At 41.1% G+C, this 72,089-nt stretch overlaps 1 protein-coding gene across 3 annotated transcripts; it reads right to left on the bottom strand.

The window, feature by feature from the left end:
* Positions 1-42,561: 42,561 nt before the first annotated feature.
* Positions 42,562-69,910, bottom strand: NTMT2 (N-terminal Xaa-Pro-Lys N-methyltransferase 2). 3 transcript variants are annotated; one of them, XM_089299594.1, is made up of 5 exons: positions 69,652-69,784; positions 58,617-58,749; positions 56,088-56,263; positions 45,154-45,403; positions 42,562-44,455 (listed from the first exon to the last, which is right to left on the bottom strand). In XM_089299594.1, the coding sequence occupies exons 2-5, from the start codon at positions 58,621-58,623 to the stop codon at positions 44,184-44,186; spliced, it is 705 nt and encodes a 234-aa protein (XP_089155720.1). In that variant the 5' UTR covers positions 58,624-58,749; positions 69,652-69,784; the 3' UTR covers positions 42,562-44,183. The 3 variants fall into 3 exon arrangements, with proteins under 3 accessions (XP_089155720.1, XP_002715256.1, XP_089155719.1); XM_002715210.5 differs by lacking the exon at positions 58,617-58,749 and having other exon boundaries at positions 69,652-69,910; XM_089299593.1 differs by lacking the exon at positions 58,617-58,749 and having other exon boundaries at positions 42,562-44,407; positions 69,652-69,910.
* Positions 69,911-72,089: the final 2,179 nt, after the last annotated feature.

Here is a 72,089-nt window from a genome sequence, read left to right as displayed (position 1 = left end):
CCCACAAATTCATGCAGAAGTTAATCTCCGAGATTTTATGCTAAACGTATTAAGAGGGTGGGAATGTAATACAACCCTGGTGTTATAGGTGAGGCCTTTTAGAAAGTGATTAGATTAGTTTAGGTCAGCTTGTTAGGGTGGGGTCCTTGTGATTGACTTTTATCAGGAGAGGCAGAGATACCACAGACTTAGATAGACACACATACCTCTTATCTCTTGCCCTGTGATGCCCTGGACCACATCAGGACTCTGACAGCAAGAAGGCATTACTAGATGAGGCCCTAAGCCTTGCACCTCCAGAATCATGAGGCAAAATAAATCTCTTTCTTTATAAAGTTATCCTGCACCAGGTATTTTATTATAATAATGAAAAGCTGATGCAAACAGATGAGGAGAGTAGAGGCCAAGTAAGAGAAGAGGCTAACATAAGCTTGGTCATGGAGGGCTTTGTGGAACTTAGAAACATTATTCTTGTATTGTACAGGAACTCACTCAAGGCTTTTGAGTAGAGGGGGTTACACAGTGATAAAACCAGAGAGATACTAGTTGAAGGGAAAGATTATGGTTTCAGTTTTGGTCTTTCTGCGTTTGAGATCCCTGTGGCAAACTGAGTGCAAATGTTTTGTGGGTAAGTGGACATGAATTCTAATGCTAAGAACAGAGATGCAGGACTGGTGTTTCAGCACGGCGGGCTAAGCAACAGGCCTGGGATACTGGCATCCCATATGGGTGGCTGGTTCAGGTCCTGGTTACTCTGCTTCTGAAATAGCTCCCTGCTAATGTGCCTGGGAAAGCAGTGGAGAATGGTCCAAGTACTCTCCTCCTTGGGAGACCTGGAGGGAGTTCCAGGATCCTGGCTTCTGCCTTAATCAGCCTCAGCCATTGTAGCCATTTGGAAGAGTGAACCAGCAGGTAGATCTTCCTCTCTGTCTTGCCCTCTCTCTATATAACTCTTTCAAATAGATAACATCTTAGGAGAAGGAGAAGAGGAAGAAGAAGATGAGGAGGAGAAAGAGGAGAAATGGACTTAATGCAAACTTAGAAGAAAATCTATCTGTTGGAACTTGAAGCCATAACCATAAATGAGATTTCCTAGATGGATATATAAGGATACAAAACAGAGGATGGAGCCTGGAACCTTGAGAAATAGTCTACACTTGAGGGTGGAAAGCAAATGAAAGACGAGCCAGAGAAGGAACAAGACATAAGAATTACATGAGCAGGACATCCCAGAGCCAAGGGAGGAGGGACCACTGTTTGGAAAGGGTGCGGGCAAAAATGTCGGGTATCTCAGAGGGGTCAAATGCAGTCAGGGCTGAGAAACCCTCCAATTCCAGTAGAGTGGCAGGGCCAGATCCCAATCATAAGAGTCAAAAAGGAAATGTAAGGTTAGGGAATAAAATGAAAGAGCAGGTACAGAGAATTTTTCCGAGGAAGAAGAGACAGAGGTTACAACATGGTGATCTTTCTGTATTCTGTTCCTCAATCTTTTGACAAGAAACTTGAAATCAGCCCAAAATTACGCAGTGCTTGCTTCTTCCACAGCCTCTTAAAACACATGGGGTTTATGGACATCCAGTTGGTGGAGTTTCATTCTGGATTCCAATAATCAATTTCTAAGATTATTTTCCAAATACCTAAACTAAGAGATGTGATACATTAGACTCTTTTGTGATTAGGTTATTGTATTAGTTTTTCATTGCTATAACAAAATACCTGAGACAGACTAACTATGAAGAAAAGGAATCTTAAAAAAAAAAAAAAAAAAATGGGGCCGGCGCTGCGGCGTAGCAGATAAAGCCGCCGCCTGCAGTGCTGGCATCCCATGTGGGCACTAGTTAGAGTCCCAGCTGCTACACTTCTGATCCAGCTCTCTGCTATGGCCTGGGAAAGCAGTAGAAGATGGCCCTATTCCTTGAGCCCTTGCACCCACGTGGGAGACCCGGAAGAAGCTCCTGGCTCCTGGCTTTGGATCAGCGCAGCTCCAGCCATTGCAGCCAACTGGGGAGTGAACCAGAGGATGGACGACCTCTCTCTTTCCGCCTCTGCGCTCTGTGTAACTCTGACTTTCAAACAAAATAAATAAATATTTTTAAAAAATAAAGAAAAGGAGTGTATTTAGCTCACAATTTTGAAAGCTGAGGCCCAGGATCAGTCAATTCCATTGACTGGGTTTCTGTTGAGAGACTTATGGTAGATCACAGTGACACGAGTGCAGGCGTGAGGCTAGGATCACATGACAAGGCAGGAGACAGAGATGGGGTCATGCTTGGGCTTTTAGAACAACTTGCTCCTGAGAGAACTCATTCCAGAACACTACTCCCTTCTGAGGACAAGGCTCCAGTGATGAAAGGACCTCCCGCTAGGCCCCGCTTCTTAAAGAATCCACACCTGTCAATACCGCGACCCCTGAGGATGACACTCCCTACACACGGTCCTTGGAGGACAAGCCATGTCCATAGCCACCAGGTACATAACATACAAGGAAATATGAATGTCACCAAATGCAGGTCTTATGTGTATTGGAGACACAAAGGCACTAATTGAATTGAGTCTTAATCATTGTATAAAACCCAGGCAGTTTCACAGGTTGAAGAGAATTTTCATTTACTATTTAAAATTTTCTCTAGAGCTTACTACTGATTTTAGTTCATAATAATCTTGCAATTTCAACTCCTCAAAAGAGCCCAACTCTGTAAAGATTCCCCATTTGCCTTCCATCACTTTTAAAATTCCACAATTTGTTATCTTGAGCACTCCTCTTACTTTTCATGTGATTTTAGACATGTGCATCTCTGGAACTCAGGGGTCTCATCCATCTTGAAAGGGCACTGGAGAAGATACTCAATAAAAATGTATTATTGTATATCAGAGGCTGGCATAGTTTCCCAATAAAATGCCAGATAATAAGCACTTTGGGCATTACAAGACATATGGTCTATGGTAACAACTCAACTCTGCTATTGTAACACTAATGCAGACACAGATATTATGTGAACAAATGATCATGTCTGTGATCCAATAAAACTTTATTTACAAAAACAGACAGTGGGCTAGATGTAGCCCATAGGCTGTGGTTTGTGAAACTCTGCTATAAAATTTAACATTAAATCCTTCAATTTATATCATTGAACCCCTTAGAATCAATGAATATTAAGATGATCATATCCTAAGAAAGTCAAATTATACACCTCTGCCAGCCATTATGTGGTAACTCATATTATGAAAATGAGAAGAATGTAAAGACATAAAGCTGAGCATTTTGTTGGCAAAAAACCTTATTCCTCAAATGATAGGTATGAAAAATTTACCAAAAATCTAATTTAAGGGACTATCAGTGGTACAGCAGGTTAAGCTGCTGCCTGCAACACTGACATCCCATATGAGCGCCGGTTCAAGTCTTAGCTGCTTCACTACCGAACCAGCTCCCTGGGGAAAGCAGCAGAGAATGGTCCAAATACTTGGAACCCTGCCACCCAAGTGGGAGAGCAGGATGGAGTTCCAGGTTCCTGGCTTTGGCCAGGGCATTGCAGCCATGTGTGGAGTGAACCAGCAGATAGAAGATTTCTCTCTCTCTCTCTCTCTCTCTCTCTCTCTCTCTCCCTCTCTCTCTCTCTCTCTAACTCTGCCTTTCAAGCAAATAAATAAATCTTTTTTTTTTTTTTTAAAAAAAAAAAAGCTGGTTCAAAGTAAAAATTCAGTTTGATCCAATAATGTGAACAGGCTATATGAGAAGTATTTAACATCTTTTTGCTAAAAATTCCCAATCTCTTTAGAAGTCTCCCCTCTCCCTGTTTAAGACAGAGATGTGTTCATGAATGAGGAGGAGTGCAACTCTTGGGACTTCAAGGTCCACAGGGAAGAGCCAGGGTTCCTGGGAGCAGTATTCTCTGTCTTTGGCATCCTGCTTACTCTGCTGGCAGCCAACAGCTGTGGGCGGTCTGAGTTTCCATCTTGTTAGGCTTGGCAATGCCCGGTAGTGACCAATGCCTCACTGCCTCACCTCAGCTCCTGTTGGTGTTAGAGGTCCCCCTGAGGTATGGTGTGACTAGCAACAGGTGCTGGCTTGAGGAGTCTGTCTTGTAACTCCTGATACAGAACCATTGCACACCAGTACAGTGGCACTCCCTTTGTCAACTTTCCTAGCCAGGCTACCAGCTCTTCCAGAACACGTGTAGTGCACAGGGGAAGCAAGCTAGGCACAAGAAAGGGCAGGCCTCAGAGCTGCCTCTTCCTAAGATCCTCATGTTCTCTGCTTAGTGTGACGGTGACCCAGTTTTGTTTAAGGTAGTCTATGAGTTGGCTTCCACCCTAGTCCCAACCTGTTCTTCAAATTCATTATCTGTTTTGCATTTCTCTGACCACAATGAGGTTTCCACCTTACCCTCATTAGGATGGCTTTCATACAGAAATCAACAAACAACAAAAGCTGGAGTGGATGTGCAGGCAAATATACCCTAATCCACTGTTGGTGGAAATGTAAACTGGTACAGCCACTGCAGAAGACAGTACGGAGATACCTCAGAAATCAGAATACAGACCTACCCTATGACCCAGCTATCCCACTCCTGGGAATTTACCCAAAGGAAATGACATCAGCATATGGAAGAGTTACCTGTATCCCCATGTTAATTGCAGCTTAATTCACAATAGCTAAGATATTGGAATCAACCCAAATGCCTGTCAACTGAAGACTGGATAAAGAAATTATGGGCTATATATATACCATGGAATACTACACAGCAGGAAAAAATTGAAATCTGGTCATTTGCAACAAAATGGATAAAACTAGAAAACATCATACTCAGTGAAATAAGCTAGTCTCAAAAGGACAAATACCATATGTTCTCCCTGACCTGTGATAACTAAGGCAATCTGTAGAAGTGAAATTAACACTTTGAGAAGCAATGACTTTGAATAGCCCTTGTCTCAACTTTTGAGGAAGATTTTTTCATGCTACTTGTTGGACTCTACTTAACAGAGTTAATCATATGTGTATAAAGTTAAATGAAAATAAATCTAGTGAAAAAATAAGCATGGAAATAGGAGAGGGAGGAGGAAAAGGGGCAGGAGAGTGGGTGAGAGGGCAGGTACGGTAGGAAGAATCACCTTGTTCCTAACGTTGTAATTATGAAGTGTATGAAGTTTGTACTCCTTAAATGAAAGGTTTCTGTGGGGAAGAAAGAGTGTCTGATAAAAATTTCACTATTTGCTCAATAATAAAGAGTAAGAGAGATGTCTGATTGCTTACTTGCTTCTTTTTTGTCTTATTTTGTCTTTTGCTATTTTCTCTCCTCCCCTTTTCTTTTTTTTTTTTTTTTTTTTTAATGACAGGCAGAGTTAGACAGTGAGAGAGAGAGAGAGAGACAAAGGTCTTCCTTCTGTTGGTTCACCCCCCAAATGGCCGTTATGGCTGGAGCGCTGTGCCAATCCAAAGCCAGGAGCCAGGTGCTTCCTCATGGTCTCCCGTGCAGGTGCAGGGCCCAAGGACCTGGGCCATCCTCCACTGCACTCCCGGGCCACAGCAGAGAGCTGGACTGGAAGAGGAGCAACCGGGACAGAACCAGTGCCCCAGCTGGGACTAGAACCCGGTGTGCTGGCACCGCAGGTGGAGGATTAGCCTAGTGAGCCGCGGCGCCGGCCCCTCCTCCCCTTTTCATCTCACAGTCTCTGGAGCCAACAGAGGTATCTGCCGTTCTTTCACTGGCCCTACATCATCCCTCTCTGCTGCCATGCAGCTGACCTAGGTATTATAGCAGGAGACTTATCACCCCTGTTCTGGAGGGGTGTTCTCAGAATCCTCAAACCGAGGTGTGTTAAAGGGAGCCACCCAGGTATTAGGAGAAACTCTCAAAAAATGCCTGGCTGGCTCTCAAGCCTATTGTTTTGTTCAAAATCTATTTTGGATGGCAGAAGCTGGGTATTTTCTATCTTTCTTGTTGAATTCTGTATGAAATAAATTATAATCTACTCCCAGGCTGATGGATAGGTGAATGCCTTTGGAGCATGAGGATGAAGATCTTGTATTTCACGTCATAAAAAGAGGAGTGCCTATTTCCAAAATATATTATTGCTACTTAACTAAAAATGTATTCAGTAGTTCCATGAAGACAGCTCTTGAGAGCACCAAGTTCAATATGGTTTGAAGGAAATTGAGAGAAGTGGGAAAATGCCCATGCAGGAGCAAACATGTGGTATGCCAACAGTGCCATGTGGTGCCTACACAGTCCAAAATAGGAGGAAAGATCAAGAAAAGCCTACCCTCAGGTGTTCAGGACCAACATAACCAAATATTACCATAGGAGAAAAGGAGCTGAAACATGAACCCTTGTGCAATCCACTGAAAGATTCTGAGGAGATGGTGGAAGTCATGAGCTAGAGCAATGATTTTGCATTATCTAAGTGCTAGAATGCAGAATCAGTTGTTTTGGATAGTAGTACCAGAAGACATACTCATGAAACCTTGTTCAAAGCTGAATCAAATTTCTTTAGTTGATGGTCCATGTGTGATTCCCTATACTTAGGGACCAGACTCCAAATTCAGGGATGATGGTGAGGAGTCTAACAGAACATCCCGGGGAGAAATAAAGAGAATACCTCAAGAGAAAAATACTTGAAAATATGTAGGAACTAGAGAGAAAGTTTACATTTGATTAAAAGATGGGTAATTGCTTTGGATCCGAAATTTATACCCACAATTTAAATGCCATCTTGCTACCTACAAAGCCATGGAAAATTCAGAAGTAATTTACTCTTGACTTTGAAGTGCATTATGTAATTTTAAAAGTGTATTTTTTCCTAATTGTGTCATCCTATGGCTGATTTCAGCATTTCTTGAGCATGCATTGACTAGTAGAGAGTTGAAGAAGTTAGTAAAATAAGCCCGTCTAACATTAAAATGCTCCTCAGAGAGTGGAATGTGTACTTCATTTATTGACTATACGTAGGACTCACAAAACAACCCCAGGCACTTGGGGATACAAAATAAAGATTACACTGATTCCTATCCTCAAGGAGATTAAAGTCTAATGGGAGAGAAATAAAATACATAAAATCAACATAAAGACATACAGATGTGCACAGCAATTACAAGAGGGAGACGGTCGTATGGACTCAAGAATTAGGTTGATTAGTTATAGAATGGTTAGGTAAACCTCAAAAAGATGTGTAAAGGAAACAGGGATTAGTTATCAATGTACTTGCAGAGAAAATTTCAGTTTTATAACACTCCTTGATGTCTAAACCTATAGTCCGCAATCTCCCACATGTAAGAAATTTTATTTCTCAGCCTTACCTACCTCTAGTATCCAAAACAACTACAAAGCTTAAGGATGTGTTCACAACCCTTGTGCATTGCTATTTCTCTTATTTTAAAAACACCTAAGTGAAATACCCGAGAACTTGCTGTAGTGTGAAAGCAGATATATGTATGAAGATATGTAAGGACTTGAGACCTTCAGGTATATACAATATGGTATGGCAAACACAGGACTTCACTCTGGGTTATCTAAAGTCACAGGCCCACATCCCTCTGCAACTCACAGACGCCCCCATTTGCCCTGCCTCCCTTCACCACTCACACAGTTTATATTCCAATGAGGATACATGTATGTGCTGGGACAGCTGCTGAAAACAAAATACTGAGACTTGTTCTGAATCCTGATATGAACAGGGTTTTTGTTTGGGGATCTTGTTTTCTTTTGTTTTATTTACAGAGAAAGATATCTTCCATCTGCTCATTAACTCCCCAAATGCCCTCAAGAACCACAGCTGGGCTAGGCCAAAGTCAGGACCCTGGAATTAAATGAGTCTCTCAATGTGGATAGCAGAGATCCAGGCCCTTGAGTCATCACCTGCAGCCACCCAAGGTGCACATTAGCAGGAAGCTGGATTAGAAAAAGAGCTGATGGGACCGGCACTGGGGTGCAGTGGGTTAAAGCCCAGTCTGCAGTGCCAGCATCCATATGGGCGCCCATTCGAGTTCTGGCTGCTCCTCTTTTGATCCAGCTCTCTGCTATGGCCTGGGAAAACAGTAGAAGATGGCCCAAATCTTTGGGCCCTGTCCCTGCTTGGGAGACCTGGAAGAAGCTCCTGGCTCCTGGCTTCCGAATGGCCCAGCTCCAGCAGTTGCAGCCGTATGGGGAGTGAACCAGTGGGTAGAAGACCTATCTCTCTCTCTCTGCCTCTCTGTAACTCTGCCTTTCAAATGAACAAAGAAATCTTTAAAAAAAAAAAAAAAAAAAAAAAAAAGAAGCAGAGCTGGGACTCCAATATGGGCTGCAGGGGTCTTCATCACTACGCCAAAAGCCCAGCCCAGAAACAGGCTTCTAGCAGTCTTTTACCAGATGCATCAGGATGATTGCCTATCCATGAGGAACTCGCAACACATGAGCTCCAAGAAAAAAGGAATTAAGAGCAAAGGCGAGTGAGAAATTACATTCTTTGTCCAAACAGGGAACCAGAGGATAAACCTCATCAGAGAAAAAGAACCAAATTAAAAAATAAAATAAAAAAGCTCTAGCATAGAAGAAACTAGAGAGAGTTTGAAAATGCTCAGGAATTCTACAAGCTGCTACAGTCATTTGCTATGCCAAAAACCCACCCAGCAGTTCAAAAAAAAAAAAAAAAAAAAGCCCATCGGGACCAAAAACATTGACTAATAATTTTTGAATCCATCTCCACAATGTTATTCATCTCTGCCAAGGTCAGGTTTGGTCACTGCATGGCTGGAGGTCTGGGCACACTGTTCCTAGTTTTATTTTTACAGTAGTTATTCAGCCTTTTCTATTTTCAAGGGCCCTCCTGTCACTTATTACCCACCCGTCCAGACCACCCACCCATGCTCCCACACACAATGTGTCCAGACACACCCACAAATACCCAGATTCTTTCAACCTTGTAGGGGCTCGGGCTATAGGAATACTGTTGGCTCCAGAGGAGTTTGCTTTGCATACTTGGAGTTTCCCAAAATTAATTTGTTTCCCTCTCTGAGGACCAATCCCTGAGGACCTCATCAGTAGGCAAACATTTATAGAGCACCTACTGTGTGTAAGGCACAGACGGATATAGGGGCAAAAGGAAACTCACCAGGAGGTGGAGAAATCCCAGAGTTCCAGTGGAGCAGGTGCCTTTGTTTTCTTTTAACTGGGATGGGTCAGTGTTGGGGTCAGAGGGTAAGGGGGCTGCTGGGTTGAGACAATTTCTCCCTCACTACCCCCTTGCTGCTTTGTCTCTTCTGTTCACCTTTTCTCTCAGCTCGTCCTCTTCCGTGTGCATGTCTGTCTCCTCCTCTCCCCTCTCCCCCTTGCTCGCGCTAAGAGACAAAACCAATTCCCCAGCTCCGTCCACTGTGGGAGCCATCAGTGTGCACGTTCCCTGCTTCCTTTAAAACTCTTCATGCAGGTAGGCCCCGTGGCCAATCTCTAAAACAGAAAAAGAAGGGAAAACACCTGTTCGGAAAAAAAAAAAAAAAAAAGCCAATGGAGGCAAGGACATTCTTCCACACCCTCCACATAGGTGCGTGCCTGTCAGAGCAGGAGAGAGGCCCCGGGCAAAGCGAGCCTCCAGCCTGCCCAAACCTCCCCAGTCCAGAGCCCTTAGGATAATTTATGAGGTGTCAGGATATTCTGACCACAGGGTCGAAACAGAATGGGTTTTACACTTCAGCTGCCATGAAAGAGAAACAATTTAATTCTGTTTCACTCCGGCACTGTCTGTTTTCGCAGCGAACAGGGGATTTGGGTCGCCTCAAGATTATTTGTCTAAGCACAGACCAAGACTGCTGGTGAGCCTTGAGATGGCTGATTTCGATGCTGCCTTCCTGCTTGCTGCCTGCTTGCCAGGTAGAGGAGGAGACTCTCGTCTTTTCTCCTCGCACCGAAATCAGCCGGGAACGCGCTTCACCCAGCAGCTGCTGCGGACTAGCGAATCACCAGATTCCTGTGCCACTCCGTCCTCCTCTGTGGGAAAGCACGGTGCAAGTAAGCAAGGGGTGTGCGAGAGCCCCCTCCTGACTTCGGCGGGCCCGAGGCTCTGCCAAGCCGTGGTCTGGAGTCTGCAGCAGTGTTTCCCTTGGCTTGGAAGCACAGCCTCCTGGCTCCTCCTGGAGCTGCACAACCGAAGACATTCCGCTGAGTAGCCCGAAGTTCTGCCCGCCAGGAAAACCCAATGTCCCCTCGGAGAAATCTCAGAGCAGCAGAGCAGTACTCCTCCACCGAGAAGCCAAAAAGACAGCAGCGAGGCAAGTGTGCGTTCTCAGGACCCCACCGCCTCTCCTCTGCACCGGACTGGGAAGGTCGTCCCAATCAGGACAGCTGATTCCATGCCATGTCAATCAGGACAGCTGATTCCAATGTCGGACACTCACCCAGGAAGCTCACACAATGGACCTGGGGACCTGCAACAGCAGGTCTGCTGGGGCCAATCAACGTCATCCTGTATTCAACTCATCTCCTGGAATTTGGCCACAGTTTCAGGCACTGGAAAAACAAAATAAAATGGAATAGGTTTCATCAAAACTTTTTTTTAAAGCTAAGTAACTTAGGAGATAGGATCTTGGATGCTTTCACTATGAAGAAATGTTAAATGCTTGAAAGGATAAATACATTTACGCACATTGGATATTATACTATGCATTCATGTAACAGAACGTCACATAACATCCCATAAACAGGCACAATTTTATATGTCTGTTATAATTTTTTAAATAAAAAAAATTTAAGGTAATTAAAAGGAATCAAGGAATAAATCTGTATATACTAAAAGGTTAATAACCATTAAGTAGAAAAGGTTTACAATACAATGAGAACAATATGCTTTCGTGTGTGCAAAATAGGGAACCATATCATAATGTATATTTAAATAGACATAAACTAGGAAAACTGAAGAAGTTTCATTAAGGTGTGATCTTTAGAAGATAACTACTTAAGGTCAGAATTCAAATGGAAATTTTTCTTCTTATTACATAGCTTTTTGGATTTGGGGGGTTATTTAAAAAGAACCATTACCTTTATAGAGCAATTTTTAATTTTAAGGATAAACTAAAACCCCAGAGAGTGATAAAGAGGAAGGAATGGTTAAAAAAAAAAAAAAGAAAGAAAGCACATAATTGAAGCTTAGAATGCAGCTTAATACTTAGCCAGCCAATTCCCTATAAAACTACTCCCCTGAATTAAAGCAATGAATTCTTGGTGGGAAGAGTATAAAAGCTATTTGGTAAATGACTTCTTCAGTTCACTTAATGGTAGTTCTTAAGTGCTTATGGAAGAATTCTTTACTTTTATGTGGGTGAGAAGAGTAAACCCCTCCATCAAAAAGTGCTTCAATCAATGGGATGGAGCCTCTTGGAATTTAACATCAATAAGCCATGGTTTCCAACAAAGTGCTGAGTCATACTCATTCGTTCTGCCCTTTGCACCAAAGTTTCTCAGCTTCCTTTTCTATGCTGCCTGTGCCTGTGGTCACCATCCTTCCCATGTCCAGAAATTCTTATAGAGCCAACCCAGGTAGGCATATGGAAAAGAAAACTTGACTTTTGTTAAGTCAAGCAATAGGTGACACTTCACTAGCCACCTTTGTATTAACGTGGTGAAGCATCCCACCTATCCAGGACTATTTTGTCATCTGTAAAAAGAAATATCTGAATGAGATACATTACCTTAAAATGACTGAAGTGCTGTAGATCTCTGATTCCATGAGGTTACGGTTGTCAGGCTATGTGCAGGTGGACTTGGGATCTGCTGCAGACCTGTCATGGATTCCCAAGCTTCCACTTGACCTTTAGGCCAAGGTGTGTATGCAACTGCCATCTAACTTGCTTCCTCGGGAAATGTGAATAACAGGACAGCTGTCGCAAAATACTAGTTCACTACCAGACTATAAAAACAAAGTTCTGAAAATATATCTGCACTGCCATATAGCAAACAGAAGAAGCTACTGCGTTGTGAAATCTAGAACAGCAGTCTCCATCAACACTGAGATAAGGCTGGCGCCGCGGCTCACTAGGCTAATCCTCCGCCTTGTGGCGCCGGCACACCGGGTTCTAGTCCCAGTCGGGGAGCCGGATTCTGTCCCGGTTGCCCCTCTTCCTGTCCAGCTCTCTGCTGTGGCCAGGGAGTGTAGTGGAGGATGACCCAAGTGCTTGGGCCCTGCACCCCATGGGAGACCAGAAGAAGCACCTGGCTCCTGCCATCAGATCTGCGCGGTGTGCCGGCCGCAGTGCGCCGGCTGCGGTGGCCATTGGAGGGTGAACCGATGGCAAAGGAAGACCTTTCTCTCTGTCTCTCTCTCTCTTACTATCCACTCTGCCTGTCAAAAAAAAAAAAAAAAAAAACACTGAGATAATTTTACAACTCAGTGAGTATCTGATGATTCCTTTGCAAATTTTTCATCGAACATTTTTTCCCTCAAATAATCCAATTTCATCATCGTCATTTGTGTCCTTTCCTCCTCAATACTGTAACTCAGTCTTGAGTGGTCCCTGCTATTAGCTGTACTTTTACCGCTTACAAGTCTGCTCCGACTTCAGTATTCTGCTTTCATAGAATGATTAAAACAGGCCGTAGAGGCAGGCATCTTGACTACAGATTAAGACACCAGTTGAGATGTCTGCCTCCCATATTGTAGTACCTGGTTTGGGTCCTGATTCCATTCTTGATTCCAGCTTCCTGATAGTTCAAACCCTAGGAGTCAGTAGGTGATGGCTAGAGTAGTTGTGTCCCTGCCACTTACATGGGAAACTTGGATTGAGTTCCCACCTGCCAGCAGGTATTGCAGGCACTTGGGGGAATGAGTCAGCAAATGGTAGTACTGGTTTGCTTGCTCTCGCTCTCTTTCTCAATAAAAAAAAGGGAAAACATAACCATAGACTCTAGATAGATAATGTAGTCTAGGGATTAAGAATGTGAATTGTATAGCCAGGCTAAATTCTAGCTCTGGCCTTGACAAGGTTGCAACAGCTACAGTGGATCATCAGTGGCCTGTAGCTGATGAGCCTGTACCTACCCAATCAGGAGCTTTTGGTACAGGTCCTAGTCTACCACCAGAAATTGTTGATCAGATAGATAATTCTTTTTTTTTTTTTTTTTTTGACAGGCAGAGTGGATAGTAAGAGAGAGAGACAGAGAGAAAGGTCTTCCTTTGCCGTCAGTTCACCCTCCAATGGCTGCCGCGGCTGGCGCACTGCGGCGGGCGCACAGTGCTGATCCTATGGCAGGAGCCAGGTGCTTCTCCTGGTCTCCCATGGGGTGCAGGGCCCAAGGACTTGGGCCATCCTCCACTGCACTCCCGGGCCACAGCAGAGAGCTGGCCTGGAAGAGGGGCAACCGGGACAGAATCCGGCGCCCCGACCGGGACCAGAACCCGGTGTGCCAGCGCCGCAAGGTGGAGGATTAGCCTAGTGAGCCGCGGTGCCGGCCAGATAGATAATTCTAACAATGAAAGGATCCTTGACAAAATATCCAAAAATATTTTAACTACATTGGTGAAGACTCCAGCTGGTGATAATGTAATGAAATTACAGATTGAAGCAGTAGAAAAGGGCAAAGTTATGGTGGCCAGGTTTAAAATTCTTGGCTGCAGTTTCAAAATTGATCCAAGCTCATTATCCATTGAATAGGTTTTAGGAAAATAGTTGAAGGAACCATGACCATCAAAGCATAGATATTGATAAGAAGCCACGCCTTCCCTCCAGGAAGCTACACTGCTCCATGCCAATTGAAAACGTCATCAGAGTGTTCCTGGCAGACTATAAACTGAAAAAGGATCCCCAAAAAGGAGAAGTAGATTTTAAAAAAATGAGCCACTAGATAAACACCCATTGGATCATGTTGGTTATTTTTCCACTGTCAGTAGAATCTTGAATGTTAAAAAGCTCTTTATATTGTGATTAAGGGGCTATGGAATAACTACAATATGTCACTGTTCAAATTATTGCTCTAATATAAGTGAAATACATAGATCGATTATTTGCACCCATTTGGTTTATTTCAGCCTGCTTATATTGCTTTAACTCAAGTGATATTTATTTTGAAATATCTGATTTTGACTGAGAGAGCTCCTTGATTAAATTAATCATGATTTCCAAAGAATACTAATGGGTGAAATACATACCCTAATTTTCCTGAGTCTGTTTTTATTTATTTATTTATTTGTTTTTTGACAGGCAGAGTGGACAGTGAGAGAGAGAGAGAGACAGAGAGAAAGGTCTTCCTTTTGCCGTTGGTTCACCCTCCAATGGCCGCCACGGCTGGCGCACTGTGGCCAGCGCACCGCGCTGATCTGAAGGCAGGAGCCAGGTGCTTCTCCTGGTCTCCCATGGGGTGCAGGGCCCAAGCACTTGGGCCATCCTCCACTGCCTTCCCGGGCCACAGCAGAGAGCTGGCCTGGAAGAGGGGCAACCGGGACAGAATTCGGCGCCCCGACCGGGACTAGAACCCGGTGTGCCGGCGCCACAAGGCGGAGGATTAGCCTAGTGAGCCGCCGCGGCGCCGGCCCTGAGTTGGTTTTTAAAAGACTTTCTAATAAGATTATTTGAAAGACCAATCATTGTGCCTAAAGTAGATATGCATAGATAACACATTAGAATAATGTAAGTCGCCAGTGAAAGAAAAAAAATAGTCACAGGTCTGCCTTTTGCTAGCTGTGTAAGTTTGGAAATATTCCTTACCTGTCGGCACCACAGTTTCCTCCTTTCATAAACAGGACAATAATGGAGACTACCTCATAGTGAAATTCCAGGAACTTCTAACTTTAACTTAATATTGGCAAATGCTAAGAACAGTGGCTGCCATGTAGCAAGCACTACATATTAGCATTATTCTTATTATTATGGACTATCTAGATATTAGACTCTCTCTAAGGCCATTGACGTATTGTGCCAGGTTCAATAAAAAAATAAGGATGCTGTTTTTGAATCTTACAGACGTCGCCAGAGCCCTATTTCACACTCTTGTCATGATTGCAGCTAACTATTCCTTCATGTGCTGAGTCACATGTAAAGCTTCATTTATCTTCAGTGACACATGTTTACTTACTTAAATACCTATCCCTCACTTGTCCATATCCTCCTCTAAAAAAATAAAGCTCATCTTGTTCTCTAATTTTGAATCAGTCTCCTTTATTTTCCTGCTCAAAATTCTCCTTGGTATTTAGATTACAGTACTAACAGGATGTCTGAAAGTTTAAAAGGAAGAAGTAAATCCACTATCATCTTTCATAGAACGCTGCCTCCTTGCCATCTTTGCTTCTTTAAGGCAAAATATTTCATAGAGCTTTCCTCTCAAGGGAGGTTAAAAAAGACATCTTTCATGTGAAATAAATAAGGCAGTATAACGAAACTATTTGTCCACCCCACACTTATTTCCCCCTCTTGCTTGTTGATTAAACTCCATGTTTAAGTCACAAGTAGGGATTTCATATTTTTTAAGTTTAGTCTTTCTCTGGCACCATTCGCCATGCCATTCCCTTTGCCAGTGAACAGAGATGGGTGTGTGGCCCAGTGCAGGCTACTGAAATATAAGAGAGATCTTCCATCTGCTAGTCCACCCTCCAAATGACTACCACATCAAGGTCTGGGCCAGCCAGAGCCAGGAGCCAGGAACTCCATACTGGGAGTTGTAGGGGCCCAAATACTTGGGCCATCTTCTTCTCCTTCCCATGCACATTTGCCGGAAGCTGGATTAGACATGGAGCAGCCTTGTTGGGAGGCAGAGTGGGAGGAATTTCTGGAAACTGTTTTCCTTTAAACACACACACACACACACACACACAACCTCATAAGGAAAAGATGTAGTTAGGTGAGGATGTGATACTAGGAGCTAGGAGCTATGACAAACATCTTAGCACAATGAAGTATATAACTAAGAAATAAAATCCAACATACTGAAAATTATAGAGTAAAAAGAGAGACTGTAGAAGCTTTGACTGCCCTGGAACAATCTATCTATTTTAGTAAAGATCTCGGTAAGTAAAGCACGAAACTACATAATTTGTTCTATTTCTTGATAGCCAAACCTAACAGCAATTATATATTTTGCAAGGAATGCAGATTCTTCATAATAGCACATTAAGTCATTCTTGAGAACCCTATGAGATCTAATGATATCAAATAAATAATTCTTTATTATAAAGACTTTTTGGGATCATAATCAAATGTGTATATTTAAAGTAAAGTTTAACATTAAACATGAATTCACATATAGGAAATCATCACAAAAATCAAGATGGTGAGTACATCCATCATCCCTAAAAGTTTTCTCATCCTCTGTTGTGTTCATTCCCTTCTTCTCCCATCCCTGATTCTTAATATTCCACCCCCTTATTTCCTGACAACCATAGACCCACTATAAATTACTTTATACATTTCTAAAAAGATTTTAAAATGAAATCATAAATTTATATTGTTTTTGTCCCTTTCATAGATTTTTCTGCTTCAAAGTATTATCACACCCATTTTTCTCTTTTGATGGATTTTTCTTGTTTTTTTTTTTTTGTCTCCAAAATGTTTTATTTTTTATATATTTTTCTTTTTTTGTCTCCAATATTTTATATATTTTTTTCCTCCAGAAACTTTATTTAAGGAATATAAACTTCATGTATTTTTTTTTTTTTTTTGATAGGCAGAGTGGATAGTAAGAGAGAGAGACAGAGAGAAAGGTCTTCCTTTGCCATTGGTTCACCCTCCAATGGCCGCCACAGCTGATGCGGTGCGCCGGCGCACCGCGCTGATCCGAAGGCAGGAGCCAGGTGCTTCTCCTGGTCTCCCATGGGGTGCAGGGCCCAAGCACTTGGGCCTTCCTGCACTGCACTCCTGGGCCACAGCAGAGAGCTGGCCTGGAAGAGGGGCAACCGGGACAGAATCCGGCGCCCCGACCGGGACTAGAACCCGGTGTGCCGGCGCCGCTAGGTAGAGGATTAGTCTAGTGAGCCGCGGTGCCAGCCAACTTCATGCATTTCTTAAAAATAACTTTAGGAACATGGTGCTTCTTCTCACTGTACCCTCCCTCCTGCCTCCACTCCCACCCTTCTCCCTCCTCCCTGTCCTAGTCCCATTCTTATTTTTTACTAAGATCTATTTTCAATTAACTTTCTATACATATGATTAACTCTACACTAAGTAAAGGGTTCAACAAATAGTATGAACAACTTTTTATACTATTTGTCGTTTTTTCTGTTAAAAATAACTTGCATAGATTTTTATTTAAAAACTTTATTTATCATTATAAATATACTTAACTTATTTCATTTAACTCCAAAATTTCAGAAATACAAAATTATGTTTTGTTTTCTCAAATTATAAATTTAAAATTTATTTTAACTTTCACACTTTTGCCCCCTCTTCCCGTTTTTACCATTCCTTCCTAGAGAGACTCTGGCTAAAAGCATGAATTTGGAGCCAGAGAGAGATGCAGTCACATTTAGTAGCCATATTAATGAATATATTATTTATTTTTCCAGATACTTCATTTAGTAATCTAAAAGCAATATCTAGGGAGAGTTAAGATGCTGCTTAGGATGTCTGCTTCTCAAACCAGAGTGCCTGGGTTTGAATCCTAGTTACTCCACTTTCTATCCATCTGCTTGTTGATGCACACCCGAGAGGCTGCTAAAGATAGCTCAAATGCTTGGCTACCTGCCACCCACAAGGCAGACCTGGATGGAGTCCTGTGATTCTGGCTTCATACTCAGCCCTGGCCGGCGCAGGCATTCTGAAGAGGCAACCAACAAACAGGAGATCTCTGTCTCTGTCTCTCTGCCTTCCAAATACAATGAAAATAAATGCATGCTTAGAAATAATATCTAGATCTTCTAACAAGATAAAATGACATGACGTAAGTAAAATGTTTCACACTTGACACAGAATAAAATCTCAAATATTTGTAGAGGGAAAAAAAGAAGTGGTGGAAGAAAAAAGTGAAAGGGAAGCAGTAAAAGGAAACCATCAAAAAAGGAAGAGGAGAAGGAAAGGCAAAAAAAAAAGGAAAATGAGACGGGGAAAGGGAAAGACAAGAAAAAAAAAGAGGGAACAAGAAGGTAAGAGGAAGAAAAAAGATGATGATGATGATGATGATGATGATGACAATGACTTCAGTCTGGTGGAGAAACCAGGAAACAGAAAGGCCAAGGTACATTTTAGAGGCCACACAAAACGCTAATCATCCACACCTTAATTGAACAATGATTTTTTTCCTTCTAAAGGTTTATATTATGCATGATTGAATCATTCTCATGCAGCTTGAATCTGATTACTCCAAATATCACTACAAAGATAATTACTATTTAGAAAACAAGGATTATAAACATTGGGCAATAAGTCGCATATTTTTAAAAATATTTTATTTATTTATTTGAGAGGCAGAGTTACCGAGAAACAGAGACAGAGACAGAGAGAGATATAAAGGTCTTCCATCTGCTGGTTCATTCCCAAATGGCCTTAATGGCTAGAACTGGGCCAATCTGAAGCCAGGAGCCAGGAGCTTCTTCTAGGTCTCCCACATAGGTGCAGGGACCCAAGCACTTGGGCCATCTTCTGCTGCTTTCTCAGGCTATAACAGAGAGCTGGATTGGAAGTGGAGCAGCTGAGACATGAACCAGCACCCATATGGGATGCCAGTGCCACAGGCTGCGGCTTAGCCTACTACACCACAGCATTGGTCTCATGTCTCAGATTTTTAAAGATTTATCTTATTTATTTATTTATTTATTTATTTAAAGGGATGGAGGGGGAGAAAGAGAAAAAGAAAGAGAGAACTTTCACCCAATGATTCACGCTCCAAATGGCACAACCACAACAGCCAGGTCTGGACCAGGCTCAAGCCAGGAGCCAGGAACTCCGTTCTGTTCGTCCACATGAGTGGCAGTGGCTCAAGCAGGCAGACCAGCTTTTTCTGCCTCCTGTGATGCAATATTGGGAACCTGAATCAGAAGCAGAGCAGGTTGTGATAAGGGACTGCCGTTGTCGGGTAGTTAGTGAAGCCAGCATCCCATATGCACACTGGTTCTGGTCCCAGGTGCTCCACTTCCTATCCAGCTTCCTGCTAATGGTCTGGGAAAAGCAGTGGAAGTTAGCCCAAGTGTCTGGGCCTTTGCCACACACAAGAGGGACCCGAATGAAGCTCCTGATCCAGTACTGGCCATTGCAGCCATCTGCAGAGTGAGCCAGTGGATGGAGGATCTCTCTCTCTGACTTTCAGAATAAATAAATAAATTTTTGGAAAGAAAGGAAGAAAGAAAGAAAGAAAGGAAGAAAGAAAGGAAGGAAAGAAGAAGGAAAGAAGGAAGGAAGGAAGGAAGGAAGGAAGGAAGGAAGGAAGGAAGGAAGGAAGGAAGGAAGGGAGAGGGGAGGGGGGAAGGGAGGGAGGGAGAGAGGAAGGAGAAGGAGAGAAAGAGAGAGAGAGAGGGAGGGAGTGAGAGAGAGAGGGAGGGAGGGAGGAGCAGTTGGTTCATTAAGATCCCAGTACCATCAAAGAACTTGAATCCCTGTTCTAGTTTAATGTGATGTCTGTCTAAATTAAATGAGTAAAAATTAAACTAAATGACTCAGTGGATTTTTTTCTCCAAAGGTCAAGTATTCTTCTTTTTCTTCAGTGACCAGACAAGTGGAAAGAAATAGTTTTTGTGGTATAAGAGGGAGATCTTCTTAGTTAGGGCTGATAAAGCTGGTCAGTTACCCGCCCTTGTGTTACAAAACACTTTTCACGGGAACCTAAAAACTCAGACTAGGTTTTGACAGAAATTAGACTGAAGTGCACAGCAAATGAAGACAAATGGAAACCTAGAAAGGTCTCTCAAAAGACTTTTCAGATCAATAGTTTTCATTTTTTAAATTTCTTATTGATTTTTATTCTGTATGTGAAAGGCAGAAAGATACAGAAAGAGAGACAGAGAACTGCCATCTACTGGTTCATTCCTCAGATGCTTGCAATGCAAGGCTGAAGCCAGAAACCAAGGATTCAGTTTGGGTCCCCACAGCGGAGGCAAGAACCCAATCATTTACGCCAATACTGATTTCTCCCAAGCTCACATTAACAGGAAGCTGGAACCCAGAGCAGAGTCAGGACTCACTGCAGGCGCTCTGACACAGGATGCGCGTGTCCCAAACAGCTTCTTACCCACGAAGCCAACTGCTCAACTCCAGCAGCCAATGTTTAACTGTTTACCACAGTGGAGCCACTGGGAAGGTGGTTCTTTCCTTTCCTTGGGTTTATTTGTGAGCATTAGCTTTTTCCTTGTCTTCCTGTCTCTCTCAGAGGCTGACATGGTACATCTGTTGCGTCCTCCCTCTTGCTTTGAGAAACGTGTGTGGCCTTCCATTGTGTCTGTCTTTCCCACACACTGCTTATGTTTACTGCTTGCCTTGCTTGGCAGTAAAGCCTGAGACTTTCTGACTTTCCCAATGGCCGTATTCCCACTAGGCTTCCCTCTATTTGGGGTTTTTTATTTTTTATCATTAGCAGCCATTTCTCAGACCCATCCATGGATAGTGCTGTTCTCATCTTCCCTCTACAGAGTTAGAATTTAGCCTCCTGCTATCCTTCATCACATCATTCCCTGACCCCCACCCTCTGGCTCTGATGTCACTGCCTCTGCATTTAAGCTTTCACTTTGGCATCGCAATTCCAGTAGAGTGACTTCACCCAAGGAAGGCAAAGGAAGGAAACTCTTGCATTGGCCTGAATTAATAAGGGTGAAAGGGGAGAAGTCTAATCTTTCCAGTGCAGAAGATGTGTGCATTGTTTGTTGTGAGCAGCCCTTAGGGAGGGAGAGATTTCAATTTCAGCATTTATGTGGCACATTTTTCAATTAGACAATATACTGTATGGCATTTCCCTTCCTCTTTCCACCCCTCTCTTTTATTGCCACATGACTTCATCTCCCTGTGTGACGGACGGAGCCCATTGGGCTCAACACTGATAAAAAACATCTGTGGGAGAAAATTTGTAATTTAGAAAACAATTAAGTACATCAATTTCAATTCATTTACTTGGCCAGAGAAAGAAAAGTCCTTTCAGAGAGGTAACTTGATCTACAGTGGTCATGGATTAAAGGGAACGTGGTTCTGTTTTCTCCAGGTTGTAGTATGGAAGAAGACATCTTAGCCCAGAGGAGTAAAGGTAGAAATAAAACTCAGTCTTGCTCGATGTTGTCTGCTTTAGCAAAGAATAAACCAATAAGCATTTCCCTGATTTTCTAACTTCTTCTCATTTTAAGACATTCTTCTGAATCCAAAGAACATGCACAGGCTTCCTTGAAGGATGCACATTTCCTTCTGTCAAATGCTCACCAGATGCTCGTTTGCTATGGGAGCTCTGTAAGTGAACCTTGGTTGACTGCTAAAAACCCCATCCAAAGGACTGAACAGCGTATGGGGTGTGTGTGTGTGTGTGTGTGTGTGTGTGTGTCTAGCTTTGTGAATGTATGTTTACTCTTTCCCTTCTACTTTTCTTCTCTAGCACTGAGCACCCAAAGGTCCAGAGGTGTTCAGAATCTTCACAGATCATTACCTAACTTTTTGTCTGAAAAAAAAAAAAAGTTTTAATGCCCAGGAGTTTGACTCAGGGTGCCTCTCCACCTTACCAGAAACTAGTATTTAGGTAAAAGTTATAACCACTATTCTCACTTGCTGAATACCTAGCAGTCATCTTGTTCGTATCTTGAATATTTTATGTACTTATCACATCCATACCATTAAGCAGGCATTGTCATTACCATATTTTACAGCTAACAAATTGATGGCTCGATTTGTAAAATTTTAATACATTTACCCAAAGAAAATAAGGGAGTATTTAAACCACATTTCTCAGTTTCTGGGGCTCATGTTCTAAAATACCAATTGCAGAGAAATAGCAACTGAGGAAATAAACTCTTGAAGATCTGATCTAGGGAAACCAATGAATTGAAAGTCTCTTGCCGGGGCTGGTGCCGTGGCTCACTTGGTTAAACCTCTGCCTGCGGTGCCGGCATCCCATTTGGGCGCCGGGTTCTAGTCCTGGTTGCTCCTCTTCCAGTCCAGCTCTGCTGTGGCCCAGGAGGGCAGTGGAGGATGGCCCAAGCCAGGAAGAAGCACCTGGCTCCTTGCTTCAGATCGGCGCAACGCCAGCTGTAGCGGCAATTTGGGGAGTAAACCAACGGAAGGAAGACCTTTCTCTCTCTTTCTCTCTGTCTATAACTCTACCTGTCAAAAAAAAAAAAAAAAAAAAAAGAGAGAGAGAGAGAGAGAGAGAAAGTCTCTTGCCATGTGTAAGAGTTAAGACAAAAAGTAAATATTGGCATTTTGAAAACAATTCCCATCAAGTGGCAAGTTTTCCAAAATTTCAAATGTATGTACATGTCTTGATTTCAGTTTTATAAAAATATAGTCATATCTTCTTGAAACTTGAAAAAAAGAGAATATATATAGAATAACTAGCTAGTGCTCCACCTAAATTAGCTCCTCCATTAAACCATCTCCATCCATTCTCACTCATATCCTCAATTTCCCTCAAACTTTGTAAAACACAGGATCATCAAAGACATTGCTGAAGTTTCATTACAGTCCCCACTCAACGTCATCACCAGTGTAGTCTAAAGACCTACAAATAAAGATCTGGAAGCGAGCATTTTACATTACCTGAAATATGTTAGCTATCAGGAAGCTCATTCAAGGAAGGAGCCAGTTGGTGGAAAAGATTCTAAAAGAGACTTCACTTGTTTTCTTTTAAAATCAGCCTTGGGAACAAACATAAAACATACCAATTTTCACAGCATGTGTTTCATTTTGCCTATTGTAGACAGGGAATGCAATTACAATAATATCATGAGGCCATATGGAAGTGTGGGGTTAGGGCATACTCATTTTGTAATAAGCCAGTGTTGACTGACAGGATCACTCAACAAGTGGGCCACATTGGCACTAGGAGGGCTGGAGGCTAGGAAACATGAACAAAGAGCAGATTTGATGTTTGTGAATGGATGGTAAAGAGAAAGGGGGTGTTGGGATTAAAGAGGACTTGACAGAAAGAACTCGCAGGAAGTAAAAAAACACTGGTAAAGCTGTGGTTAAACCAAGGAGCCTACAGCCTACTAAAATGAAGGATTTAGGCTTCTGGGTAGGGAATGCAGAGGTGATCTTATCAGGATAATGGGAACAGTTTGATTTAACTGGTGAGGTAGGAGGATAAAAAAACAAAAACAAAAAAAAACAAAAAAAGTAGATTCCAGTAGTAGAGTGCATATGGCCCTAAAGAATGTCCCTGCTATAATTCAGAGGCTAGGAGATCATTGTGGGCTAGAATATTCAAGGCACACCTGCCAGAGCCTCTTGTAGGATGTACGGTGAGCTAAGGCAAGATCAGGGGACTTGCTTGTTAAAGGTGAACAATAGTATAAAGGTAATAGTGAGTATGATAATATCAAGACAAAGGTTAAAATGTAAATATATCTAAGCCTACTGAGCCACCTGCAACCCATACACCCATCGTTACCCCACCTCTACCCCACCATGAGTCCAACAAGGAAGCAATGATGATAACAAGACCAGAGCAACTGCATTCCCCTGAGCTAAACACCCTTGCTGAGAAAGGCCAATGCTGCTCATGGTGTGTTGCTTTCAGTTTTTGTTTTGGTTTAGTTTGATTTTAACCTTTCCAGGTCAGCTCAGGACAATGAGGCAATTCAACCTCAGAGGTACTGCTGCACTTATCGGAACCATTTGTCTTCTTTGACTTTGAAAATCAGGCAGCAAATGTTACAAAATAAGATTTCCAGTCTTTCTGGCCTCTGTTCATGTCAAGAATGCCCCAGGACTGCCCCAGGAGAGGCAGCAACCCCTTAGATCATTAGGAAACCCTGGAGCTTGCTAATAAAAAGAAAATGATTTTCCATACAAAGTAAACAGATCCCTCCTGCACATCTAAAAAGACTTGGCTTCAGATACGGAGGAAGGTTTAGGGTGGAGTTACAGAAGCTCATTCTCAGCTTGAATTTTCATATTATTCTTCAAAGCACAACAGAACCCCTTGTCAGGAGATATTCAACAACTACATCTTTGTACCAGCTGTAAAATAGCTCGAGTGTCCTTTCTCTCTTGATGTTCCTTTAAGGGCCCCAGTAGAAATCCTTTAAGAACCAGGAAGTGAAGCTTAGGGGATCTTCCCTCTTCTGTAGAAAGATCTAGTCTGCTCTGGTTTTCCGAAGAACTGAAGCTTGATCTTTAGCATCAACAGAACATGCTAGGCATATTCTGAACAAAAGGAATCCTCTCCCTGGGTTCAAACTGCTTTGTCAATGCACATATGACCGAGATTTGTATAACAAAATTCTTTTTGTGAATTGAGGAGTTGTGTATGTGTGTGTGTGTGTGTGTGAGAGAGAGAGAGAGCGAGAGCGAGAGCGAGAGAGAGAGAGAGAGCCTTTCTTTCCAACATCATCTTTTTTATTTATAAAACATTTTTCAGCTTACTGGCAGAAAGAACACAGCCTAACGTATCACGCAAGGTGGTCTATTCGGAGCCATCTCCTTTAACATCGGACAACTTTAAGTGTGGCCCATTTTAAATGGGTCACCAGATGTATTGTGTTGTCAGTCCTTCCTGGAATTGTAGCAATAGATCAGGCTTTCAAAAGTTGGAGTATATGTGGAAATGCAGCACGGCTGGTAGAGCTTAACAACAGAAAGAATAAAGGAATCATGATGAGACCTGATAACTGGGAAGTAAAATACAACTAAATGTGTTTGGTCTTAATGCTAGTATCTTTTTTCTCTCTAGCAAAACTTTGAATCTTTGTTTTGTTTGAATTTGCTTTGGTTTGATTTCTTACCACCAGATGGTTGCATTTCATTTATTCCTTTGGCCTTAAGGACAGGAGGCACTGGCCCTGTTAGTGAGGCCTTTTCTTCCAGTCTTGGTAACATTCATCCAGGCCTTCATACTAGGGAGGCCGAGATGCTCCTTCCTCTGCACACTTGTCAACAGACTCAAGTTCCAAGGCTAATACGTCCCAGGGATCTAATGTATAGCATGGGTGGAAATGAATGTGTTCATTAATTTGGTTGCGGTATATCAGCTACTCTGTGGCAACATATGACAGTACAAGAGCAAAGGCAGTGCCTTCAAGGGCCAACAGTCTAGAATACAGAGATAAACAGGCATAGTCATGGGATGTCATCAACATAATGTCAGATACATCTAATACTTCGGAAAAAAAGTGAGGAGGAAAGGGGAGAAACAAGGAGAGCTTCTTTAATAAAGCAGTTTTGTAGCAGAGACCCAATGAGAAAGGGTCTTACCAAGCAGAGAAAATAGCAAAAATAAATCCCAGAGGCAAGGGTGTGCTTGGTCACTCCTGGAACAGCAGAGAGGTAAAGGCCCCACGTGCACACGAACTCAAATCTTCCTAAAATTAAATCTGAAGGAGAGCAGTGGGATGGGAGAGAACTTGGGTTATTCTTACTTCATGGGAAGTTGAATTTGAGATGGAAGGACATAAATTAACCCGCTTGTGACCCCAAGCAAGTGACCACAGAGGGTGTGTGGTGAGATGGGTGTGGGAAGAGAGGGCAGACCTTTGCCCACTGCAGCTAATTAACAAGCACTTTTAGATGGGAGGCAGGGCAAGTGCTGTGATGCCAGATTCCAGGCAGTGGCTGCATCCACGTTGTCCCTTTGTTCAGGGTTTGCACAATCATTCTGTTGATTTTAGTGTGGAAACTTAGCCAAAGCAATGGGGTTTTCTAAATTTTAACTGAAATAAGCTTTAGTTACCCCATAAAATTTGTTTTTAGGAAAGAAAAGAGGGAAGACATTTTATTCACTGATCTCCACACTGAACTCTTGCTAATTCTTCTCCCTCATCCTGCCATTACCTGACTCATCAGTCTTTCCAGAGTTAGAAGTTTCCCCCACTTCCTTTCTCTCTCTTTTTCAAAAATATTTCATTGACAAGTAAAGATTGTATATATTCAAAATGTCCAATGTGATGATTTTATGTATTTTAACAGTTGTGATGCATCAACAAAATGAAGGGTAAAAACCATGTGATTATCTCAATAAATGCAGAGAAAGCATTGACAAAATACAGCATCTTTCATGATAAAAACCTTAAAAAATTCGGTATAAAATGCCTCAATACAATCAAGGTAATATATGGCAAACCCATAGTGAGCATCATATTGAATAGGAAGAAGTTTACACTAGGATCGAGAACCAAAGAAAGTTGCCCACTCTTACCACTATTATTCAATATAGTTCTGGGAGTTTTAGCCAGAGCCATTAGATAAGAAAAAGAAAGCAAAGGGATACAAATTGGGAAGGAGGAAGTCAGTTTATCACTGTTTGTAGTTGACATGATCCTTTATATAGGAGAACCAAAACAACTCCACCAAGACTACTAGAATTGATAAGAGAATTTGGCAAAGTTGTAGGATACAAAATAAACAGAAAAACATCAGTACCATTTTCATACACTAACCATGCTCTGGCTAAGAAAGAATTTATAATATCACTTCCATTCAAAATAGCTACCAAAAAAATTGGAATACTCCAGGATAAATTTAACCAAGAAATAAAAAGATGAAAATTACAAAGCATTAATGAAACAAATAGAAGAAGACATAAAAATGGGAAAAAAAATCTTCCTTGTTTCTGGATTGAAAGAATCATCATCATCAAAATGTTCCCACTACCCAAAGCAATTTACAGACTCAACATGCTCCCAATCAAAATACCAAGGACATTCTCATTTTCCTCCAAACTCTGATATACCGCAACCAAATTAATGAACACATTCATTTCCACCCATGCTATACATTAGATCCCTGGGACGTATTAGCCTTGGAACTTGAGTCTGTTGACAAGTGTGCAGAGGAAGGAGCATCTCGGCCTCCCTAGTATGAAGGCCTGGATGAATGTTACCAAGACTGGAAGAAAAGGCCTCACTAACAGGGCCAGTGCCTCCTGTCCTTAAGGCCTTAATAATAGATGACTCTTTTCTTCTTCCACTGGTCTTTGGCTTGAAGATCGTTTTCTGACACTGTCCATGAGCTGTTCCCCTACTCTGTAGGTTATATCCCAGTTTGAATCTGTCTCCCAAAGTTTAACCTGCCTCTTGACTTCCATCCTTACCCTGCAAGCTTAAATAGAAATAGAAAAGTCTAGGGATGTCAGCTTTTACACCACCCACTTATTCAACCAACACTTCGTGAACAACTACCACATGTTGGTCATTGTATCTAGATGTTGAGAATGAAAATGTGAATACTGCATACCTGGCTTATGCAGTGCAGGATAATAAGCAGACAGAAAGGAAAATGTTCCCTTTTAAAAACCCAGCTTCATCCCCTGGTTTTATATGAGGACCCATGCTGAGAATCTCAGTGCAGCCCTCACTTCGTAAATGACCCCTGGGTGGAATTCCTGAAGAATCCAATATTTATTCATCAAGGAGAAACACCTTCCTGGAACCTTGAATATAAACTAGACATTCCCATCCCCTTTGTTCTCTTTCTTGTGTGCTTGCTTCATAGCATTTACCATGATTCAAGTCATGCATTTATTTGAAGACATGTTCACTTGTTCTCTACCCTTCAGTGACTTTTAAAGTTACCTAAATCTGTTTTGCTCCCGGCTGTGTCTCTAGTGCCTAGCTCAATCCATGGCATGTATTAGGTATTGAAGAAATGTTTAGTTACTTGGGTAAGTAAACAGTTCAACAAATGCATCAAGTTCTTATCATTGATTTGGAGAAGGGCATCAAAGATTGGAACTTACATTCTTACATGCTTCTCTGGAGGAGGGGCCATTATGATCACATCCTGCATTTAAAGTAACCCATCCTAATTTCCCAGGAAAAATATCATTTCAATATACCTATTTGTACACTCAGTCATCTGGTCTCACCCTTCTTCCTGATCGACACAGAGTTGAACCTGCAAGGTGGAACAGTGATTTGAGCATTGTTCACCAAACCCAGACCAAGGCTTACATTAAGAGTCCTTATCTTTTCCTTAGCCAAGAGTCTAATATCCTATTTTAGACAACTTGGGCTCCTAGATTCTTAAAGCAGTTCTTCTGGAGCCAAGCCTTGTGGCCAAAGTCTCTGCCCACATTCCAGAGAAGGCTAGAGTTTCTCATTAATCTCTGTCTGGACCCTGTCCATGCATTAGCACACTGAAATGTGATGAGGAATGAAGCGCCTGACCCATACAAAGTTCAGCTAAAGAGCTGCTGCCTCTCTGAGACCAGTTGTCCCTGACTTCTCACCTCGCCCAGGCATAGCACATTGAGTCAAAGAGGTCATTACCACACTCTCACTACCAAGTGGTCTTTCATCACTCCAAAAGGTGTGTGAAGGAGGCCCTCATTTGTGCCCACATCTGCCACCAACAGAGAGCAGTCTTCCGGAGTTGAGAAAGAAAAAGTGCTTAGGTTCTGCCTAGCAGAGCTGAGACTCTTCGCCCAGAATGAAAATCAAAAAGCAAGATCTAGAAATGATTCATCCTATCACAGTTTTTGCTGCTTTATATATTGTACCTATTATTTATTTTTAGAACTTCATATTGTAAAGCTTGAGTATGGAAGTAAGAAGAGTTGTCCCAGGTAAAATATGGGAATACCAGAGTGGTCCAGAGAGAGCAGCAAGCCTCAGAGACTTGTTGGAGCAGAGGTTATTTCTTCTAGAAGGTCTTTGGTACAGTTCTTCTGTACTGTAGTACGGTACTGACAAGCTCAGAGGGTCACACTGCCCAGCCTCAACTCTAGTACTAGGTAAGTTGTTTACATGCTCAGCTTCATTTTACTGGTATCTAAAATGGGAATAAAGACGATACTTACCTTCTAGGAATATTATGAGTTTTTAATGAGTTAAGGCATTTAAAGAATTTACAGAAGTGCTAAGTAAACAGCAATAAATATGTGTTCTTTTTATTTAGCATCAAAAGACTGAATCAGACATTGGATTGGAACCTTTCTAAAGCCATCTCCACCTCTCTATTCTAACATAAAAGTCATTTGTAAAATGAAGGAATTTTATAAATTTGGAAAAGAAATTCAATCTAAATAGTGATAATTTATCAGTGCAATAATCTGTACTGTAGCAATTCTCTCGAATTGGTACACAAAATTCTGCGTGTATGTACATATATGTATTTATCCAGAAAGGAGGCTTATATTTTTCATCAGATTCCAAGCTCCAAAAATACAGAAAGTCAACTCTTCTGTAGTGTCCTGAGACAGAGTGGTTAAACCAACAAAAAGAAAACCTAAAGTGCAAGTTGTTTCTGTGGCTAAGTTAATTGCCACACACATTTTCTATAGGCAAAGAAAGAATTGCATTGCCACAATTTTTGTAATGTTCTAAAATTAGTTAAATGGACTGTAGCTACAAAAAATCATAAAAAGCTTATTAAGCACCTACTAAGTGCAGATTCAAGGAGTGAATTAATACATTAAATTAATAAAGAGGAAATGATAAATTATGTAAGGACAAGTGCTGAGAAGCAAACGCCATGGACAGGTTTAGATCCTGACCAGCAGAAGGCCAGCAGGTCTTTCTAACCATCAACTCCCACAGTGAATGTTTGCCTGGGGCCTCCCCTAGAGGGTCTGAAGCCTGGCCTCTCCCGATTAGCCTATCCAGTGGAGGGCTGGCCCTCCAAATCAGGGGCTGCTGGCTGTGGGTCATCCCAGACTCCAGCTTAAGGCCCAGGGCTCTTCAGAGTTGCCATTCCTCTGCAAAGGAATTGTCTGACATTATATATAAGTGAGACACTGATCTCGTTAGGAAGAGAAGGGATGTACCACTACTGTTACCCACACACACTAAGGAAAATTAATAAATCAAGTTTACTTAACTCTACTTGCTATCTTCCTTACAAGTGTTCCTCAAACAGAATTAAATATTAAATTAAGAGTGGGCATTTGGCATAGCGTCTAAACCAAATCTTGGAATGACCACATCCCATGTTGGAGTACCTGGGTTCATGGGAGTACCTGGAGTACCTGCATGGGAGACCCAGAAGAAGCTCCTGGCTCCTGGCTTTGGATCAGCGCAGCTCCAGCCATTGCAGTCATCTGGGGAGTAAACCAGCAGATGGAAGAAGACCTCTCTCTCTCTCTCTCTCTCTCTCTCTCTGCTTCTGCCTCTCTATAACTCTGCTTCTCAAATAAACAAATAAATCTTTAACAAAAAATAAGAAACAAGAAATGACAGGGGAAAATACTTCTTATATACCTCTGTTTCAAAGAAAGGGCCAAGTTATTAATATTCCAGAGATAAACTTGCATTTTGTGTCAAAAAATTGATACGTCAGGGCCAGCATTGTGGTGTAGATGGTAAAGTGCCACCTGCTACACCAGCATCCCATATAGCCCAATTTGTGTCCTGGCTGCTCCACTTCTGATCCAGATCCCTGCTAATATGCTTGGGAAAGCAACCAAAGACAGCCTAAGTGCCTGGGCCCCTGCAGCCCACATTGGAAGATACAGAAGAAGCTCCTGGCTTCAGCCTGGCAGATCCCTAGCCATTGCAGCCATTTGGGGAGCGAATCAGTGGATGCAATATTTCTCTCTCTCTCTCTCCCTCTCTCTCTCTCTAACTCTGCCTTTCAAATAAATAATAATCTCACTATGATACAACATTATGTCCTATACCTTAAATATAAACAATTAATAAAAAGAAAGAAATTGTAGGTAGATCAGAGCCATTCCCAAAAAGGTTTACTGAATGGAGCTCAAAATGCCACTGGATAGTTCATTATTTAATGGGTCTGTCTCTCGTAATTTGCGTTTCTGCTTTACCAATGCATATTGTCAGAGAACATCTGGTACGCAGAGAAGGCCTATATGTCACATTTCTTTTTCCTTCTTGACAAATACTCCGAGAGTGGGTGAGAACCAGGCATTCCTTCATGACATATTTTCTTCTTACAATAACCCAAATCCTTACAATAAACATATTTAATCCAATGGTGCAGGGAAACTGAAGCCTTCTTGTTCTTGCTCAGTTTCCAAGCACCAGTGTATACTGCTTCCCGAAGAAGCAGTTTGTAGGAGTTCCTTTTAAGAGACTATTTAATAACCTCTATAGTGCATAGCATAAACATATTCCACAAATTAAAATTTTCTTAGTATTTCCTGATCTCTGCCATTAAAGACATTGAAGAAACTCAGTGAAGACAATTTTGAAGTGTCTTCCCAGCTTGCTTCCTCCTTTAACTGTATCCCTCCCCTATAACCCATTCTTAGAAGTGAGAGAATGAGATATATACTGTCATATTGTACAGTGGTGACCTTACTCCTTGGCCACAGCCAACTTGACAAGGAGTGAGATGTGAAACTGACCTGTAACAGAATGAAGTGAGAATGGAGGACAGGAGTGAGAGCTAGCAAGAAAGGGCCCATCTCTCCAACAGCCACTCCTGTGGCTGAATCCAGAACACACGAATTGGACAGCTGAGGGTATTTGTTTTTTCTGGGCTAGGGAGTGGAGAATGCCACCCACAGGAAAAGAGAAAAATGAAGTGAATATTCAGAGATAAAGAAGTTCTACCTCCTGGACCCTAACAGCTTTCTCAATTCTATTATCATTCTCATCAATGAGCTTTATATGTTACCCTGACATTCAGGTACTAATATTCCTTTTTTTTTTTAACCTCATTAGACTAGTGATCTAATCATCGATGTGATTATAGACTGAGTGTCTGACATTTTTTTCTAGCACCTTGATTTTCTTCATCTTGAATGTGTTATCTGAATTCTCTATATTCTATTTCCCTTAGTGCCCTGGCCCTACACTTTGTATGTACATTCCTTTGCTGAGGGCCCACATATGACTGAACTACCTTCTTTTAATTTATATTTCCAGTTTTCATAGATTCAGATGAGTCATTTCTTGTCTAGGGCGATGCTTGTTACTGCATTCCTCAAGTTCCATAGAGGGAAACTTGAGGGGCAAGGATTTCCATTCCACTTCCAGTCAATAATAGAAACAGCAATGACTTCTCTCATTCACATTGGGAGAAGGGAATTGTAACTCTTCCTGTATTTGTCTCTGTAAATATTGACCCTTAAGAACTGACTCTCCTGATAGGGGGTAGAGCTGGGATGCGGTGGGCAGGTGGAGGCAATCATATGTCAAGCTCTAGGCTTGTTTGGGTAGGGAGAGGCAGGGCACGGGAGTAAACCTTGTTAGGGCTGAAGATCCAATCTTGCCTTGCACATAATAAACTAATATTTGATCACTGATCCCTGGGTCTATTTCTAAATTGCCTAAACCATTTAAATGAAGAATACGATTGGCTCCTTTGAATCTTCAGCAGTATCGAAGATACATTAAGGAATGTTAAGTCTTATGAAAGAAATAAATTTCAAACTACAGACTAAGTATACTTCTGAAGACTCAGATGTGTTATTATCAAATAAAAGATCCATGATCTACCAGTCTATCTTAGTTGTTTTTATTTCATAAACTTGAACAAAGTAACATATTCTACTCAGTGACTGCAGCCAAAAACCTTCATGTCTTCCTGGATTCCCATCTTTCCCTTACTTAATAACATCCAAACAATCCCCAATTCCTATTGATTTTACCTTTTGAGTATTTCCTCTACTCCTATGGACACTGTCTAAGTTCAAGCCCCTTTGTCAGTAATTTTAGTCACTTCTGTAGCTTTATAGTTGTCTTCTTTGCCTCCAGCCTTCTTTACATCATAGTAAAATTACCTTTGTGGAATAAATCTGATATCAACGCCCTGACTAAAACCTTAGGCAGTCCCTTTTCTTGTTGAAAATCTGAACATGTTAAGATTTACCCCAGTTGACTCCCAACCAACAAGTTTATACGCCTTGATTTTCTTCTTTTATGTTCACTATGTCTCAGCATCTCTACATCCCCACCATGCCCCACACTGATACCTCATGTGGGGAGCAACTCGGACTAGACTAAGTTACTGGAATTAAGACTTATTCTATGCATCTGCTTTCCCACAATATGGCGCTGAGAAGGGAAACAGCTTCTACACAGCTGCCTCCAGTTCAACCAATAAACTGTAGGACCTGCTCCTGATTGGAGGAGAGCAGCGTACTCGGCGTTGTGGGTAGCAGAGTTGGGATTGGTGGAAGAGGACTATAAAGGAGGAGAGAGACGGCATGCACCAGGAACATCTAAGGGGAACATCTATCCGAATAACACCTGTGCAGCCCCCGAGAGAGCCGGCTGGCGGTGTGCCGCTCCCCTGCGGAAGTGGGGAATGTGGCAGGGGGAACCGCCCTTCCACGGAGGTGGAAGGGACGGTAGCCAACCCGGGAAGGACCAGCAGCCAACCCGGGAAGGACCAGCAGCAAACCCGGGGAGGGCCGAGCAGACGAAAGAACAACGCAGGGTCCTGTGTCGTTCCTCCACGAAGAGGGGGAGCGACATAATGGTGCCGTGACTCGGATATGAAGCCTAGGCAGGGTTTAGTGTCGTTCCTCCATGAAGAGGGGGAGCGACACCTCAGCTACATTGTCATATTCACCGATTCTTAATTTCCAATTCTACAAAGGCAATTCAGTGCCCAGCCATTTCACTTTGCCTGAAATATTCTTTCCCCAGCCTCTCCACTTCAATAAAATCCTTGAAGCGCCAGGCAAAAATTTAGCTCATAGTTGCTGTAGGTTCACATTTTCTCCTGATTGTGTTTCCAAACTATTCTCTCTCTCATTATCTCCTCCCTAAGCCATTTTGAATCTACATAACTAAATTATATTCTCCATTGTGCATTACCAACCCAATCGTATCTAATACTCCCTTATTTCCCATGATTTTAGTTCCTGGTACAGTTTCATTCTGTCCAGTTCTGTTTTTGTCTAATTCCTGTAACATTGCAATGTACACATCAGATGATTCAATTCAATGACCTAGATTCCCAGTTTCTTAAATTCCTCTCTTCCAGTGATGTGTTCCTCTACACTGCATGAGCCATTGATCTATATGTTCATAACCCATCAGTGCCAGTGCTGTGCCACAGCAGATGAAAGCCCTGGCCTGCAGCACCAGCATCCATGGATGCTGGTTCGAATCCTGATTGCTAGGCCGGCGCCGTGGCTCACTAGGCTAATCCTCCACCTTGCAGTGTCGGCACACCGGGTTCTAGTCCCGGTTAGGGCTCCGGATTCTGTCCCGGTTGCCCCTCTTCCTGTCCAGCTCTCTGCTGTGGCCCGGGAGTGCAGTGGAGGATGGCCCAAGTCCTTGGGCCCTGCACCCCATGGGAGACCAGGAGAAGCACCTGGCTCCTGCCATCAGATCAGCGCGGTGCGCCGGCCGCAGCACGCCAGCCGCAGCAGCCATTGGAGGTTGAACCAACGGCAGAAGGAAGACCTTTCTCTCTGTCTCTCTCTCTCACTGTCCACTCTGCCTGTCAAAAAATTAAAAAATAAAAAATCCGAATCCTGATTGCTCCACTTCCAATCCAGCTCCTTGCTGATGCACCCAGGAAAGCACTGGAGAATGACCCAAGTGCTTTGGTCCCTGCAACCACATGGGAGGCCTAGAGGAAGCTCCTGGCTCCTGGCTTTGGATCAGCTCAGATCCGACCGTTGTGGATCAGATGGAAGATCTCTCTCTCCCTCTCTGTATCTCTACCTCTCTCTCTAACTCTTTCAAATAAAAATAAGTAAAATAACCATAACCCTAGGTGTTATCACACCATATTGATCATCTCAATTTGATTCATTCCATTCTTCCATCTGACTGTTTACTCCCTCTACTGCCCCATCCCAACTTCACAAGAATCTCCAATCCACTGTTCTCCCTATCTCTTTTCATTGTCTCTGATTTTAATGTTCTCTGTTACCTCTAATAGTCATATTAAATTCCATGGCTAATCAGAGTATTCACTTCTTTGTATACACTCACAATTCACTTCTTTGTATACACTCACAATTCCTTGTCCCTGCTGTACTCATGTGAAAAAATCACAAACCTAATTAATCCATCTTTATGCCTGCAACCACACAGAAGAATGAACTGAAGACATACACAAGATTATAACCTTTGGGTCTGGCATTGTAGTGTAGGAAGTAAAGCTGTCACCTGTAATGTTGGCATTCCATGTTGGCACTATTTCAAGTCCTGGCCTGAGAAGGAGAGGAAATTGGCCCAAGTATTTGGGCCTCTGCCATACACATGGGGCCTCTGCCACACACATGGGAGACCTTGATGAAGTTTCTTGGATCCTAGCATAGGTCTGGCCCAGCCTTAGCCATTATAGTCATCTGGAGAGTGAACCCTCTCCCTCCCTCTCTCCCTCCTCTTCCCCCTCTCTCTCCCTTTCCCTCTCTCCTTCCCTGGTTCACTCTCTCTCTCCCTCCCTTTCTCACTGTAACTCTTTCAAATAATTAAATAAATCTTTTAAATAGATATTATAAACTTTAAGTGAACTCATCTTCTACTTGATAATCACACCAAACAGTTCTATTCTATTCACTCTATTACACACTTGATGACCATTTTGTTCATTCTCCTTCTCAAACCCAATGCAACAGCTCAGTCTTCACTCACAGATGATCTATTTTCTTATTTAATGAACAGAATTAAAGCAAACAAGAAAGGAGTCCATAGACTCTCACCACCACCATCATCATCTTACCTTCAGAATGTGCACACATAAAGCTTGACTTCCCACCTGCTTCTAGAGAAAATTCTTCCATGGTTTTATTTAAAGTCAGTGCTGAGATGGGCACTTGGCCAAGAAATTAAGATGCCAGTGGGTTAGGACACTCATGCCCCACTCTTGGTTCAAATTACTGATCTACTCTACTGATTACTCCTCCTTAGTCTCTGCTAGTCTTTCCTCTTCTTACCAAAATCTTAATGTTTAAGTGTTTCAGAGATCATTCTTTGTTCTCCTGTTTTCACTCATTTTTTGGTAATCTTATGCAGAATCATGACTTTAAATACCGTATCTATGGCTAATGACTCCTAATTTTTCATCTTCAGCACAGACTTCTCTCCTGAACTTCAGATTTGCCTATTTAATTTGTTCTTCAACATTTTTTCACTTGGTATCATCTTAAAACTCATAAATTTTGAGTTTAGGCTATTCTAAATTCCTGGTTCTTCTCTCAAATAATACAAAATATGCTCATTGGTGGTTCAGGACAAACACTTTAGACTTATCTTTGATTTATCTTTATCACATACCCCATAGCCAAACATTCAGCAAATTCAGTTGTTTTTGGTTTAAACCATATCCAGAATACAACCACTACTCATAACCTTTAGTGCTGCCACCCTGGTCTGAATGACCATCACCTCTCTACTGAATTACTGCATTATTCTAATTTAGGCATCAGCATAGTAGCTTATTGAAGGCTATGTAGCAAATATTTTCTGCTTTGTCAGTCTTATAGTCATTGTAGCAACTACTCACCTCCCTTATTGTAATGTACATAGGCATAGCTATGTTCCAATAAAGTTTGCAAATAGCAACAAGCCACTTTGGAATACCAACCACAGTTACCAACCCCTGGTCTAACTGGTCTCCCTGCTACCATTTTTGATCCACTGTTACCTTATCTCAACAAAGCAGCCAGAGAAATCCTTAACAGGCCTAATCATGTCACTTCTTCACTCAACACTGCAACAACTCCCCTCTTGGTCAGAATAAAAGAGTTCTGGCAGGCGCCGAGGCTCACTAGGCTAATCCTCCGCCTGCAGCGCCGGCACCCCTGGTTCTAGTCCCAGTTGAGGTGCTGGATTCTGTCCCGGTTGCTCCTCTTCCAGTCCAGCTCTCTGCTGTGGCCTGGGAGGGCAGTGGAGGATGGCCCAAATGCTTGGGCCTTGCACCCGTATGGGAGACCAGGAGAAGCACCTGGCTCCTGGCTTCAGATTAGAGTGGTACGCCGGCTGCAGCGTGCTGGCCATAGCGGCTATTTAGGGGGTGAACCAACGGAAAAGGAAGACCTTTCTCTCTGTCTCTCTCTCTGTCAAACTCTGCCTGTCAAAAAAAAAAAAAATGTGGGGAGCAATTCAGACTAGACTAGGTTACTGGAATTAAGACTTATTCTATGCATCTGCTCTCCCACAATAGGGCGCTGGGAGAGAAGTAAACAGCTTCCACACAGCTGCCTCCAGTTCAACCAATAAACTGTAGGACTTGCTACTGATTGGAGGAGAGCAGCGTACTCAGCGTGTGGGCAGCTGAGTTAGGATTGGCGGAGGAGGACTATAAAGGAGGAGAGAGACGGCATGCACCAGGAACATCTAAGAGGAACATCTAAGGGGAACATCTAGCTGAAGGAACACCTGTGCAGCCCCCGAGAAAGCCGGCCGGCGGTGTGCCGCTCCCCTGCGGAAGTGGGGAATGTGGCCAGGGGGAACTGCCCTTCCACGGAGGTGGAAGGGACAGTAGCCAACCCGGGAAGAACCAGCAGCAAACCCGGGGAGGGCCGAGCAGACGAAAGAACAGTGCAGGGTCCTGTGTCGTTCCTCCACGAAGAGGGGGAGCGACATAATGGTGCCGTGACTCGGATATGAAGCCTAGGCAGGGTTTAGTGTCGTTCCTCCACAAAGAGGGGGAGTGACATAATGGTGCCGTGACTCGGATATGAAGCCTAGGCAGGGTCCTGTGTCGTTCCTCCACAAAGAGGGGGAGCGACAAAAAAGAGTTCTTTCAATGACACACAAGACCCTATATGATTTTGGCCCAGTCATATCAATGAGACTCATATCATACTATACTTTCTCCCTCATCCACTCCACTGAAGTTGATTTGAAACTCCTGGCTGTCTCTCAAAAAAGCCAGGCACACTCAAGACTTGGGGCACTTGCACTGACTGTTCCTTCTTGCACAGATATCCCTAGAGTTCCTGCCATCATCCTCTTTGCTTCTTTGCACAAATGCTACCTCTTCAATGAAAGCAATACAGACTATTACTTCAAACTATAATCTTCCCCCAGAACTCCCAATCCTCCTTACTCTGTTTTTTTCCAAAACTCTACTATTTCATAACATAAAATGTATTGTGTTGATATCTCCATTTATTACCTCTTAATCTCTCCTGGAATATAAACTCCACAAGGCCATGGACCCTGGATTTTGTTCTTTGATATGGCCTGAGATCTTTGAGTAGTGCCTGACACACTGTGGGTATTCAAAAGCATGTGGTGATTGCATGAATCTACATACCCTTCCTCAAACCTCAGAAATGGCATGAGTTATTCCTCTTTCTGTATTATTTTAGATCTTTGTATGCATCACAATTTTAGTCCTTTATATTCTGAATTATTACTGTTCATGTATTTGTCATTCACATTACTAAGCTATGATTGTATTGAACAGTTCAATATGTTTACTTGCAGAAAATAATATAGTGTCTATCGCATAGCAAAAAGTCAAACAAAACCAATATAATGAGTAGACAAAGGTGCTGTATACATATAGTTCTCTGACATCAAATCACTACCTCTGCAAGTCAATTATTGTTTAAAAAGTCCTCCTCAACCCAGCCCCCACCTCAAATATATGTATCCATGCACTTTACTAATTGAGATAATTTAAAACTATTTTTCACATATTTGCTTAATTAGCTTGCAGTGACCTCTGCAAAAACACTGGCCTCTGATGATTATAAGAGGTAGTTTTCTGGCATAGACACCAAAGCATCAAAGAGTCAGCTGGAACTAAGGAAAGCAATAATACAACTGGTTTTAATTACTCATGACAGGCAGCTGAATATATCTGACATAGGCCTTCTCCCCAATACATCACTCAAAACAGACCAGTTACAGGAAACTGTGCAGAGAAAAAAAAAAAAAAAAACAAGATGGGGCCAAAAGGTGTCTGTAACACAAAGCAGATCATCTTTCACATGGATGATCTTATTCATTTTTTTCATATTTGTAAGATGGCCCCAAATCTATTAAACGGCTGGCCCCCAAGGACTTTGCATGCTTCTATGTTGGTGCTTAGGAGTGGTGGCTCAGGTTCTTGAAAGAGGACGTAGGTGAAGACTGCCCCCATTCATAAATCATTGTGTAAACCAAGAGGTTCTCCAAAGTTCATCTAGAACTGCAGGCATGTTTGCAATTAAGTCACCTATGAAGTACAGATGAGCACCTTCTACTTCTATTCAACACTCACTGAAGGGTTAACTTCATCTATAACCCAATCAGACCTGCTTTTAGCAGGAAATAGGGGAGGATTAGGAGTTGTTTGGTTATAAGCTACTCACAATTTTAACATATCTCTCTGATCAGGTACACAGAATGACCTAACGAAAGTATGACTTTGGGTGACCTTATCCTTGGATAGGCTCCTCTTTAGAGAGAAAGGAAGAGAGTCCTAACTAGGCAGGGTTTTATTTCAGGAACTAATCTTGCTACAAACTCGGATATCTGCTTGACACCTAAATCATTGCCTTCTTGTTTCTGCGCATTTCATGATTTTTTCCACTTGATGTTGTTTGATCATTGAACCTGCACTTCTCAGAGCTCACAGAACTTCAAAAGCCCTAAGTTTTTCCTGTTGCTTCACACAGCTTCCTGTCTGATGCCTCCAGAAATCCAGACTGTCCCCTGCATCTTTCTGTTTTTAACATCACCTTGCATTCTTTCCACTGAAGTTTTGAGCTCCTGTAGTGTACTAAGGTATATGATGGAAACTGAGATGCTAACCGTGAATACTCCCTCAGGGAGCTCAGAATATAACAGAAGCGTGTAGAATGGCATGTAGGCAGCCATGAGACATGTATGATGAAATGGGGCACTTAGTCCAGAGCCTGGGGAGTGAGGAAAGCTTTTCTAGAGTCAGCAGCATCTAAGCATTCTTAGCCAGACAAAAAAGAATGAAAGGCATGTTATGCTAAGGAAGGACCATCTATAAATGTCCCGGGCCATAAGTCACGATTTCAGGGAGCTACAGATAGTGCACAATAGCGGCAGGGGTAAGTAAAGCAGGCCGGGGAGCAAAGCAAGGGTAGCCCTGAAAGGTGCTCCATGTCATTCGAAAGAGATGGAAGTCACCTTATGGCATTGGGGAGTCATTGAAAATTCATACACGATATGATTGATATGTTTCAGAAAGACTGGCATCAATGTGGAGAAGGGATTTCTCCGTGAAGCTGTTTGCCTGGACCCAGACCATATTCTTGCCTACCCTGCCTTATCTTTCTGTGTCTTGAAGAGCCCAGCTCCATACCCTTTTCCTTATCATTGTCATCAAACAAAACTAATGATAAAAGTCAGTTTGAGATGTTATTGAACATATACAAATTATCTGATCCCATGTCATAGAACCAAACTCACACTGTGAAAGAGCCTGGTAATCTCCATTCATAAATCCACCCAAATGATTCTGAGGCAGCTAAACCACGGACTACAGTTGGGAAATTAATTTAGACCATCACTTATACCACTAGCTTCCAGATGCATTGATAAACAGAAACAGCATGTTCTTCTGATTGAATTAGATTGAAGACGGCTGGAGCAGGTTGCACTCCAAATTTGTTCCCTCCATAGCATCTATGGATCTACTCTCAGGGCCAGAAAAATCAGTCCCTGGCTTGCACCCTTCAAGAACTTCCACTTCTTCAAATAACATGGCCAACTCTTAATATGGTCTATTAGGCTGTGTGATCCATCGCCAATTCTTCTCAAGCTACTCTGTTCTTTACATCTGTTATTATCAACATCAAAGGGAGAACATTAATAGAATTCCCTTTCCAATTTTTACTTTCTCAGTTAAATTAAGAATGAATATGGAGTTGGGAAATTTTGTAGCATAATAAAGATTCGGAAAGTTCCTAAGGAGAATGGCAAATGACTTGACTTAGAGAAAAGTGACCAAGATCAACGTCAGTCACCCAGTGGAGTTGAAGATTAAAAATGTTAAGAAAATTCCTCAAGAGGGGCCTGAAAAGAGGATTCTTCTAATTTTCTCCAAGACTTATAAAAAAACTAAACTATGAGTAGCCTTCTTTTGCTGCACTGAGTCTGTTTAGAATGGTAAGCCATTTGGTTTAGTTCAGGTCACAGCAAGCTCTGATTCACACTCTCTTACCTACCCTAGAGCATGGTGAGTACCATACAATAGCAGAGTGCTGAAACAGAGGTGCTGGCAGAATCTTCCATTGAAAAGACAATGAGGTGGTAGTGTTTTTAAATAATTGCTTTCCTCTCAAGTTAGAGTTTTGACTTGAAAATGTGATTTTTATGATGATAGCATACCCATGCACTAACCCTTTTTACTTAAATTGATAATTTGCATTTCATGGAAAATTCAATATATTTCAAAACAAATATGGACCTCAATATATAGATATTGAAGTCATTTAGGGACAACAGCAATAATATTTAAACATTCTTCTTTTTTTAATTTTTTTAACTTTTATTTAATAAATATAAATTTCCAAAGTACAGCTTATGGATTACAATGGCTTTTCCCCCCCATAACTTCCCTCCCTCCCTCCTGCAACCTTCCCATCTCCCACTCCCTCTCCCATTCCATTTGCATCAAGATTCATTTTCTTTTTTTTTCTTTTTTTTTTTTTTCTTTGACAGGCAGAGTGGACAGTGAGAGAGAGAGAGACAGAGAGAAAGGTCTTCCTTTGCCATTGGTTCACCCTCCAATGGCCGCCGCAGCTGGTGTGCTGCAGCCGGCGCACCACACTGATCCGATGGCAGGAGCCAGGTACTTATCCTGGTCTCCCATGGGGTGCAGGGTCCAAGTACTTGGGCCATCCTCCACTGCACTCCCTGGCCACAACAGAGAGTTGGCCTGGAAGAGGGGCAACCAGGACAGAATTCGGTGCCCTGAGCGGACTAGAACCTGGTGTGCTGGCGCCGCAAGGCGGATGATTAGCCTAGTGAGCCGTGGCACCGGCCAAGATTCATTTTCAATTATCTTTATATACAGAAGATCAATTTAGCATACATTAAGTAAATATTTTAACAGTTTGCACCCACACAGAACATAAAGTGTAAAATACTGTTTGAGTACTAGTTACAGCATTAATTCACATTGAACAACACATTAAGGACAGAGATCCTACATGAGGAGCAAGTGCACAGTGACTCCTGTTGTTGACTTAACAAATTGACACTCTTCTTTATGGCATCAGTAATCTCCCTAGGCTCTTGTCATGAGTTGCCAAGGCTATGGAGGCCTTTTGAGTTCACCAATTTCAATCTTATTTAGACAGGTCATAGTCAAAGTGGAAATTCTCTCCTCCCTTCAGAGAAAGGTACCTCCTTCTTTGATGGCCCGTTCTTTCCACTGGGATCTCACTTGCAGAGATCTTTCATTTATTTTTTTCTTGTTTTGTTTTGTTTTTGTTTGTTTGCTTTGCCAGAGTGTCTTGGCTTTCCATGCCTAAAATACTCTCATGGGCTCTTCAGCCAGACCCAAATGCCTTAAGGGCTGATTCGGAGGCCAGAATGCTGTTTAAGACATCTGCCATTCTGAGTTTGCTGTGAATGCAAACTGGTAAAGCCACTATGGAAGTCAGTCTGGAGATTCCTCAGAAACTTGAATATAACCCTACCATACAACCCAGCCATCCCACTCCTTGGAATTTACCCAAAGGAAATTAAATTGGCAAACACAAAAGCTGTCTGTACCTTAATGTTTATTGCAGCTCAATTCACAATAGCTAAGTCCTGGGATCAACCTAAATGCCCATCAACAGTAGACTGGATAAAGAAATTATGGGGCATGTACTCTATGGAATACTATACAGCAGTAAAAAAAAAAACAATGAAATCCGATCATTTGCAACAAAATGGAGTAATCTGGAAAACATCATGCTGAGTGAAATAAGCCAGTCCCAAAGGGACAAATATCATATGTTCTCCCTGATCGGTGACAACTGAGCACCTAAAAGGAAACCTGTTGAAGTGAAATGGACACTATGAGAAACAGTGACTTGATCAGCCCTTGTCCTGACTGTTGATGTACAACTTAATACTTTATCCCTTTTAGTATTTCTTTTGTTCTACTTAATACTATTGGTTGAACTCTGTAATTAACACACAATTATTCTTAGGTGCTGAAATTTAACTGAAAAGTGGTCTCTCTTATATATAAGAGTGGGAATAAGAGAGGGAGTAGATGTACAGTTTGGGACATGCTCAATCTGACTTGCCTCAAATGGTAGACTTAGAAATGTGCCAGGGGATTTCAATTCAATCCCATCAAGGTGGCATGTACCAATGCCATCTCTCTAGTCCCGGTGATCAATTTCTGTTCACAATTGATCATAATGATAGTTCTAGGAGTCAAAGGGATCACATAAACATTCTTCTAAAATAAATTGAGTTGCATTTTGAAAGTTCTTAGATTATTTTTAATTAAACAAAAGCCTTGTGTTAATCCAGCTCCTTTGTCGGGTTTATCACTTCCTCTGCTGCTTCTCTTTCCAACGCACATTCATTTCAATCAAGCAACTAGGAGCAGCTGCAATGAAGCACACAGTGTTGGAAGCTAATAACTAAAATTAGATTATCAATGACATTAGCTTATATGTTCAAGGCTGAAATTCCGGTACTCCACTCTTTCTCCTGAAAGGAGACACTTCCTCATCACCGCAAGGCAGACTCCTATTATCAAACTGAATCCATATCACATCATTAGGCAGTAAAACAGACCCAAAGTAGAAAGTGAAACTATATACTTTTTCTGCCAAGAGAAAGACTAAGACAAAATGAGTAAAGAACTTGCTTTCATACGATTATTTTGACTAGTGCCTTCTTAATTAGGGGAAGAAGTTTGTTCAAGAGAAATGGTACCAAAGAAGAAGGAAATGTGATGAGGGCAAGGAATGGAGTCTAGATTTTCTCCCAGCCATCGGCGATGCCGCTGTAACACCCATCAGCCAGGACCAAGACAGCTTAGAATTTCTAGACATTGATTCCCACCCTCTCTGCCCCATACAATCTAGATACATCCAGGTAATTTCTTTAAAGTACTTTTCCTGTTTCACTCCCTCTTTCAGAAAATCCACAAAGTATATACATGTCTCAATAGAGTCCGTGCACATCTAAGTGTGTGCATTTCAGAATGTGGACATGATATCGTTAGTGAAAATTTGTACCTATGACGTCATCAGTCATTTCCAGACTTGCACTGTATCCCTTCTCTCCTTTGCCGTCAGCATGACAAGGGGCACCTCCGAGGAAAAATACCCCTGTCCCGAAGCGCGGCTGTCCCACCCGGTCCTCACCACGGCCGCCGGTCAGGATCGTCCGTGGCTGTGCAGTGCGAACATCCACACCGGGATGCACTGCTCTGGAAAGCCCTCCTGCTTCTCCTGGCCCAGCACCACCAGCCCACTCTTGCGAATGAGGCTCCGGAGGATGTCCATGTCCCGAGTGACACTGCTGTCCGAGAGATCGAAGACGCAGCCCTCCCGCGCCACATTGTCTTTCAGCACGATGACGCCGTTTTCTTTCAAGCCATCTCGGCACCGGGAAAGAAACGCAAGAAGGTCCTTATCAGTTAGGTACCCTACAAACGGGGCCAAGTAGACGGGGGAACAGGATGAGACAGAGGGGAAAGGAGTGGGGAAGGACACAGAGGGAAGGATCCAGGGGTCAGGTGTTCACCCATTCGCAAATTAAGTAATGGTCTTGTTTTAGTTGCTTTGAGAATTTAGATAAGAGAACGTGAATGTTCTTTGAGGAGGCTCAGTGCCCTGTCTGTGAAATAGATACACTGCCAGCATTATCTACCCACAAGCACGAGATAAATGATTGTCGGCCCAGGAGTCCCTTCATGTCCCCTGGATAACCCAACTGCATTATAATACTCCTTTATGTCTCACACACACACACACACTACAAAACCTACTTCCCTGCCATTTCGTTTCCTGGAGATTTAAATATAAGAACATCTAGCTCTGTCAATAAATGAGGATGAAACTCTTTTAGCCCCACCTTTTAAATTCTTACCAAGTATTTACATAATTTCAAGGATTTAGGTTGGTCCAAAGGTATTCACTCTTTCACTAGGGTGAGAATTAGGTTTGTACAGAGGCTGTTAGGGGGAAAATGTGAGGAACTGGACCAGGGCAGTGACACCAGAGGCCAGCTAATTGTTCTAAGCCCATCTCCACCTAAATCTCCCCCAGTGTCCTTGGCAGACCCCACAGCTGTCTTCTCTAGCTAAGAAGAGGAGAGGGTAGAGGGATGCCAAGCAGGACTAACCGGAAACCCACTGAATCCAAATGACATCGTATCTCCCGAAGGGGGGTGTGAATTCCTGCAGGCTGTAGCAGTGGTAGCTTTCCACCTTGTCACCTTCGACCTGCAGGTAGTTCTGGGCTTCGAGGAGGAAGGACTCCATCATGTCCACCAGTTCCACACTGTTGAAAACAGGCAGCAGCACGTTCTTGCTGACTCGTCCTATACCAGAGCCACAGTCCAAGGCGCAGTCTGTTCCAGCTTTCCCAGGCCCCTGGAGAAAGGTACCTTGTGGAGCACTTCAAGCACGGAAGCCCTCCCTGAGTCTTGGACCCTCCAATTACTTCTGTAAGCCGACTTTATTTACATCGGTTTTCAATAATGAAATGCACCATTTGAAATGTACAGTTAAATGTTTGGACAAATGTCTACAGACATGTACCCACTTCCACATTCAATCACCTTTTTAAAAAACATAAAAAAAATCTCATTCCACCTACCTTATTTTATGCAAATATAGGTCTTTGAAAGAACTGTAAACTAATAACTTTAAAAATAGTATCTTAGATTCAAGCACTTGGAAAATTTCTCCAAGAAATGGGCCATTGGTAACCCTATGAAAGTAAAACTGGTGATCGTAAGTTTGGGTTGAATACACAGTTAAATGAATCTGTACTGTATGTTAAAACATAGCTAAAAATGTATAACCAGTCACACTTTTTTGAGTTTTAAAAATCCATTCAAATTTGAGTTTTAAAAATCCATATTTGGAAAATTGAAATTATATTTTTTCAAAACAGAACTTGGGCACTCTCAATTATCTCCTGCTCTTGTCTGGTTGGTAAATTTGGGGACCTGAGCTGAGGAATGCTAATTGCTCTGTTCTCTGGGCCAGCCCTCTATTTCATATCCTTACCTGATGGCACACAACATGTTCACATGGATAAATGGTGATTTCAGCAATCTCCTTTAATGCTAAAAATTGTTTTCTGCTTTTTGTACCAGAAACGACATGATTTGCTGGGCTCAAAACCCTGAAAATTGTCATTTTAAGTAGGTCTGTGCACTGAATTAACTAGGGCTGAGGGAATAGGGAGGTGGTTGGTAGAGAGAGAAATCAGCCAATGCAAACTTTCTCAAATTTGCTTCTATAAAATTAAAAACGTTTTCTGATTTACAAAGATGCAGCTGGTCTAAATTATTTGGCCATAATTGTAATGGCTGCTGAATAGGTTTCGTGCTAGAAATTACAGTAACAAGATACTTGAAGTTGCCAATCAAGATCTTATGGAGAAAGCTTACTCTTGATTTCTCAGGAACTAAGCATAAAAAAAAAGAAAAAGAAAACATTTGGCTGCGGATCAAAGGTGAGCACAAGCAAGGGAAACATCAAAAAAGCTGCTTTCCATTCCACCCAAAGGCCTTCCTCATGCTAGAAAGATACATGAAGAACAAAAAGAGAGGCAACTCTGGCTTCTTTTCAAGTAGGACAATAGCCATGAGCAGTGAATGCTTACATGGAGTAAGTGCTTTTCGTCTTAAATAATTATTATAATAATAAAACTCCACAGGATAATGATTATTAGCCCCATTTTGGAGATGCAAAAACTCAGATTTCTAATCATACATAGCAAGCTGCAGAGCTAGAATTCGAAAGAGAATTGTCTGAATTCAAAGCCAAAGCCAGTTCTACCTTAGAGATGTCATTGCAAGTGCAAGTCTGATTTCCTTAGTAGTGTCTGTCTCATACTATGTTAAAAGGAATTCTACAGCTTCATTCATTCAGCAAGAAAGAGATCTGTGATTGATTAGTGATGCCTGCCTCAATGATGAGGAGGGTAAGTAGTAGTTCACTAGCATATGTTTGCCATTATAACTTACACTATGCCAGTTCTTCATTCAACTCATTTAATCTAAATTAACTCAGATAAAGGCCTACACTAAAGGTTTATTTTGTGAGTGCTATACCAAAAAAAAAAGAGAGAGAGAGAGAGAGAAAGAAAAGAAGGCACCATCTTCGAAGTATATTTAAATGTAAGGAAATTCATTTAAGCTACTAGAAATGACTTTATTAAAAGAAATTTTGTATATAAAAACAGATTCTTAATTACCAAGTTTTTTAAAGAAAGTTTTTATTTAAGGAATACAAATTTCATAGATATAGCTTTAGGAATATAGTGCTTCTTCTCCCTGATACATGCCCTCCCACCCCAATTCCCATCCTACCTCCTACTCCCTCTCCCATCCCATTCTTCATTAAGATTCATTTTAGTTAACTTTATATACAGAAGACCAACTCTATACTAAGTAAATATTTCCACAATTTACACACACACACATGCACACACACAAAAAGTATAAAGTGCTATTTGAGAGCAAGTTTTACACTTAATTATCATAGTACAACTCATTAAGGACAGAGGTCCTACATGGGGAGTTAGTGCACAGTGACTCCTGTTGTTGATTTAACAATTGACACTCTTATTTTTTATGTCAGTGATCACCGGAGGCTCTTGTCATGAGCTGCCGAGGCTATGGAAGCCTCTTGAATTCACATACTCCATCAGTGTTTAGACAGGGCCATAAGCAAAGTGGAAGTTCTCTCCTCCTTTCAGAGAAAAGTACATCCTTCTTTGATGGCCTCTTCTTTCCACTGGGGTCTCATAGAGATCCTTCATGTAGAAGATTTTTGACACAGTTTCTTGGCTTTCCATGCCTGAAATGCTCTCATGGGCTTTTCAGCCAGATCCAAATGCCTTAAGGGCTGATTCTGAGGTCAGAGTGCTGTTTAGGGCGTTTGTCATTCTATGAATCTGCTGTGTGGACTGCTTCCCATGTTGGAATTTTCTCTCTTTTTTTAATTCTATCTATTGCTATTACCAGACACTTGGGCTTATTTATGTGGTCTTTGACACTTAATCCTATCTATATGATCAATCACACACTTAATATGATCACTTTAACACGTAAGATGGCATTGGTACCACCCACCTTAATGGGATTTGGAATCCCACAGCAAATTTTTAGCTTTACCCTTAGGGTAAGTTCCTGGGAATGTGTACTGTACAGCTTATTATTCAGCTTATTATTATATAGCTCTCTTACTCCCACTCTTATTATTTACTGGGATCTATTTTCAATTGACTTAATACACCTATGATAAATTTTATGTTAAGTAAAAGTTCAAACAATGGTATGAAGTAGAAAATAATAATAAAAAAATAATAAACTGTTCCTCAACAGTCAAGACAAGGGATGTTCAAGTTATTGCTTCTTATAGCATCAATTACATTTCTACATATTTCCTTTTATGTGCTTTGTTAGTTATCACAGATCAGGGAGAACCTATGGGATTTGTCCCTTTGGGAGTGGATTATTTCATTAAGCATGATGTTTTCTAGATTCATCCATTTTGTTGCAAATGACCAGATTTTGTTTTTTTTTTAACCACTGTGTAGTATTCTATAGAGTACATATCCCATAATTTCTTTATCCAGTCCTCTGTTGATAGGCATTTAGGTTGATTTCATGTCTTAGCTATTGTGAATTTAGCTGCAATAAATATGGACGTGCAGATAATTCTTTCATTTGCTGATTTCAGGAGTGGGATGGCTGGGTTGTATGGTAGGACTATCTTCAGATTTCTGAAGTATCTCCAAACTGTCTTCCATTGTGGTTTTACCAGTTTGCATTCTTACCAACAGTGGATTAGGGTACCTTTTCCCCTACATCCTCTCCAGCATTTGTTGTTTGTTGATTTCTGTATGAAAGCCATTCTGAATGGGTGAGGTGAAACCTCATTGTGGTTTTGATTTGCATTTCCCTGACGGGCTAGTGATCCTGAGCATTTTTTCATGTGTCTGTTGGTCATTTGGATTTCCTCTTTTGAGAAAGGTCTGTTTAAGTCCTTGTCCCATTTCTTAGTGGGTTGTTTGTTTTGTTGTTGTGGAGTTTCTTGATCACTTTATATATTCTGGTTGTTAATCCTTTATCAGAATTACTTATAATTTCAGAATTACATGGTTTGTAAATAATTTCTCCCAATCTGTTGGTTGCCTTTTACTTTCCTGTTTCTTTTGCTGTACAGAAGCTTTGCAATTTGATGCAGTCCCATTTGTTAAGTTTGGCCTTTATTGCCTGTGCTTCTGGGGTCTTTTCCAGGAATTCTTTGACTGTGCCAATGTATTGCAGGGTCTCCCCAATGCTCTCTAGTAATTTGATAGCATCAGGTCATAGATTTAGGTCTTTGATCCATTTTGAGTGGATTTTTGTGTAAGGTGCAAGGTAGGAGTCCTGCTTCATGCTTCTGCATGTGGAAATCCAGTTTTCCCAGAACCATTTGTTGAACAGAGTATTCTTGCTCCAGGGAATGGTTTTAGATCCTTGGTCAAATGTAAGTTGGTTGTAGATGTTTGGATTGATTTTTGTCATTTCCATTCTATTTCATTGGTCTATCCATCTGTTTGTGTGCCAGTACCAAGCTTTTTGATTATAACTGCCTTTTAATATGTCTTGAAATCTGGTGTTGTGATGCCTCTGGCTTTGTTTTTGCTGTATAAGATTGCTTTAGCTATTCAAGGTCTACTGTGTTTCCAAATGAATTTCAGCATCATTTTTTTCTTGATCTGAGAAGAATGTCTTTGGTATTTTGATTGGTATTGCATTGAATCTGTAAATTATTTTCAGAAGAATGGAAATTTTGATGATATTGATTCTTCCAATCCCTGAACATGGAATTTTTTTCATTATTTTGTGTCTTCTTCTATTTCTTTCTTTAAAGTTTTGTAATTCTCGTCATAAAGATCTTTGACATCCTTGGTTAAATTTATTACAAGATATTTGATTTATTTTAGGTACTGTGAATGATATTGATATTAGAAGTTCTTTATCCAGTCTACTGTTGATGGGCATTTGGGTTGGTTCCAGGTTTTAGCTATTGTGAATTGAGCTGCAATAAACATTAAGGTGCAGACAGCTTTTGTGTTTGCCAATTTAATTTCCTTTGGGTAAATTCCAAGGGGTGGGATGGCTGGGTTGAATGGTAGGGTTATATTCAGGTTTCTGAGGAATCTCCAGACTGACTTCCATAGTGGCTTAACCAGTTTGCATTCCCACCAACAGTGGGTTAGTGTCCCTTTTTCCCCACATCCTCTGCAGCATCTATTGTTGGTAGATTTCTGAATGTGAGCCATTCTGACCGGGGTGAGGTGAAACCTCATTGTGGTTTTGATTTGCATTTCCCTGATTGCTAGTGATCTTGAACATTTTTTCATGACCCTGTCGGAATAAGATCGAAGTCGGTGAACTCAAAAGGCTTCCATAGCCTTGGCAACTCATGACTAGAGCCTAGGGAGATTACTGAAGCCATAAATAAGAGTGTCAAATTGTTAAGTCAACAACAGGAGTCACTGTGTACTTACTTCTCATATGGGATCTGTCCTTAATGTGTTGTCCAATGTGAAGTAATGCTATAACTTGTACTGAAACAGTATTTTACACTTTGTATTTCTGTGTGGGTGCAAACTGATGAACTCTTTACTTAATATATACTAAATTGATCTAGTTTGTTCTGACTATATTATTTCCAGAAATTTGTCTTCCAGTTCTGATACTTTTTCTTCTGTCTCATTCTACTGTTAAGGCTCTCTACTGCACTCTTTATTTGATCTGTAGAATTCTTCATTTCTAGTATTTCATTCTGACTTCTCTTTAATATTTCAATTTCTTGGGAACACTTTTCATTTAGATTGTGAATTTGTTTCTGGTTGTTTTTAAGTAATCTGACAGTCAATTTTCTGAATTCCATTTCTGGCATATCCTCAATCTCTTCTTCTTCAGCTTCTATTATTGAAGAAGAACTGTAGTATTCCTTTGGGGGGCTCATACTGTCTTCTTTATTCTTATTAAGGCTCTTTCCTTTGTTTTGTTTTTTTTTTTTTTTGGCATTTCCTGTTACTTTCTCTTTAATATGTGTCTTGGTGCTTGTGGTGAGATTTCCCTCTGCCATGTGTCTGTGTGTTACAAGTGGAAGCATGCAGCCCAGGCTCCAGGAGTCCTGCTTACTTCTGGATAGAGATAGAGAGCTCTATTGCATTAAGCTCTGCCTAGTGGGGCCGGCTCACTTCTCACTGCTGCATGAAACGAGCTCGGGATTTCGATATTTAGGACTTCTTTTTGTACAGGTTTCATGGTGGGGGTGGAAATTACTCTGAAATGTTGTGATCCTTGTTCCTGGATGGGGGTGTTGTGAAGTGGCCCCACAATTGACAGGTGTGTGCCCGGGTGGCAAATGCAGTAGCCCCCTGCTTACATTCAAAGATGTAAACAAAAAATAGGGCTTCTCCCAGCCAGTTGCAGGTCTGGTTAGGGGGAGAGGGGAGACATAGATGACAGGGGTGTACCCAACCTTCTGTTTGTTTCCCTATTTGTCCCACTTGGAACTTCAAACACAGTTCACCAGGTTCTACTACCCACTGCTCTCTACAGCTCTGTGGACTCACAACCTCATGTCTCATTTGGTCCACGTGGGGGCAGGGGTCAGTCTCCCTGTTCAGCTTCTCTGCCATGCCACTTTTTGCTCCCTCAGCATGGACCCACTCAGCCTCTGTTGGACTCCTGGGCTTCTCTGTGTGAAATTCTGTCACTGGCTTCTATCCCCTTTCCTTATTAACTATCTATTTTGCCATGCGTGATTCAGAACACCTTATTGCTCTAAGGCCATATTGGCCCCTCCCCTACCAAGTTCTTTTTATCATTTCTTGGCCCCAAAAGCCTCCTATTATTCTCGTTAGTATAGGAAGTGGTTTTAGAAGTAGAAACATGGAACAATAAAGCAAAGAGACCATAGAGATCTATGCCAGATGACTTCAAGAAGGTCACAACAGCTGAACTCCTTTTTCTCAATGAATAAATAAATTTGAAGCTGTTTTGGTTAAAATGAGGCAGGCTCTCACTCACACAACCTTTCCATCATTCTTTAAGGAAGCCCTTAAGGAACCTCAATAAGAAAGAAGACATTTAGCTCAGCACTGAAGATACCCTTGTCCCACATGGGAATGCCTCAGTTTCATTCCTGGCTCCCACCAATTCCAGCTTCCCACCAATGCAGACCTGGGGAGACAGCAGTGATGGGTCAGTCACTGGGTCCGTGTCACCCATGTGGGAGACCTGGATTGTGTTCCTGGATCCCAGCCTTGGCCCCAGTCCAAGCATTGGGGGAGTGACACAGCAGATGAAGGATTCTGTCTCTGACTCTCAAACAAATAAAAACAAATCCTAAGAAAAAGTCCCAGAAAAAAACTGGCATTTTTAAGTCACTGATATCTAATTCCCTGCTCTTCAGACAAAGAAAATGAGGTCCAGAAAGGTGAAATATTTTAAATAGAACTTCCTTGAATATTCTGTCTAGTTAGTATTTTTCACCAGTTTAAAAAATGTGATAATTGTCTATAGTTATTCTTTTTTTAACTTTATTTATTTATTTATTTATTTTGACAGGCAGAGTGGACAGTGAGAGAGAGAGACAGAGAGAAAGGTCTTCCTTTACCGTTGGTTCACCTCCAATGGCCGCCGCGGCCGGCGCACCACCCTAATTGGATGGCAGGAGCCAGGTGCTTCTCCTGGTCTCCCATGGGGTGCAGGGCCCAAGCACTTGGGCCATCCTCCACTGCACTCCCTGGCCACAGCAGAGAGCTGGCCTGGAAGAGGGGCAACTGGGACAGAATCCGGTGCCCCGACCGGGACTAGAACCCGGTGTGCCAGCCCCGCAAGGCGGAGGATTAGCCTAGTGAGCCGCGGCACCGGCCTATAGTTATTCTTGAAATCACTGTTATTTGAAAACACAGAAGAAATCTTTCACTTAATGTTATGTACTTGTAGCCTCTCTCCACTATAGCCTGATTCCCTCCATTCCATTTAATTCTACAAATTGGCAGTGTCTTCCATATCCTGGAACCAGCGATTTTCCCCTGTCTCTCATTCACCTACAGCTCCTCTAAGAAGGGGTATTTAAAGACTTATCCCTCTGGGTCAGTCTGTGACACAGTGGGTTAAGCTGCTGCCTGTGACACCGGCATCCCATATGGCTGTCAGTTCGATTCCCTGCTGCTCCACTTCCAATCCAGCTCCTTGCTAATGCACCTGGAAAGGCATTGGAAAATGGACAAAGTCCTTGGGCCCCTGCACCCACGTGGGAGACCCAGAAAAAGCCCTTGGCACCTCACCTGGCTTCAGTCTGGCTCGGCTCTGGCCATTGCAACCATTTGTGGGGTGAATCAGTGGATGGAAGAACTTTCTCTTTCTCTCTCTCTTTCTCTCTCTCTCTCTCTCCCCCCATAACTCTGCCTTTTACATAGAATAAAAAAATCTGAAAAAAAAAGAAAAAAAGACTGATCCCAGGGACAACAGCTATGGCCTTTTGGATACCAGGATTGCTGAAGCTGTGATTATGTTGAAATCTAATGCCCTTACATTAATGTGACCAGCGTGATTCCAAAATGAGATTTTTTTCATCTTCACATTCATTTATAAAATCTTGTGTTCATATAAAATATTACTATAACTTCATTTTAGATTTTATTCTGTTATTTTGTTTTGAACAATATTAAAACCCATTCAGTGGAGTTGAAGACTGAAATAAAATAATTTAATGCCACTATTTAAAAACCATGAAATTTGGCAAGATAGGCCCAGATTTTTCAGTCATCCAATCTTTGAGAAAAACCTAAAATAAATACCTTCAAATATTGATTACTATTTATGAATTGCTAAAACCGAAGGAAATTATTTGCTATGCCACTGACATCATCTTGGTATCATTTGCTTATTTACTAAAATACACACATTTGCAACTAGTTTAAATACCTTTTCCCACTGTCCTATGTTACTAGGTGTTGGCAAGAAGGTAAAACTTTAAACTACCTGCCTTTTCCCAATTGACACAAGAATAAATCATGTCAGATATCCATATTCTTTAACTCCTTGTTTCTTGACCTGGATACTAATTTAGTAGATTATTAAGGTCAAAGAACCAAAATGTCATTTCTTTAAAAAGACTGTGTTTGTTCTTAGTTAGAGGTCACAGCTTCACAAGTGAGCCTTGTCTGCTCAGAAGCATTCCTTACGTTTGTTTGAAAGGAGCAGGCAGCATCTTTTCCAACATAAATATGCAAGCACAGGGCTGCTTCCTTTCCTTGGCCTGTGGGCGTGCTTACGAGCTCTGTCTGACCAGCATCCCTGTGGTCAGCTTGGCATTCCACACAGAGTGACAAGACAGCTGGATTACTAACTAAGCTTCTGAAATGCTTTGGGATCAAAGTCGGTCTCACCATGAGGCAAGTAGGAGGGGTTGCTCCGAGCCAGACTGAAGGAGAGTTGAGGTCTATGGTGCACACACACACACACACACACGCACACATAGGCACGCACAAGGCAGGGATTTTTCTGCTTCATGAGACAAATGGAAAAAACATGTCATGGTTAATAGCAGGAGTTTGGTGTCAGACAGACCTGGCTAGGCTTAAGTCTCAGCTCTGTCTCTTGCCAAATGTGGGATCTTGACAACTTATTTGACCTCTCCAAGCCTCAGTTTCCACAACCATAAAAACAGAGCTAATAGCAGTACTTAGCTCCAATAAATATTTTGAAGAGCAAATGAAACAACACTTCAAAAGTGTGTAGCAGAGCGAATGTCAGTTTGAGCTTTCCGTGAAATTAGTCAGCAACACTGATGTAGAAATACTCCAGGAGGACCTGACCTGTAAACACTGCTGGAGCCCCCAAAGATCCAGACCCTTCAGCCTCTGTGGATATCCCAACCTGATCATATTTTCTCAATTGTCAGACTACAGATTCAGGCACTGGGTGCTCCAAGGAATTTGGATGTGAAGTGAAGCTTACTAAAACACTAGGGATATTCTAAATAGTATACTTCTAAACAGGCTGACAGGCTAACCCCAAATCCCAATATTTATAATGTACCTTTATCTGAATAAATTAAGCTCCAATTTTAAAACAACCTACTTAACAATGGATTGGAATAAACTCTTTGCCAGTTAGGACTTTATGTTTTCAGTAGGACCACCAGCAGCTTTATTATGTGAGTTAAGCCTATCCCAACAACTGAATAAGTTTCTTATAGGAAAACTTATTATGAGTAGTAGTAGCAATAAATTAGATTCATTGGGTAGTAATTTTGCTCATTAGAGCAGATACTCAACATGAATTATCTCTTTGATTTTCACATTCTCCTATGATGTAACTTTTATGCCACTCTGTCCTAGTCACAGGTGAGAAAATTGAGTCTTACTGCATTTGAGTAACAAGCCCAATTTTGCCTACACATTAAGTAGAAGTGTAATGATGACTTTGAAGTGAAAGTTTTCAGTCCCTATACTCTACTATCTGTTCCCACATGACATGAAAGTAATAAGTGAGGGTTCATTCATCCAACACCAACACCAAAGGATCACATTCTTTCAAGGCAAAATCTGAGCGATGTATTAAATAATATAAAGGGACTCTACCATTTCTATCATTTTTATAGTGAACATAAGCAAGCATTTCCTTACTACATCTAATTTGTATTACAGGGAATCAATAAATCATTCAAGATCCCAAAGGGCATGGTCGCTCATCAGTCATCTGGGTGTCAACTGTTTATCTATGAGACTCTAAAAGAGACATCTTCTTAATCCCTAAATGGTAATATAAGCACTGCTAGTTCATCTTCCCCTGAAGCATGTAAGACTAGCCGATGCTAGGAGGGTAAAATGTCAAGTGGGATAAACCAGTGGTTTGACGTGGTCCATCCTTTCTGAACATCTTAAAACAGGCTTTTAGGTTGAACTCTTGGCTGAGCCATATGGCTTTAACCTGACTTAAGTGATTACACAGATGCATGTGAGCTCAATGTTTGTAAGAACTTTGTCTTCTCATCAAGCAGCAGTTGGATAACTCACCCCAACAAATTTCCTTAGAAATTCTCGAGAGGCCTGGATATCTGGGTTGGACAGTTCAATGAAATTTCCCATCATACCCTCTTCAGTGGCTGGTACTTCTTGGTAGAAATGTTTGGCTCTTGCATAGAACTGCATTTCACCATCGATAACTTGGCTTGTTAAAGCATAGAGTTTCACTGCAAATTAAATATTAATAGTTATTTCTATTTATATGGTAGAACAACCTCAATCTTATCATGCATTGTATCTCCTTTTAAAAGCTCATAACCTTGTGCTATGGAGGAAAGGGCAATGATTTGAAATCAGAAGATCTTAGTTTGAATCCTGGGTTACCAACTTACTTACTGTGTAATACTGGGAAAACTTATTAACTCCTCTGATCTTCAAGGATCTCAGCTATAAATCACAGTCATGTAGCATTTTTTATTTAATAACTTTATAGTTTAGTAAACCTATAGTTTACCACTGTATAAAAGTTGAACAATGTTTGCTGTAGTATAATAAAAAATGTCATGCTTCATGGAGAGTTTTATTTCTGATCTCCAAATGTTTTATGAGGATTTTAAAGTTAATTTTTATTTCTAATAACAAAGTAGAGATAGCTATTTTTCATCTCTTTTTAAAATGAAACAAATCCCAATGTCTTTATACCAATATTACAGAAATTTACTTGATCGCTATCTCCTGAAAATAAAGTATTACAAAGAATTAGACAAAATATTTGTTGAGTAGAGATTATGTATTTTGTAGTGTACTAGGCATATTCAAATATACTGAATCATTTCATTATTTCAAAACATGAAATTATTTTAAGACATTTATTTTTATAAAACCATGCATTTCAACTTCTGAGGAGTAAATGAAAGTTTATTTAACTATAGTTTATAACCAGAAACCCATCATGCAGATACAAATTATTTTCATTAAAAGAATACTTTGGAGGAAATGGTAAGAAGTGGATAAAAAAGAAGATATTCTGGTTCAAGACTATAAGCTAAGGACATGCATTTGTCATCCCTCTCTCCCAATACTCCCTAAAAATGCTTTGAAGAGTAAATCCAATAACAATGAAGAAAATGAGACTCATTGATTGACACTCATGATGTCAATAAATTTCAATAAGTTAAGAAAAAGAAAGAACAAAGCTAAATATTTTCGAACCACAATAGTTGCAAGAAGAAATTACATTCCACTTAGAGTCAATAGGAGGCAGTGTACAAAAGAGAATGGAAGTCTAATAAATGAGAAAATCAAACAAAAGTCTTTCTACAGGACAACCATACGAGAGGACAAGTGCACCCTTCTGAAAGTAAGCGGCAACACATTTACAATCCCAAAAGAAAAATATGTCTCTTCTCTAAGTATATAAATAAAACGACTATGGAGAACTAGGTCATTAGCACTGAGATCCTATAACTCTACTCATTTTGCCATATAGAAGATTCCAACATCTCAGTCCAAGAACTCACACTCATCAGAGCCTTGTAAGATCTACTTGAACATGTAGAGATTATTGTTATACTTTCTATTTAGGGAACAAGTACATTACAGAGGAAACCTTATTCATCACCTAGAATCATTTACCTTGTCCTTTATTCTTAAATGTGGATAAACAATGATCTCAAAATATGAGAGTAAAATAGCAGCCTGAAAGAAAAGATTGAGATAAACAATCAGAATTGACCTCAAAGGAAATAGAAATGATTCAGGAAATGGATGAGAATTTAAACAAACAAGAAAGCTAATTTATCCTTGAAGAAATATGAGAACAGGTACATCTATTAACCAAAGATAAGACACTGAAAAGATGGGAAAAAAATAACAAAGAATTCTCTGAAATTGACATTTTGATTACCAAAAACTTTGGAAAATAAGACCAAGTAAATTTCCAGAACATAAAACAAAAACACAGATATGGAAAATAGTATTAAAAAAAAACTAGACCTATAAAGACTGAATTTAGGAGGTCCATCATCAAGCTAAGCAAGATTCTAGAAAAGAAATATAATGGGGTAAGAAAATTATTAAAGAAATAGTAGAAGAAAGTTTCACAGAACTGAAAGGGATCATAAGATTCAACAAGAACTGAGCAGCATGAATTTTTTAAAAAATCATATTTACACATATCCTTAAGAAATTTCAAAACAGAAAGAGTAATAAGATCATAAAGTTATTTCAAGGGGGAGAAGTGGTTGACCTTCAGATATGGTTGCCAGATTTAGCAAATAAAAATACAGAACTCACAATTAGATCTGATAAACAATGATTCATTTATTTGTGTAAGTACATCTGAAATATTACACATTATATGAGATACACTAATACTAAAAATTATGTGTTGACTATGATAAGTTGAGTTTTAACTGGCATCTTATATTTTACTGGCAACCCTATATTCAAAACTGTAATCAGGCTGATAACACAGATCTCATCAGAAACACTGGAAAACAATGACATATTGCCATTTATAGTCTGATGGAAAATTATTTTGAAGCTGAGTTTGATACCCAAACTGCCAAAGATATTTACCTCCCATGGATTCATTCTTCAGAAGCTTCTTGAAGCTATATCCCAGCCCAATGAAGATACATGATGTAAAAAGACGCAATTAACACAGGAATCCAATGAAAAGAAATCCAAAAATGACAGCTATTTATCAGATCTAGAAAGAAATTAGTTTATATTATAGGAGAAAACATACGAAAATGAGAGAATATGCATGATTAACGAAGATTCAATTAACAAAGAAATCCAGCGAAAAGAAATCCCTGAATGACAAGTATTTATCAGACATATGAAGAAATCAGTTTTTAAAACAAAAGAAAGCACAGGCTACAAAAACAGTGTCTACAAAAAGTAGAATGAACTGGATCCAATGCAATAGGCAGAGTAAGCAAGAAACAAGGGGATATTATAAATGTTCGAAGTTAGACATATTTTTAATCTCAACCACCAAAATAAATAAATAATCCAAAGTTCCAAGAAAAATACCATGGTTCAAATATGACGTGGTAATGTCATGTAGAAAACAAAAGTAAAATGTGGCATAATTTTGAGTAGAAAGAATCTAAAAGATAGAATCATTTTAAATCATTTAATCTTAACTAGGAACGTTTTTCTTTAGATAACATCAAGATTCTGATATTGAAACTCTAAATCTGATATTGCCTCTAAATTAGACAGCAATTTTATAACTGTAGTTTGATTGTAAAAGCTTAAAATCCAACACACATCACTGCATGTACTGACTATATCTGTAGAGTTACTCATGCCTTCTTCAACTTGAAGACACTAGAGTCAGTGTTTGGACCTTAAATGATCATGAATTTGCAGAAATGGATTCAAGGATCAGTTTCCATGTATACCAGTTTCTGAAGACTAACAATATTATATACTATGTTCCCACACATACCAACTATTATATATAGATCATTATTTTCAAAATACAAATTATTAAAAAGTTTTAATAAATACATAGATGTTTTTGTCAGTTTATACACAAATAATACACTGATGGAGGAAACACAACATTTAAAGTAGTATCTTCACATTCAAAAACACTGGAAAGCCCTGATGCACACCACTTGGTAAACACCCTGACTTTCACACTTAGTAAAGTGTCTTTAAATAGGAAGTGACTCAAATGCTTATAAATTCAACAAGGGTGACAAAAATCAGGTATCACCATCTCAAATATATGATTGTCCTAAATTCTTTTGGATGTCTAGGAAAATGAGGTTAGAAAATCACAGATCACAGAGTCTTACAAGGATTGAATACTGCTCTGGGAACACGGGCAAGTCACAGCCCAGTGCTCTCCTTGATCCAACCAAAGCAACAGAGCAGCCACACTCATCATCACCTGCTTAGGTCAACTGGTTGATGTAGGCTATGAAAACTCTGTGATCTGGAAACAGGAATAGTCCATTATGCCAGCAGCATGTAGACCACAAGTGAATGCCAGGCTCAGCAGGTGTCAGACTCAACAGGTGGACTTTTATGGTTTACAGGCTTGAGTTCTCATTTTCACCTAATTGACAGCAACATTTCGCTAAAAAATAATACGAGGTGTGTGCCAGCCCCAGATTCTCTCCCTCCTGATAGCTCCTACGTTGGTGCATGCTGACTCAGATAAAGCAGTCAGCAACCCATGTCTTTATTATAGAAATAAGTCTACTGGTTTGTTCCCATAAAACAGCGATGTCCCTGTGAAACATGGGGTAATCTAATAGAGACTAAATTCTCTATTAGTTCCTTACATATTATGATACTTACTTCTTTACCTACATTATAGACCTTCCAACTCTATTTACTGCAAAAAGAAAAACAGACTACAAGCATTTTCCCTGAAGGAGAACAAAGATCTGGTGGACGTTCTTGGGAAGTTGAATATCCAAGTGAGTGTACACTGAGAGAAACAAGAAACATAAAGACAACCTCTCACAGAGATAAAACCTAACAAGGGAAAGTTAAACTCATGCCCAAAAAATGAGACTAACAACAAATGCCAGGGAGTCCAACAGATACCTGTAAATAGAAAAAACCATTAGGGAAAGTCTTTCAAAAAAGTGTGAGCCATGAAGCATGCTTTTGATTTTGGCTAGTAAAAAGAGAGAGAGAGAGAGAGAGAGAGAGAGAGAGAGAGAGAGAGAGAGGGGAAATGTTGATAAAATTGAGAGAATTCTCAAATGTCTCCTTTGAGAGAGTTTTTTCAGGTAGCAAGAGATTTTCTGTTCAAATTCTGAACTTCTGACTTTAAGATAAAATGAAATGGAGTTTACCTTGAAGTGATGATTTGTACTACCTTTTCTTATAAAACTTTTGAGACAAACAGAATAAAAATGCAAAAGTCTTAATATAAACCTGAAAGGAGATATTGATGTAATACCAGAGACAGGTCCAAAAGTCAAGCCAATATTATTCAAGTTGCTGATAAAATGAAGGCTTTTTTTTTAAAGATTTATTTATTTATTTGGAAGTCAGAGTTACAAAGGAAAAGAGAGAGAGAGAGAGAGAGGTCTTCCATCTGATGGTTCACTCCCAGATGGCTGCAATGGCCAGAGCTGCGCCAATCCGAAGCCAGGAGCTAGAAGTTTCCTCTGGGTATCCCACTCTGGGGCAGGGGCCCAAGGACCTGGGCCATCTTCTACTGCTTTCCCAAGCCATAGCAGAGAGCTGGATCAGAAGAGGAGCAGCTGGGTCTTGAACCGGCGCCCATATGGAATACCTGCACTTCAGGCCAGGACATCAACTCGCTGCGCCACTGCGCCAGCCCGGGAGGCTTTTTTTTAATGGGATGGATAGAGCTACTTCAGCCTCTTTAATCCAGATGTTACATCTGCTTGTCCACTGAAAACTGATCTGAAAGTCTCCAGAAGGTGACTAGACTAGCTTTAGGCAGCAATTTCTAAAGGATTTGAGGCTGAAGATATTGGGTCAAGCTAGCCCTTTATTTATTTTTTTTTTGTTGTTGTTGTTGTTGTTGTTGTTTTTAAACTTTATTTAATAAATATAAATTTCAAAAGTACAACTTTGGGATTATAGCGGTTTTTCCCACCATAACCGCCCGCCCTCCCACCTGCAAACCATCCCATCTCCTACTCCCTTTCCCATCCCATTCTTCATTAAGATTCATTTTTAATTATCTTGATATACAGAAGATCAACTCAGTATATACTAAGTAAAGATTTTAACAGATTGCACCCACACAGGCACACAAAGTATAAAGTACTATTTGGAGACTAGTTTTACCATTAATTCGCATAAGGACAGAGATCCTACATGGGGAGTTAGTGCACAGTGACTCCTGTTGTTGATTTAACAATTGACACTCTTATTTATGGCGTCAGTAATCACCAGAGGCTCTTGTCATGAGCTGCCAAGGCTATGGAAGCCTCTTGAGTTCTCAAACTCTGACCTTACTTAGACAAGGCCATAATCAAAGTGGAAGTTCTCTCCTCCCTTCAGAGAAAGGTACCTCCTTCTTGGATGGCCTGTTCTTTCCACTGGGATCTCACTCACAGAGATCTTTCATTTATTTATAAGAGAAAAAAATACCGAATTAAGAGATACGTTATAAAGGGACAAGACTTCTCAAAAAATATATTTGCAAGTAGGCACTTCTCAATTTAGCAACTAAAGAGGTACAAGAAGTCATCAATAAGTTTATTGAAAATGTAAATTATGAAACAACTATGCATGCATTTCAATTTTTTTCACCAAAAATTATCTTTTAATTCAACTTTTCACAAACTTTGAAGTCCCTAATAACAGTTAAAATAGGAAGAAAGGGGCTGGCACTGTGGTGTAGTAGGCTAAGTCTCCGCCTGTGGTGCCACCATCCCATATGGGTGCCAATTGTGTCCCAGTTGCTCCTCTTCTGATCCATCTCTCCGATAATACCTGAGAAAGCAGTTGAAGATGGCCCAAATACTTGGGCCCCTACATCCACATGGGAGACCCAGAAGAAGCTCCTGGCTCCTGGCTTTGGAACAGTCCAGCTCTGGCCATTGCAGCCATTTGGGGAGTGAACCGACAGATGGAAGACCTTTCTCTCTGTCTCTTCCTCTGTTTGTAACTCTACCTTTCAAATAAATAAATAAATAAAATCCTTTTAAAAAATAGGAAGAGAGAAGGAGAAAGGGTGGAAGGAAGGAAAAGTGAGAGAGGAAGAAGGAATGGAGGGAAAAAATAGTATCTTAGAGTATGACATCCGGGGAGTTCCCTGAAAGGTCTGAACACTAATTAATTGTATGATAACACATTAGCCTCAGTTTCTTCTGCTGTAAAATGAGTTAATGAAACTATTGTACTAGATTTTTGCATTTATTGAAAGAGATAATTTGTGTAAAAGCATGAGAATATACTTGGTTTAGAGTAGTGGCTCAATAAATGTTACCTCCCTTACTCTGATTTTTCACCAACAGAGTTAGGCAGGTAGGCAGGACTGTATTGGTTTTCCTGGTGGAACTCAAAGATCTGGATATGCCAGGATGCTAGAAAACTCTTAATTATCAAATCTCTGAATTTCCCAAATAAGCCCTTTATGTTTGATTTGTTTCCTACAGACTTTAGGTGTCTAGTATTTCTCATCTTCATAATAAGGTACAACCCTGAACTTGCAGGACACATTTTCCGTTTCAACAAAGGACTAGTTCAGTGTTCATGACTTCATTTCAGGATTCAATGTAGATGAGGTAGGAAAAGATGGGGTGCACAGGGTGTGGGGATAGAAGAGTGATCCAATTTCCCCAGTTCAGAAAGGCATCCATTCAAAATCCTACCACACATCATATCCCTTACCTGCTTGATGAGTATCTTCCTAACTCTCTGTTGCTTCTTGAACACTCTGCTTGATCTACTATCAAATTTACCAAAGACAAAATACAAGATACAAAGTTTTATGGTGAGATTTTGCATCTTACAGTCAGAATCGGATTCAACAGCCCTCATGTCTCCTCTGCATTTCTGTCGAATCCTTTGGTCATCTCTGTTATATTCTTACATTTTAAAAACAGATTATCTGTACTATTCCCCCTTCTACAATAAATACTTCAGGATAAGGTTATACCTTATTTTCCTTGTAACCTCAGAATTTACCATTATACTTAACTCAAAGTAGAACTTCTTTGGATATTCATGTAATAAGTGCTAGCTTTTTGTTCTGAATATAATATATAGGTTCCACAAAGTGGTGAACAATTGTAGGGAAAATTAACACAGAACACGGAAGTCAGACCTTTGGTATGGTTCATGAAATATCTGTCCTCCTAATTACACATATCCAAATAATTAAAAATTATCATTGATCAAACATAATATATGCAAATATATCTTTGATCAAACATATATAAATAATACATTATGTAATTATCATTGGTCAAACATATATATGCAATACATATGCAAAGCATTTCTATCTAACTGCATATCTAAGATAAACATTAAATATCTTTCCACAGAAGAAGAAACTAAGGCATTAAGAAGTTAACTGAGGGGCTGGTGCTGTGGCACAGCTGGTTAAAGCCTTGGACTACAGCACCAGCATCCCATGTAGGTGCCAGTTCAAGTCCCAGCTACTCCACTTCCAATCCAGCTCCCTGCTAATGTGCCTGAGAAAGCAGCAGAGGATGGTCCAAGTCCTTGGGCTCTGCACCCATACAGGAAACCCAGAAGAAGCTCTTGGCTCCTGGCTTCAGACCAGCTCAGCTCTAGCTGCTGTGGCCATTTTGGGGAGTGAACCAGTAGATGGAAGACCTTTCTCTCTGTCTCTTCCTCTCGTTGTCTGTAACTCTACCTCTCAAAGAAATAAATAAATTTTTTTTTAAAAAAAGAGAAAAGTTAACTGAAGAGACTGGCATTGTGGCATAGCTGGTAAAGCTGCTGCCTGTGATGCCAGTATCCCATATGGGCACTAATTCAAGTCCCAGCTGCTCCACTTCTGATCAAGCTAATGGCCTGGCCTGGAAAAAGTGGAGGATTATGGCCCAAATGTTTGCACCCCTGCCACCACTGTGGGAGACCTGGAAGAAGCTCCTGGCTCTTGGCTTCAGCCTGGCCCAGCCCTGGCTGTTGCAGCTTTAGGGGAGTCAGCCAGCAGATGGCAGATCTCTCTCTGTGTGACTCTGTCTCTGTCTCTCCCTCTCTCTCTGTAACTCTTTCAAACAAAATAAATCTTAAAAAAAAAAAACAAAAAAAAAAAACAGGAAAAAAAGAAGGTAACTGGATTGTCGTCCAATTTAAATCCAGTACTCATAGCTCTTCCATCTCACATTTGGTACCAGAAAATATGTGTATATCTGCTAAGTTAAAAAGAAACTTATATCTTCTTTATTTATTTAAAAGAAAAATTATTTTATAGAATTTTCACTATAAATGGAACGGTAAACATCATGTACAATGAGTTGTGCAACAATAACCTGCCAGAGGGATGAAATGAACTTGAAAAATGCCACTAGCCGTAGGGTAAGTTTCATTCTGGGAATTCCAAATGTTTTAGAGAAAATGTTTTAATGAACTCTGGCCTTACTTGTGATGGCAAAAGGTAGACACTATTCTCAATTTTCTTCCCAGAGACTGATTCTTCCAAAAAGGGACCAACGAGAGAGCAGTACTCACATGTGGATATTTTCTATATATCAAGCATTGTCCTAGGCACTTTCATATCATTTCTTCATATTACCTCTTTTGATCTTCACAGTTTCTCTGCAAGATTGGAGTTATGATCATCACTTGCCAGATGAGTAATACAAGAATCAGAAAAATCACACAGAAAAGAAGTGCTGTAGGCGAGCCCTTGTCTATTCAAATGCAATGCTTTTGATCATTCTGCTAAATTACATAGAACCACTATTCTAATGTGAAGTAAGGCTAAGCCTTTAACAATGTCCAGGAGTATTAGATTTCTTCTTGAAAATATAATTAAAAATATTCATTGTCTTCTATGTATTCAGAAATATGAATAGTCCTAGAATTATTGAGGTTTAACCTATGTGATCATCTCCCGTTCGGCAGTGTACAGACTTTGAGCACTGATGTATAAACTGGAGATTTACACTGATTTGTTTTCCTAGTCTGTGTCCTATTTGTTCACAAACTGTCACCTTTGGAAAATTCATTCACTCCAAGCCGCCAACTGAAGTTGGGCTGGTGTAACTAGATCATATTAACCTACTTGCTGGCTGAAACTGCCTGTCTAAGGCAAGAAGTTGGAGGGAGGAAGGAAGGAAAGACAAAATCAAAGCATCTAGTTAGTCACCCTTCCTTCCAATTACCCCAGACAACAAACTCTCTGTGCAGGCCCTACCAAGGTTCCCCAAGGCTTTTGAAAGAAGTGCTTCATTTCTATGAAGTCTTGAAATCATCAAGAGTAGGGCAAGCCAACTCTAAAGCACTTCACCAGAGCTGCAGAGGGAGCGTCTCTGCTGGCTGAGTATTATCTCCAAACTGAGAAGCATGGTGTCTGCTGTAGCCTGAAACTCATATACTGAGTTAAGTTCATGGTCTAGAGAGGATACATGGTGACTCTAACACAGACCCAGGTCAGAAGGAAAAGAAGACACACACTGAGAATTGACTGCTTGCTTTCACATATATACCTGCATTTACTCCCTCAACTGGCCCTGATACAATTTTGAGGAAAATAATATTTATAGACATTTAGTAACTTGCAGACATCACCTCTCCAGCAGTAGCAATGGAAGATTTTGAACTAGAACTTTGCTGATACGCCATTATTTATTAATGGGAGGTCATTTAATTCATTTAAGATAGTGATTGAGTTCTTTTTATGTGCCAGGAACCATGGTAAACCCTAAACAACTAACTCTGGTAGTGGAAAAATAGAGGCATCTCTATTCTCATGGGAACTAGACTCCAAAAGAGGAACAAATACAGGCAAATACATTGCATAAATATGTTATAACTTCCAGGGGTGGAGGAATCAAGAATTTAATGAGGTAAGCCGAGTTGGGGGGAACCTCTATGGGAATAAGTCACCCTGGCAGATGAGACTTACATGCGGTTTCCTTTCTAAACATTCAGTGTCTGCCACGACAAGAAAGAGCTGCAAAAGAGCCGGGTGGTAAACATAGAAGAGGATAGTCTGTCTTCCCAGCACCCTTAACTTAAAAAGCTTCTGAGGATAAAGGAAAAATTATTTGTTAATTTACCTCCTTTATCAGGTTATAAAATCCCAAAGAAGATAGACTTGTCTTATGGAGGCTTAGGTTTTCTGCAGTGCAATAATTGAAATTCCAGAAATGTCACTGGCATGAAATATTGCTAAACTGATCAGAAAGAAGAGATGGAAAAGCAATGTGTTTCCCTTGTGGTAGAAACATTGACTAGTGACCAAATGTGCAAGTGTGCCCTTCACATTACCCAGGGCCTGATAGTGCTGAGCAATGATCTCTACACAGAGGTAAGTAAGTCCTTCAGAGCCAAGCACTCTGCTCCCTCACCTTGCCTTGGGGGCTGGTGATGTTCCACTGGTAGAGACTCCTATCCTCTTGGATCTCTGAATGTCTATGTGGAATATGGCCCCCACCAATAACACATGCAGAAGACAACACAACAAGACTAGAAAATAAACTTTGATCTATTCAGCCATTGAGATTTCTGGCCTTATTTGTTACTCTTGCATAACTTAGTCTGTACCAACTAATGGAGTCCTCGATTTCTATCAACAACAAAGTACTGTGGATGTGGTTAGCACATTGACTCTCAGGAGAATCTAAGGCCCAGGCTGAATCATCCGGGTAGAAAAAATAAGCAGCACCTCTTTATGGAAAACTGCAACGAAATAAAATGAAGTGGACTTTGGCTTGGGATAGACTAATCGTTTCCACACCACGTTTATAGAACTGGGTAGGTGCTCTGGAAATGCCCCAGGAGTCACTGATGAGGATAACAGGATACACCCAGAAAAGTTCCCTGCCCCCAGTGAAGCTTCACTTCTTCTTATGTTTTACATTGGGCATCCATGGAATAGTTTGTCAAAAGATTTTTCTTTTACAATAATGTTTTAAGTAGATATAAATCATTGATAAACCATTAGCACATTCAGAAAAGAGAAAACCACATAAAATCAAAAGAACTACAAAGTCGAAAAGATAATAGAAGGTTTGAAGCCAAATTCAAATTATAGTCTACTTGTCTCAAGTGAGTTTTCAGAAGAAATATTTTATTCTTACTTATTAATTTTTTAAAGATTTTACTTATTTATTTGAGAGGTAGAGTTACAGACAGTGAGAGGGAGAGACAGAGAGAAAGGTCTTCCTTCCGTTGGTTCACTCCCCAAATGGCCGCAACAGCCAGAGCTGCGCCAATCCAAAGCCAGGAGCCAGGAGCTTCTTCCAGGTCTCCCATGTGGGTGCAGGGGCCCGAGCACTTGGGCCATCTTCTACTGCTTTCCCAGGCCGCAGCAGAGAGCTGGATTGGAAGAGGAGCAGCCGGGCCTAGAACCAGCGCCCATGTGGGATGCTGGCGTCGCAGGTGGAGGATCAACTTACTGCGCCACAGCGCCGGCCCCACTTATTAATTTTTATTCTTAATTTTTAATTCATCTTAGACTTTCAGGGATGAGTTCCTTTTCTCTTTAATAATTATTTTTAAAGTTTGTCAGTCGTCTGCTTCCTAGCCTCTTCCCAGTTATTTTCATTGATCTTTAATCCAGTCTAACACAAGACGACTACCAAACGACTCAGTGACGTATGGTCCAAAGAATATTTCCAGAAAAGCAACGCTCTGCCCATGTGTGGAACAACTAGAACATAATCACCTACCAGATAAATTGCTCTAATTTGTCCATTTGATAAAGATGAAATGTCCTAAAAGATTTACTTATGGGCAATTTGATCTACCAGAAAGAGCCCAGGACTTTAGTTCTTGATTTCAGATTACTATATCTGCATGAGCTAGCATCATCTCTGAATTTTCTATCCCTCATTTGAAAAAGTAAATGGTTGGATGAGGAATTAGGGTGGCAGGGGTGGGGAGGAACAATGACACTTTGTCTATCACATACATGGTGTAAGGATCAATAAAATCATAGATGAGAAAGTTTTTACACAAACGCTGTATAAATGTGAGGTGAAGGTATTTGTATGTCTAGAATTAAAGATGCAAAAGAAATGTATTCATAAAAAAGACTTTTGTAGGCTGCTAACATCCAGTTTCTTGAATGTATAACCAAGAATTATGTAGCTCTTTACACAGCTGGAAACTACGGCCACATGAAGTGAACTTAAGAAAATAGACGGGCCTGATACACAGTGTTCCTGCTTTTGGGGAAAATACAAATCTAAGGGGGGGTCCTTCACCCTTTAATTGTGAGTTATTTCCTCTTCAGTGCTGCTTAGAATGCCCTGAAGTAACTCCTTTCACAGAGGCTGAGAAAAGTAGTGTAGACAAACCAGATAAGCTTTTTATTGCTCTATTGTCCAATTCCCTGAAAACTAGAGGAAATAACGAAAGCAGAGGCAGACTACTACCCAGGTTTTTTTCCTTAATATTCAAAGAGTAAACTAAAATCTGTCATTTTAGGCTTTTTGACTGTTCTTATGACTCAAGAAGTCCAGAGAAGATTTTATACACACACACACACTCACACACACACCCCTCAGTCCCATTTTGATCTATTATTGTGCAGTCTTACGTTTTAATTCTACCACTGTACCTCACTTAATATGGTATTTCACTAATTCTCTCATCTTAGAGTTACTAACCCTGACCAACCTTAAGCTTTTGCAAATATTAAAAATGTCCTTCTAAGCTCAAGAAGTGAATTTCTATATGCCTGATAGGCAACTGACACCCAGAGAAGAAAATCACTATGCCTGAGGGAGCATGGAAATCCCAAAATAGAATCTTGCCTTGCTAAGCAGCATTTGATTTTGACTCTCCCTAGAAGAATGCCATTGAAGCCCTTCAGGCCACCAGCACTGGTTGAGGATTCCGTCTGAAAAGTGCCCGTTGTTCTAGCTTCTCTTCCAGAAACCCCACAAGCTCATGCAATATTTTCAGTCCTTTCTTGCTCCTTATCTGGTATCTCTGACTCACTTACCCAGAGGAATCTTTTCCAGCAGGTAGAGGTAGCTCTGAAAGAAGTCATTGCGAATGGCTCTGTGCAGGATAAAGGACATGCTATGTCGACAGAGTTCATCGTCGGTCTTCTGCCAGCGGGATCTAAAGGCAAAATGGGCTCCCAGGTGGGCCATGGGAAGGAGGGTAGGAATATTCCTACTGAGAAAGGAAGCTTGCCTGGCTGCTTCTGTGAATTAGCCTTCTCTTCCTAAATGAACTTGAGACTGTCATTTTAAACCAGTCCCCTGTCCATCTATATCAGGACAGGCTGTCATGGGGTGTGTGGGGAGGGGCCGCAGCCATGGGGAGGTCAGGCTCTTGGCACACCCACCGTCTGATTGCTTGGGCGACACCACTCCAAGCCAGCAGGTGCTAAGTAAAGATGAAAACAGGCTGAGCTAGATCCTGCTTCATCCAGGAAAAAGCACGCCTCCCTCCTTCAACTGCCATTTCAAACAGGCACAGAGCATGGCCTGCTAACACCCTGAATGTTTGCTTTAATTTGATTCTTAAATTGGAATAGCCAAATTTCCATTTCAAAGAGTTGTGAATATTTTGCAGGAGATCCTGTTCCCTGATTTCCATCACTCCTCCTGTAACATTGAATCCTCAGGTTACAACGACCCTTCAAAGTCGTCTTAGCCACTCGCATTCCTTTCATCTGTACAATTCTTCTCAAATCATTTCATAGAGATGGATACATGTTTCCTGTTTTTAAAGAACTTCAGGAGATGCAATTATATGAAAACTCATTTTGAAGTTAAAAACTCTTTTGTACCAGCAAACTCTTCCATCTAGTTTTCTCCAAACTGTGATCGCTGGCATACGCCTCCTTCTTCCTCTCTGCCTATTGTGGATTTGATTTCCCTCATAAGCCCTTCCACATTACTGTGTGGCCCAGGAGGTTGACCTGTGCTGCCTCCATTTCCCTCTGGCTTCCAGCTGGGCTCAGCCCATGGACAGATGGAGCCAGGAGGAGCCTGGAGGAGAGCGAGGTCAAGGTATTTATTCCCCTGGCTCTTTCCCTGTGGAGATGCCATAGGCTGACTGCACGCTTAACTGAAAGTAATAGCTGCTGTCTGGAGTCTCTGCACACAAATATCCTTTCCTGCTTCTGAATTTCTCCCTCACTGCTTGAGGCCTAAGGATAGTCCTCTGCCGGCTGCTGTGAGTCCTAGCCCTTGTGACTGCTATACACTTGGCCCTATGTTTGTAAATAGCCCCTTTGTTAAACCAAGTCAAATTCCCAACTTGTGAACGCCATCTCTGCCCTGCAGGGAGCATGACTACTGTCTCACTCCTGTACAGCTCCTAGCAGGAGGCTATATGACAGCTCCCTACACTATTGATCCCATGCAGTGTGCCGCCACTGACCCTCCCAACAGACGTATACACGTGCACATACACTCAGATGCACACGTTGTGGTAGGCAGCTTATGAGCCAACCCTCTTAGTCTAGGCCGCTGTGTTACCATGAACTCAATGGCAGTCTTGTTTCTCGCAGTTCTGGAGGCTGGAAGTCCGAGATCGAGGTTCTGGTAGACCCCGTGTTTAATGGGGCCCCTTTCTCGGTTTGCAGATTCTCTTCTCATTGTATAATTAGGCAGCAGAGAGTGACACCCAGCTTTTATGTCTCTCATACAAGGACAATAGTCCTGTTCGTAAGGGCTCCACTCAATGGCCCTATCTTCAAATTATATCACATAAGGAGTTAGGATTTCAATACAAGAACTTTGACGGGACATAAGCATTCAGTCCAAGCAGGTCCTAAAAATCCCCAAATTCTCACTTTTCTGTAATTCTCCTGAGTGTTGGCTACACTTACTGACTCATCTCTGAAGAACTAAAAATAGCAGAAGTGGTGGAATGTCTCTTCTAATATGAGGTTATACAGACTGTCCTGGGCATCTTATCTCTCTCTCTTATCTGTTCGCTCTGAGGGCAGCCAGCTACCCATTGTAAACTACCTAATGGAGAAGGCTGCACACCAAGGAACTGAAGTGCTTAGTCAAAGAGCCCAAGAGACGTGGATTCTGCCCACAAGCATGGGCGTGTGCTGGAAGCAAATCCTTCTCCAGACTGCAAGAGACCTGAGCCAGCTAAGCCACACCCAGGTTACTAACCCGCAGAAATGTGTTTGTTCTTTTAAGCAGCTGAATTTTGAGGCTATGCTACAGTGGATAACTAATTTACCCATCATCTGTGAAATTTGTTTAAGATGTAAAATTTAACCCTACTCTTTCTTCAAGTTTCATTTGTGTATTAACCTTTTACCTGGAAAGGAAGTCAGGATTCCTTTGCTTAACTGATATATTTTCCTTCCTTTTCCTATGCTTCTGTTTTCCCATTTGCCCCGTCCCCATCTGAAGGGACAGGCATTCATTTTGGTCCCCATCCAAGGTTCAGGAATTTCCCAGA

The sequence above is a fragment of the Oryctolagus cuniculus genome, chromosome 7, assembly GCF_051225735.1.
Source record: "Oryctolagus cuniculus isolate XC-2025 breed Fujian yellow rabbit chromosome 7, ASM5122573v1, whole genome shotgun sequence".
Classification (NCBI taxonomy): domain Eukaryota; kingdom Metazoa; phylum Chordata; class Mammalia; order Lagomorpha; family Leporidae; genus Oryctolagus; species Oryctolagus cuniculus.
This window is presented reverse-complemented; position numbering and strand designations above follow the sequence as displayed.

Excerpts from the sequence above, each read along its gene's own strand:
- NTMT2 (XM_002715210.5), bottom strand. The coding sequence starts at position 69,805 with ATGGCCCACCTGGGAGCCCATTTTGCCTTTAGATCCCGCTGGCAGAAG. Across the intron at positions 45,404-56,087 it reads TTCTAAGGAAATTTGTTGGG|GGGCCTGGGAAAGCTGGAAC; the intron begins GTGAGTTATCCA and ends ACCTTTCTCCAG. Across the intron at positions 44,456-45,153 it reads TTGGATTCAGTGGGTTTCCG|GGTACCTAACTGATAAGGAC; the intron begins GTTAGTCCTGCT and ends CCCCGTTTGTAG.